Here is a 72089-nt window from a genome sequence, read left to right as displayed (position 1 = left end):
AGGCGCTAGAGAAGCGCGAGAGACACAGTATCCACGCACGAGAGAATCCGGCTCGAAGGACCAAAATGTTCACATAAATCACTGGGGTGGTGGTTACACATACGAGAAAAAAGATACGTGAAATTAATAGAAAACTATCAATTTATTCGATCACTTTCAAAGAACTTTTATACACGAGACAATCGAAAAAACGAACAGATGGAGCGGACACTTGTATAAGTAAAGCGCGATGTGTATTGTACGAAGGTCGAGAATCGATAAACCGTGGGTTTGACCGCTTAACAGAATACGAATATAACATGTAATCGAGTCAGCTGTTTTGAACTGAGAAGTGAGCGCGAGGGGCGCGCGCGGTGAGACGCACAGCGCACGAAAAACCGCGTAAACACGACGGGCGCGGGATATATAGGTATATACATAGAGTTAATACAAGACGTGAGCGGTTGGTGTTAATTTCGTGAGATGTAAATGAGAATTATGTGAAAACATGAATGCAGACATAATGCGAGAAGAAAAAGAATACAATAAAAATTCTTAACACGAAGCGATAAGTGCGATCAGAAATTATTGTAACAATGTTTACTGTATTAACACAAAATTTAACATTTACAACAAAACAGTGTTTATCACTACTAACAATAGTGCCGTAATAGAGTTCTAATCCGTGCGTGTTTATGGGGCGGCCGATACTCTCTTGAGCGTTTACAGCGGTGGTGACAGCGTTGTAGATGAGACTCAGTTCTTCGGCGCTTTCCCCCTTCATCCTCGACGTGGCGGCGAAGTTCAAGCGGATCAGTTCCTTTTTGTTGTCGAAGTGTTTGCACAAGATCGCCCACGCGCGCTCATAGTTCTCACCCGTAACCGGTAATGATCTGATTAACATTTCAGCTTGGCCTTGCACACTCGAGCGGAGATAATGGAACCGCTCGATCTTGGAGACTGAGGAGTTGCCACCGACGACGGACTGGAAGAGGTCCCGAAATGAAGGCCAGTCGGCGTACGAGCCTGAGAATTGCGGGAGTTTGATGCGAGGCAGCGCGGTCTTCGGGGCGCTGTCAGTGTTGGGCGGCGTGACTACGATCTGAGCCTTGATGTGTTCGGCGTAGCCATTCAGCATGCTCCTTTGCATCACGTAAGTATTCTCCGTTATCCCGAAAAGACCGGAGGTTACGTACGTGCTCTCCTTGAATTTATCTTTCAGGGCGGCCCGAATGAGATCATGCTGCTCCTCGAATTTCACCCACAGTTGGTCGAGGATCCTGATGTGTGTTGCGACGGCACTGGCGGTGATGTTGGCGGAACCCAACTTCTTGAGGTACTCCACTGAACGCGATATGCGACTTTGAAGTTCGCTTTGACTATCGTGAAGCGTAGCTGCATCCATGCTTGACACTCACAAATGTTCCTGTTATAGTTGAGTAATCACTTCACTCCCGTCACGAGAGAGAACACTCGCGAACGTGCGGATGCCGGCGTAATGACGAATATCAGACAAAGACTCGCCGAGAATATTCGAAGAAGAATCCGGCTCGAAGGACCAACAATATGTTCACGAGCGCGTGCAGGAAAGCGGATATAGTGAGGAAGCGAAGCGATAAGTGCAATCAGAAATTATTGTAACAATGTTTACTGTATTAACACAAAATTTAACATTTACAACAAAACAGTGTTTGTTACTACTAACAATAGTGCCGTAATAGAGTTCTAGTCCGTGATTCGAGATCGTTTATTAGTTGATAGCGGGTGTCGACAGCGGTTTTAACTAGGTGTAAGCGGTTTAACAAGCGTGCGATATGCGGTTTCACGACGGATAACTGCGATGAGGCCTGGATGATCATGGGTGAGCTCCTTTTATTGATTCGGTAAAGGAGTCACCCTTTTCGCCGAGCGCCAATAATTATCCTTATTTTTAAACAAGTTTGAGGTGACTTGAAGGCGCCGTACGCTATAGGCTGCCTCGTGATCCGCGCAGAGTAGGCACGTGCCTGTCATGCGCGAGGCTTTAGATCGCGCGATCGATTGGCCTTACAGAGCCCACGTGACGCGGCCGCGTATGCTTTTCGCGACGTCGGCGGTTGTGTTCCGGCGCGGTGGCTGGTACGTGTTTATATTGTTTATAATGTTTAAGTTGTTTTTTATTGGCGTATCTGTCATCGTAGATTTATTGCCTATTTGGTTTTTCCTCAAAGTCGCAAATTAACAGATCTTTTTTAAATTACAGGAATAAATGATTAAATGTATAATTATTTATTGCAGCTTTTAACAGTGTACAAGTGTGCAGGTTCTGGACATCCATGAATCATTTCTTTGGCTGCTATCTCACATCTCACTTCCTTTGGTTTTTTTGTTTCCAAATTGTTCATTAGTTTTTCCAATTCAATACCAGCTAATTTTTTTTTTCGTATATGGGATTTCATGAGAATTTTTTGTTTTTACTTTAAAACGTACTTTTGTGTCAGTAGGACTATTCTCTGACTCAGCTACTAATATAGCATCACATTCATTGCAGTATCCATTTATTGTTATATATGGATGACTATCTATTCTCACAATTGCATGTTTGAAATTAAAACAGCAAGGCAACTTCTGATATTTCCAAATAATTTTGCCCATTATATATGTCTATCCAGGTTGAAGCATATTACCTTTTTGCTCTATGCAAAAGGGTTTCTTCTTTCAGGGTTTCATGGAATCCCACTCCTCACCTTCTATCTCAATATCAAAAATTAATTCCTTTGATTTATTTTTTTTTACTGGAGATTCATTTATGCTTTTATCTTTTTCAAAAGTAATTGAGTATACAGTCTGTATTTTTTGAATACTATCTACCTCTAAACCTAATACTTCTTTATATTTTAAATATACATTATGCCGATTTTGTAACATATAAAAATATTAATTTACTGGTTTCATAAGATTATGCAAGGCTTGAGATATTTTTTCCCAAATTTTGTCCTTCTTGGTTTTAATGTTTTTATTATTATCAAAAATGTCAAAATCATTTCCAATTAAAATTGCTAATATATCTTTTGGCGACACTGCATTTTTTCTTCCTCATTTTGTCATTATTAAAACGATTTTCAACAATATATAACTGTATAAAACAATATAGAACTTTTTTTTATTGAGAAAAAACAATAGAATTAATTCATAAGAAGAGCGTCTGCTATCTCGTCAGAAAGTATGGTTGTGTTTAAATGGAATCTTATATCAGTATTTTATAGGTATAGTCTCAAATTAGTAATGTAATTGTATATATATGTATATTTACTAGTAAATGTAATGTTACTAGTAAATATTTTAAATCTTGTGTCTTTATATTGAAAATTCTATATGTTACATGACATACACATACACATATATATTGTAAAATAACCTTTAGGCCATTTTGACCAAACTTCGATTAATTTAATCGACGTCCAATATTTAATAAGAGATAATTATTTTATATAAAACAAATTTTTTCCTATTGGATGTCGGACGTCTAATCATATTTTGGTCGAAGTGGCCCTAAATGTTTTATTTTATATTAATAATAAAATATTACATATTTATTTAAAATAACTGCATGAAATAAAAATAAAATTGATTCCCTTAAAAATAAATTTATAATTTTAATTTTATGGTGTGCCTTAAAGCATACATTTTCGTCTTTTATTTTCTTTTAGTGGAATTTAGATGTGGAAAAGAATGATAATATTTATTTAATTTTAATAATATTTTTTTCAGAGTTAATATTTCTTAAATGAATTAAAGCAAAATAAATAATTTTAAAAATGGTACACGATTTCTGCCACGCATGCGCTACGTACTCTTGCGCATGCGCACAATTTCTCGACATCCCGTAAAGTGCACAAAGTAATTATTAACGTTTTTGTTAATATATATATATATATATATATATATATATAAATACTATAGATAATTAATTTTTAAAGGTAGAGCAAATTCAAACAAGAAAGGAGTAAATTTTCTGTGCCTCGAGAACTTAAAAATTCTAATGATTTTCGTTTGTATTGACGTTAACATTGTTCTTAACTTCATCATTTATTTATACAAAAAGTAAAATGAAGCAAATTCTGAAATATGGATATTATGAAAAAGCAAATTAAGCTGAATTTTTTCGTGCCTCGAAAATTTAATTACTGTGTACGTTACTGGCTGGGAGCATAAATAATTTTAAAAATATCGCGCAATTTATGCCACGCATGCGCACAATTTCTCGACATCCCGTAAAGCGCACAAAGCAATTATTAACGTTTTTGTTAATATATATATATATATATATATATAAATACTATAGATAATTAATTTTTAAAGGTGGAGCAAATTCAAACAAGAATGGAGCAAATTTTCTGTGCCTCGAGAACTTAAAAATTCTACTGATTTTCGTTTGTATTGACGTTAACACTGTTTTTAACTTTATCATTTATTTATAAAAAAAGTAAAATGGAGCAAATTCTGAAATATGGATATTATGAAAAAGCAAATTAAGCTGAATTTTTTCGTGCCTCGGAAATTTAATTACTGTGTACGTTACTGGCTGGAAGCTTGAGGGTCTCGCGCAACTCGCTCACGCACGCGAATCGCGTGTTCGCCGATATTGGCTGATCGATGCTGCACGCGCGATAAGGACTCGCGAAATTCTAACATCCTACACTGGGCCATTCTGAAATCAAGGTCGTCACGACCGCTCGTCGTCTTCGTCGTCCTCCGATACAGTGTAGTCGTTATCCTGTATCCAGGGCTTCATATAATCAGCGGCCGATGATGTCTGGATGGGATCTTCACTTTCGCCGACCTTGCGCAACAGATAGCGGTGGTTCCGCAAAACTCTTATTATTTTATACGGTCCAAGATATTTGTGCGCCAATTTGAGGTGAGGACCCTGCTGCGTACGCCTAATTGCAACGAGGTCTCCTTCGCGATAGCTCAAAAGTTTTTTCCTTTTCCTCTGTCGTAAGTTCTTATTCTCTTGCTGAATCTTCTCGATATTCTTTTTGGCCTCTGCTCGCAACTCCATTCGATCGTCATTGAAAGACACAACGATTTCGTCCTCAAGTAGCTCTCTGACATCAGGGTTGTCCCTGATGCGTGGGTGAACGCCCAGCAATACCCGGAAAGGCGTCATTTCGATGCTCCTCTGTACTGTCGCATTCAGGCACATCTGCACAGCGCTTAAGTATTTGTACCACTCGTTTGGTTTTGGAGACGACAGCTTTGCTAATAAAGGTATAAGTGTGCGATTTACACGCTCAACCTGACCATTCGCTCGCGGCACTCCTGTGGTCGTCAGCTGATGTTCTACGTTTTCTGACTGGCAGTATTCTTCAAACTCTCTCAATGTAAAGGCGGCACCTCTATCCGATACGATTCTTCTCGGATTACCAAATGTAGATGACTGTCTCCGTAGTCGCTCGATAGCATCTGCTGCGCTCGTTGATCTAGTCGCATACAGCCACACAAATTTCAAAAACGCATCCATGACAAAAATGTGCGCATAACTCTTCTTGGTTGATTGCAAAGGACCCAAGTAATCGATATGGAAGGTATCTAACGGCGCATCTCTCTTGTTAATCGGACTCAAAAAACATTCTGCTTTTCCGTGCTTTCGCTCCGCTAGAATACACGGAACGCAATTTCGTAGAACATTTTCGACCTTAGAACGTAAATTCGGTATCCAATAGTCCTCCCTCACAAGTGCCTCAGTTTTTGCGATTCCAAAGTGTCCCTGCTCGTGCATTCTCCTCACGAGTACATGTCACCGCTATATCGCGACAGATGCAGGGTAATGTACACAGACACAGACAGCCTAATATACCACATCGAATGTGAAGATGTGTATAAGAATATAAAGCGCGACGTAAGCAAATTTGATACGAGCGATTACGCTGCGGACAATGTGTATGGTATACCGCTCGTGAATAAAAAAGTGCCAGGTCTAATGAAAGATGAAAATAACGGTATGATAATGACCGAATTTGTAGGGCTTAGAGCAAAAATGTATGCATTACGAGTGGATGGTAAGAAAGATACCAAAAAAGTAAAAGGTGTCAAGAGTAACGTTGTCGCGAGAACGATAACGTTTGATGATTACACGTGGTGTTTGAATGAAGAGATTGAAATGGCACGTAGTCAGTCATGTATAAGATCGAAATTGCATGAAGTATACACCATTCGCGAGACGAAAATTGCTCTAAGTCCTCACGATGACAAGCGGTATATCATACCTGAAACCACTGATACATTACCATGGGGACATTATAAAATACCTTTGTAAATAATATTTGTTGTAAAATATGTATATTTTGTATATTTTGTATATGTATATTTTGTATAAATATGTATATTATATGTATATTTGTATTTATAAAATTATTAGATAAATATATTGTAAAATAAATAGTGTACAAATATTTTAAATAAATGTTTATAATAAATTATTTTTATTATAATGAATATTTTTATGAATCCATGAGTTGTGAGATTTACCCAGTCCCAACCATTTCACATAAACATCATCGCCTTTTTTCCGCAAAACCTTTTCCACGAGATATACATCGGGATTTGCAACATGATGTAGCTCATACTCGTAGAATCCTCCGGCGACGGAATTTCCGCGCAAATCTTCAAGTATATATGTCGCAGGATTAGTTTTCTGCACTTTGATAATTTTAAATATTTTAGTAGTCCAATTTGGTGTAAAACCTTTTTCGAAGACGGTCTTGAATTTACTCACGCGTACCTGACAGCCTACTTTGAATCTTGCTGGAGCAGCAATTTTTATGTTACTGTATACCGTATTTAAAAGTTTTTTGGCAATCTCCGGAGTAACATCGATAGGTTTCATACTGATAGTGCGATGTTTTCGCGCATTGTACTCTGCAACGAGTCGGGACAGCGCGTCGATCCACTTGTAATTACCATTAAGTGTAAACATTTTCCACATATTGTTCTTTAAAGTACGATTAAATCGTTCCACTACTGAGGCTTTCATAACAGAATACGTCGAGTAATGATTGATGTTGTGTTTTTTTACGAGTTTCTGCACATTTGCATTGTAAAATTCTTTTCCTCTATCGGTTTGCATGTTTCTCGGACATCTCTTGCTATCTCGAATTATCTCAGCGATAGCGTCAGCTGTTTCGCGTCCGCTCTTATTCTTGAGCGGCAGGGCCCATGCATACTTGCTCAACACATCGATGATGGTGAGTATGTAATTGTATCCTTTGTTGACTCTTGCATAAGGACGCATCTCGACCACGTCAGCTTGCCACAGGTCGTCGTATCCATGTACTATGACACGTCTACGCGGAAAATTTCTTCTCGCTGGAGCGTGCAATTCCTCCACGAGTAGCTGCTTTTCAGAGGTGTTTGATCGAAGCATATTTGTAATAATGTGATATAATTTTCACGTACAGTTCTTTATGTATCTTTTGATGTAGTCTGCGTTACAGCCATTTTATCCAGCGTTAATAATAGCGCCTGCATATTCCTTTCAAGCCTGATTATTTTTTTCTCAATTTCTTTTTGCTGATCTCTCAAAAGCTTGACACTCGCTTCGACATATCGTTTGTTGGCTGCATCATTATCATCTTCTGGTTGCGCTACACGTCGTATCTTGCGCGACCTTGCGTCATAGCCGGAGGCTGTTAGACACAGAGTATTATCGCGCACGTAATTTCTTAGTAATCCATCCCATTGATAATATGAATTATTATTCGACGTTCCAAGTGATAATCCAAATTTATTAATCGACATTTCGATACCACTAATATTGACAGACTGACTCGTATCGTGGATGTATAACTTATTTTATAATAATACGAGCTTCGTAAAGTTCCTCGATAATCGATAATATTTCATTGCTGTGGGCGTTGTTGCCGGCTTGACGTGAAGCTTCGAGCAATCGCAGACGATCTACCAACTCGTTGGGATCATTCCAATGCACGTAATCAATCTTATTATTGCTTAAGATCATAGCATGCGGTATACCTTTTCCAGATTTTTTATCAGAGAATAATGGTGCGATTATATATTTATATTTGTATCCCTTGTTACCTAATACAGGCTGATTCACATTACCATTTCGTCTGTGAGCATTTGTTCTTATTAATATACTTTTATAGTTTTGCAAGTCATTCGCAGTATATATTTCATCGTCGGGAATTCTCTTGAAAACCAACTCGTAAAGACCTACTGTTCCAACGTATTTTGACCCATCGATAATTATATTATCATTTTTATCCACATCGAAATTTTTATTACCGAGCGTCATTCCTTTGTCGATAAATTTAACACCGTATACGTAATCCATCTTGGAATTTTTATCTTGACTCAATATAGCTGCCACATATTTTTGAGCAAGTGGACCCAGGTGATTTCGCAATGAATTTTGACCATCGGATGTTTGTAATGAATGTTGAATTGATGTCACAAGCGATTGAGGTGAAGTCTCGAAAATTTCCTCGATAGATGTCTTATCATGCAATAATTGCCTTGGCTGTACATCTAGTATCGGAGTAGAAGTAGTTGCATCCAATAATTGTTGCATTCGCCTGCTTTTGATTCGCTTTGGAGTAGAAGTTATACCGCTCAATGATATATTTGATCGCTTTGTTTTAAACTCTTTTTTCTCTCCGAGCATACTCAATGGTTCAATCTTTTCTTCACCAGACTCAACACCAACTGTATTTTCAACAAGCTGTTTCAGAGGTTCAGAGATTGGTTTAAAATGCTTCTCCAATGCATCGTCCTCCTCCATTTTACCAGTTTTCATGAAACGATATTTTTTACGGATTGAATCGCTCGTTTTCGCAATCTCTAACACAATCTTTTCACGATCGTTATTCATAATGTTACAATTTAGACGTTGCTCAATCAATGCATCGAAAGCGACTAAGTGCTTTGTGGTATTGCAAATTCATTAAATCCTTTTCTGTATCGTCCATTAGTCAGCGGACTGTCCTTGTCAATCGCTGCAAATCCATATTTATGTTGCCAACATTTCTGACAAAATGTGCGAAAATTATTGTATGACATATCTGTATTTACGTGATCGTTGTACACATGTTTCAAGTTTGTCCCATCTTGTTTAAATAAAATTAATAAGTTTGCATTGTCACGTACAAGATGCTTGGGTATCTTGGCATACGTTTGACAAAGATAGAAACAGTCGACGCTCGAGTGTCGCCCCATTGCAAAGTACTCTCTTATCGTATCTTGCTTGTCACATGCCACGTCATCAAAGATAAAAATGGAATTCGGAAGCGCATCACTCGGTGGAATGACATCACTATTATTAGAGAATGTAAAATAACCAATTTCTTCTATCGGTGATAGCAAATTTTCCAAATATCGATATTTCGGTTGTTGAAGCGATTTCGAGTATACGTACACGTTCTCGAAGCAAACGCCGTGCGGGCTTTCAATCAAACTAATCAACGCGTTAGTTTTACCACAATTCGAAGGACCGCAAATGATTCCGCGTATAGTATTCGGCAGTATGTTTCCATGTCTGCGTATTTCTTTATCCGACATCAACCGTGTTTTATCGTCGAAATTTGTAACTTTGATTATCGTCGATTGCTGAACGAACCGCATGTTTTCTCTCGAATGAATGAATGAGTCATGGAGAGCCTATTTATAGCTGCACGGAACCATGAATCACTCAGTATTGAAAAAATGTTTGTTCTGCTAACAAGTGCTTCCGATATTCACGGTTTAAGCGCCGAACAGCTGCAATTTGTACCAAAAGCATTTTTATTGCGCTATGAAAATCACATCCACTACGTGTGGGACAAGCTTCCGGAACACATAAAGGCGGATCCAGAGATTCAGACCTGTCGTCGATGTTTCAAACATTACAATCGACCGTGGCAGCAAACGCACATCGACGGTCCAGCGCCGATGATAAAGGATTGCAGCGAATGTCAACGAAAATAGGTAGTGGTCTCTTTAATCGCGCGATAAACGCACTTCCGATCGAATTACATATCCCCGGCTATCAGTTTTGCGGTCCGGGGACTCATTTGGAAAAGCGATTGGCTAGAGGTGATCGAGGCATTAATCCATTGGATGCTGCGTGTCGCGAGCACGACATTGCATATTCTCAAAACAACGCCCTCAGAGAACGACACGTTGCTGATAATATACTCGCTGCGAAAGCGCGAAAACGTATTACTGCGAGAGATTCGACTCTTGGTGAAAGAGCAGCCGCTACGACTGTTTGGGCAGCTATGAAAGCAAAGACAAAATTCGGTATGGGGATGAAGACGAAAAAATCTTTGAAAAAGAAGAAGAAACGAATACTGTCTGTGGCGAAGCGTGGTGGTATCTTACCAATTTTACCATTGTTGGGAGTTCTCGGTTCGTTGGCCGGTGGAGCAGCGGGAGTCGCAAAGGCTGTGAATGATAGCAAGGCTGCGCAACGTCAGCTTGAAGAAATGCAACGTCATAATCGCGCTATGGAAGGTCGTGGAGTTTATCTCGCTCCATACAAGCGTGGACAGGGATTCTCAACTAAGAAAAAAAATACGTCAAAAAAAAAACGCTAAAAATGCCTGTGGGTGTAACAACTAATGTACAATTAGAACAACTGGCAAGACGTATGCATATACCATTCTTTAGAGGTGTTTTCATGCGCAATAATTTCCCGATAAACGGTGTGCAACAAAATGAGAGCGGTATCGTCAATTTGGACGACGTTGATGGTCCCGGTACTCATTGGGTAGCACATATAAAGAGGGGAAATCGATCAATATATTTCGATAGTTTTGGTAATCTACGACCAACCAAAGAATTGGTGCAATATTTAAATGTTACGAAAATAGAATACAATCACACATCCTATCAAAATTATAATCAGAATAATTGTGGACAATTGTGTTTACGATTTCTTCAAACGGTTGATATAAAACCTGTCAATCCATCATCACGATTCAGTTTGACATGTCGCTAACACTAACGTTGACTGGCAAAAGTAGCGTTCTCGCTGTAAGCTACTTTCCAGCTATAGATTTATCGAATGGTGATTATGAGCTCGGTTTAACAGATTTTGAAACTTATCATACGATTCCGAATGTAAATTCTAAGAATAATAAATTTTACTTTGATAACGATGACAAGGAAATTACAATACCCGAAGGATCATACGAAATACAAGCTATAGATGAGTATCTGAGACGTGCAATTTCACAATATCCTTCCAATAAAGAGCAGAATGAAGATGCAATAGCGCTTCGCGCCAATCATAATACTCTAAAGAGCGAAATCAAATGCATCTATAGAATAAACTTTAATAAACCACACAATATAGGATCGTTGTTGGGATTCTCGTCGAATCGTATATTGCAACCTCACAAATGGCATGATTCGGATTTACCTATAAATATTATTAGCGTGAATATTATCCGTATAGAATGTAGCGTCACCACTGGTGCGTACAGTAATGACAAACGCGTACACACGATACATGAATTTTCACCGAGCGTGCCGCCAGGATATAAGATATCGGAAACGCCTGCACAGATCATTTATCTCCCGATCGTCGTACGGAGCATTACTGATCTAACGATACGCATTGTTGATCAAGAAGGACGATTGTTGGATTTTCGAGGAGAGGAAGTTACTGTAAGATTGCACGTCGACAAAATTAGCGTGTGATGCTCGTGCTAAATGATACGGAGCACGTGAGAGATAATAATTTTACGAGGGACATTACGAGGGACAATACTTTTGCGAGAGCAGCTGCGGCAGTGAGCGACAATAATCAGAGATCTCGTTACACTAAAAAGAAACTCAGCGCATTGAATCGCGAATTTTTAAAATCATTGGGATTCATCGTACGAAAAGATGATTGATATTTTGAATATTGGTGGTGAACCAGTCTTTGATGATCGTATCGTCAAGGTTGAGACACATACATACAATCCATATGCTAACACATCGCTTGGACATAGCGACGAGATACGGATACCTATACACCACCAGGATTTGTACACGTTGCCGTGCGAAAGCTTTTTGTATGTCGAGGGAAAGTTGATAACATCTAAAATAGATGCAAATGAAACGATGATATTAACAAATAATTGTGTTGCGTTCATGTTTGATGAAATTCGATATGAACTCAATGGTGTGGAGATTGATCGCAACAGAAACGTTGGAATAACGATGAAAAATTATGTTTCTTTAACAACCGAGAGAAGTAAAATCTTGAAGAATGCTGGATGGGATATGACACATAATGGGTCATGTAATGAAATTTGTATGTTCAACTTTTGCGTGCCGCTCAACATGCTATTGGGATTTTGCGAAGATTACAAACGTGTTGTGATTAATGCTCGCCATGAATTAATTTTGATACGTTCGCGCAACGACAACAATTGTCTGTATGGACCTGCTGAAGCTGCTATTGAATTACTCAAGATACAATGGCGTATGCCTCATGTACTATTGAATGAGGTTAATAAACTGTTCTTGCTACGAGCATTGGAAAGCGGGCAATTCTTAAACATGAGTTTTCGCGCTTGGGATCTATACGAATTTCCTCTGCTACATAGTACAACCAAGCATTCATGGACTGTGAAAACTGCTTCTCAGCTGGAAAAGCCGCGATATGTGATCTTTGCACTGCAGACTGGTAGAAAAAATATTATGACAAAAGATGTTACTGTATTCGATCATTGTAAATTAGCCAACGTAAAGCTGTATCTAAACTCTGAATCTTATCCCTATGTGCAGTTTAAGTGCGCGAATTGCGGTGTAGTGCGCGGACGCGAGTGCGAGAGAGACAGTACGAGAGAGACAGAACGAGAGAGACAGATTCGAACGACACAAAAGAATATTTGAAACGGCACTATATTTACAGTTAATGTACAGAGATTAATACACGGCGATTGCGAGAAGTGCAATCGCTGCGCGAAGCTTATTTATCAGCCGGAAGTGCGATATAACAAAAGAAACTTGTTTGCGAACTGCGATCTATCGGTACGAACGACGTCAAGACGAGTGAGAGCGATCGGCGCTAAACGGGCAGCTTTATCCTTTTCGACCTTCGAGAAAGTACCAAAATGAGATCATCAATTTTTGGTCTCGTGACGGAGCGATAAAGGACTCTCTCGCAAGCCGGAGGACAAAGCTGTTTGTTTTCCGCGCGTTTGTTTTCTCGCGATGATTCGAGCGGCCGGTGTTTCGAGCGAGCGATGTTTGACGACGCGCTAGAGCGAGAGCGAGCGATGTTTGACGACGCGCTAGAGCGAGCGCGCGCGGGCTTGCGCCGACGCACCGGTCGGCAGCTCGGATTTATTAGTCGTCGCGTTATAGATGATCGCCGGAATTGCATATCTCTTGAGATAGCACATTATGCTCGCCTACCCACCCACCCACACACACACACACACACACACACACACACACATATTTGCGACACCCTATGATGATTTAAATTTAGATTTTGAAAAAAATAGATTCGCCCTCTTGTTTGATATGTACTCTCGTTTTCGCAAATCTTATTACGGGTGTGATATTGAGAATGTACTAACTATCGCGAAATTTCTACATTGCGGTCCTCTCGCAGTTATTGATTGTTCGCGACAAAATGATTCTGTCAAAAATTCTACCGTGGACGTGAGAATAGAGTTTGAATGTAAGGAAGATGTACCGGCAAATACTACAGCATATTGTCTCATCTTGCATGATCGTGTTGTTGAATATTGTCCTTTGTCCAACGTAGTTCGTAAAATTACATAATCAGCAATTATCCCCTCCTCCGATGTAATATAAATGATTGAGATTTTTAACAATCTGCATCAGTCGTCCAACATTCTTGCAACAAAATGGTTGTACCGACGTTTGTGGATCTGCAAGGATTTATTCTCAATAAACGATTTATCGTGAAGGAAGCGGCGATTCTGAGAAGAGGATTCGTTGTTTCACATTATTTTTTCGCATGCCCCGTACCATGGGGTGTGCTCATAAAATCGGAGAGACGTCAAGCTTCATGGTTGACTCGAAATCATCATGGATTGCAATGGGAAGATGGAAGCGGTCCATACTGCATGGCTCAGCGTTTGATTACAACAGCTATCGCTGGTATGATACAAGAAGAAGAAGAGACATCCTCTCTTGTGTACGTAAAAGGCCATGAAAAGCGAGAATGGTTGACCAATATAATGGACGATGCGAGAAACGGTTTCATTATTGAGACCTTGGATGCAAACTATGAAGATATTCCTGCATTAAACAACTTAGATACTACTTATAGCCTACGTTGCGATAAACATGTAAAAAATTGTGCTTTAGAAAATGTATTTAAAATATTTAATTGGTGGTCAAATCATCACAATGATTCGCCACACCCTTTTTTTTGAATAAACTAATATTGAAATAATATTATCTTTGTTCGCTCATTTTCCTCATACGCATACAAGTATTATATGTCTACACGTGCTCGTATTAATTTCAGCATGTGACAGAATTCTTATGTTATAATTTTTTAAATGTAATCGATTGAGGTTTGAATGTGGTTGATTGATGTTCGATCGAGGTACGAACATGGTTCGAAAGTGGTTCGAAGGTGGTTGATCGATGTATGTACGTGGTTCGATTGATGTTCGATCGAGGTTGATTGATGTTTGATCGAGGTTCGAAGGTGGTTCGATCGAGGTTGATTGATGTTTGATCGAGGTTCGAAGGTGGTTCGAAAGTGGTTGATTGAGGTATGAAAGTGGTTGATTGATGTTCGATCGATGTTCGAACGTGGTTGATTGAGGTACGAAAGTGGTTCGAAAGTGGTTGATTGACGTTCGATCGATGTTCGAACGTGGTTCGAAAGTGGTTCGAAGGTGGTTGATTGACGTTCAATCGATGTTCGAACGTGGTTGATCGAGGTACGAATGTGGTTCGAAAGTGGTTCGAAGGTGTTTGATTGATGTTTGAACGTGGTTCGATCGAGGTTCGATTGTGGTTCGAACGTGGTTCTATTGACGTTCGAAGGTGGTTTCAATTTTAAATATTATTCATATGCTTATTCTCATCATGGAATCTTTGTCTCGGACCATCTGTTTTCTTATCTCATGTGCCGAGTAAGCGTTCAAGCTATTATGTTATACATCCCCTACTCTTTTTAACGTGAGCGGGTCTGTCTCCGCGATGTTCATCATAAAGTTTTTAGCGTTTGACACGTTAGTATCTTAAAAAAGAGTGAATAAAAACAAAAAAAAATGACTGGAGGTTTTCTGCGCCGTACGCTCCCCGAAATAGTAAGTTGTACAATTTATTTAAAACTATTGTACAGAATGTTGCAATATGTTTAGATATATATTAAATATTTATATTTTTCAGATGATCTATAACATTGTGCAAAATTTACGGCCGCAACACGTGGTGGAGCAAGGTTTAACTGAACGAGAGTGGGTGAGAATGCTGAGGTGGGAACATCGACAAATGTTTGCAGAAATGTGGTGCGAAACTGCAGAGGCGCGGGAAATGGATGCCAATAACAGTTGGCTATGGGAGAACATGTATGCTCTTCGGGAACTGTTTGGCCTAGAGTCATATCCACCAGAACCTGTGGTGGAAAATTGGAACTAGTAAGTATTTCTTTTTAATTATAAATTATTAAATTAATTAATAACAAATTTCTGTTATGCAGGAGTCCCCGCCCAGCCGTCGCCTCCGCTGCGCGCAGCATCAAACATTTGGCCGCCTCAACATATCCAGACACTCTCGTTCAGACAGGCATTGCTCAACCATGTGTTGCTGTCGTAAATATTATATTTTATATTATTATATTATATTTTAGATTTTATGATTATATTATATTTTATATTATATTTTATATTTTATATTATATTTTATATTATATTTTATATTTTATATTTTATATATTATTATATTTTAAATTTTAAATTTTAAATTCACACACACACACACACACACATACACACACAAACATTTTGTAAAATATACACACACACATAGTTATATAATAAAAATTATTTTAAATATTAAAAAAAATGTATTTATTTTAGAATAAGTCCTCTCTCCTTCCTCTTATTAAAATCTTATTAATTAAAATTACTATAAATATTATTTAAAAAAGTCTCTCTCGCGTCCGCCTCTCGCGCTCTCGTTCGCTGCATCAGCTCTCGCGCTCTCCATCGCCGCATCGTCTCGCAACATCTCTCTCTCGCTCTTGTGATATCTCTCTCGCGTGCACCTCGCGCTCTCCTTCGCTGCATCAGCTCTCGCGCTCTCCTTCGCGTCATCTCGCTACCTCTCGTCATCTCGCGCTATCTCTCTCGCTCTTGCATATACGCCTCGCTGCAACACCTCGCGCTCTCAATCGCCGCATCATCTCGCTACCTAACCATCTCGCACTATCTCTCTCGCTCTTGCATATACGCCTCGCTTGCGTCATCTCTCTCGCGTGCGCCTCGCGCTCTCCTTCGCGTTCCTCTCTCCCCGCAGACCCCTCACCAACAAAGCTTCATGCGGTCTTTCGCGGACGCCTCCCCCTCCCCGTGGACCCCTCGCGGACCCGTCACCTAAATCGCGGACGCCTCCCCCTCCCCGCGGACCCCTCGCGGACCCGTCACCTAAATCGCAGACGCTTCCCCCTCCCCGCGGCCCCCTCGCGGACCCTAACCTCGCGGACGCCTCCCCCTCCCCGCGGACCCCTCGCGGACCAAGCACCAAAATCGCGGACGCTTCCCCCTCCCCGCGGACGCCACCCCCCGCGTGACGGCATTCCCCCTCCCCGCGTGACGTCATTCCCCCTCCCCGCGTGACGTCATCCCCTCTCCCCGCGTGACGTCATCCCCCCGCGCCCTGGGTTCCCCTCGCCCCTCACCCCCCCTCATTGCCCCTGAGTTAGAACCCGCCTAGTATCACTACTGATAAAGAAGAAATTAATGACACAAAAACAGAGCGGAAATACACGGAAGAGGAGAAACGCCGCATACTATATGAGTATCACGACGCACCCCTAGGAGGACATCAAGGGACAGAACGCACCATTAACAGAATCCGGTTACTACACAACTGGAAAGGACTGACTAAGGACGTAGAAAACTATGTAGCAAAATGTGAACTCTGCCAAAAAAATAAACTTTCGCGAAAAAACAAAGCACCGCTGGTAATAACAGATACCGCAAGCAAACCATTCGAAAAATGCGCGTTAGACATCGTAGGACCCCTAACGATCTCTGGTAATGGGAATAAATATGTACTTACCTTCCAAGATAATCTAACTAAATTTAGTAAAGCGATTCCGATAACTAACCAAGAAGCCGCAACAATTGCAAGGGAATTCGTAACAAAAATTATCTTCGAACATGGTATCCCAGAAAAGGTCTTAACCGACCAGGGTACAAACTTCCTTAGCGAAATGTTCAAGGACGTCTGTAAATTATTAAAAATTGAGAAAATTCAGACAACTGCCTACCATCCAGAAAGCAACGGAGCCTTGGAACGATCACACCGTACCTTAGCAGAATACCTTCGCCACTACATTAATGCTGAACAAACAGACTGGACGAATGGACATCATACGCAATGTTTGCATATAACACCACACCGCATACAGCCACGGGGTTCACGCCGTTCGAACTACTTTACGGGCATCAAGCAATCCTACCTACGGCATTATCGCAATCCCCGAAGCCGACATGTGCATACGATGACTACGCGCAAGAATTGAAAGAAAAATTACGCGCCGCCCAGCAAATCGCAAAGGGACACTTAAAAAACGAAAAGGTGAAAGCAAAGGATAACTACGACAAAAAATCGAAGAATACCACGTTCAAGGTAGGAGAAAAAGTACTATTACACAACGAAACCGTCCGCAGGGGCCGATCCAAAAAACTCGATGCATTATGGACCGGACCGTACACAATCATCGACAAAATCTCCGATGTCAATTATAATATTAAAGTAGGACGAAAGATAATAAATACACATGCGAACCGTTTAAAAGCGTTCATAGAACATTAAGAAAGAAAAATTTCGGCACATCTATTTCCATTCCAGAGCGCTAATGACATGGAAGATGCAGCCTACTACCGCAAGAAAGGACCTAGAAGAGGAATACGAGGTAGAACAATTTAATCGAGAGCCAGGGATATACTTCGAAAAAATCGGTTATCTACATCAAGTAGAATCCACCTGGAAGTTAATAATTAATATAGACCTAGGAACCTTAAATAAAAGATTCCACGATTTACAAAATTATATTGATCACGGACACCTCCTACACAAGATACAAAATAAAGAAAGCTGCCAAATCCAAAAAACGATTATCGAAACGGAGAATGATAAATTAACACACCTCTTAAAACGAGTAAACACCATATACAGGACACCGACAAACAAACGAAGAGGACTACTCGACGGGATCGGGACACTAGCAAAAACACTCTTCGGAACCATGGATGCCAATGACGACAAGGTCATCAGGAACAACTACTCCTCTTACAAAATCAAGAGCAAACACTGCATCACACGATGCAAAATCAAGTAAAAATTTTAAACACAACAATTGCCCACATCGATAATCTGGAAAAAACAACACAATACAACGAACAACTATTACTCAATTTTACCACCAAAATCCAAAACAGATGGCAAATCAAGTACAACGAGAAGAAATACACGAATACTTCTCCATAGTTAATGCCATAATAACGGATTTGATGAGAGACGCGGAAGACGTCATCGAACACTTAATGGCAGTAAAAACAGGAAGGATACATCCGAGGTTAATTCCGTTAGATCAAATCATAGAAAGTCTCAAGGAAGCCACGTCACAAGTGCCCCAAGGACTATTCTTCCCCTTCGGAATCTCCGAAGACAATTGGCTCACGATTGAAAAATTCGTAACCGTTAGCGCATATTTTAATAACCCTTACGTACACACTATTTTGCGCTTCCCACTAATTTCGCATCCTAGATATAACATAGTGAAGGCTATCCCCCTACCGAGTTATAGCTACGGGAATTTATTTACCTTCGCAGAAATAAACCAACCGATAGTAGCCATTGATAACGAAAATCAAAACTATCTAACAATAACGCAAAGTAATTTAGAAAAATGTATTAACGTAGACAATCACTATATATGCGAACAAAATAGGCCCATCTATCACATAAACGACAATGCGATCTGCGAAATTCAAGCATACACACACACCCCCCCAGGGCAAAAGTTATGCGACACACGATATATACATTCCAATCATACCATATGGATTGAGCTGACTAACCAGCACTCATGGTTGTACTCCACACTTACCGAGCAGCCGATAACCATAAACTGCCAACACCATGAAGAATATAGGACAACCATCGCGGGGACAGGACGAATCACACTAGGCAACACTTGTAAATTAGTAACAGCCGACATGATTGTAAAAACTTCGGGAACCATAGACGGCACATATCTCCAAGCGTACTTACCAGAATATAATATCTCAAGGTTAAAAATCGAAATACCAGCGAACCTGAATACAATACAGTTAAAGAAAATAATTCAGAACCCTACCGAACTAAAGGATTTAAGCTCGAGACTACAAGATCTAACAGAAGATCTAGAAAACCGCAGCGTCAACCCGTTTTTAAAAAAACAAGTTATATATCCAATATCAGGTGGCACAGCCATTCTTATTATAAGCACAATAGCCATAATATTGTACCGAAGAAATAGAAGACAAAACCCACCACGTGAAGAATAGGGAAAAGGAAAACTCGATCCGTTTTCTTTTTTCAGCGGGGGAAGGGTGTTGTAACCGTAAACACTATGACCCAACCACGACCTAAAAACCCACAAAAGAGAACGCAGAATCAGCATTTCAAAAGATATAGCGCGCGCCTCGAAATCAAAAACGCAACCGATTGCATACACGCGTTAAGACATCGCGACACATTCGAGATCGTAAAACGCAGACGATGCAAAACCGATTGCATACATGCGACACATTAACCGAAAAACAAAACCTTTCGGGTAATATAAGCGCGCCTGATTAACTCCTCGGGGCCGTATTCCGAACCGAGGACAAGTAATTACATCTAATCTATTGTGAGGACGCGCTGCGATTCGACATACCAAAGAATTGTACACGTGAGTTGGAATAAACTCTTCTCTTGTGACCAAAGTGTTCTTTTCACCACCCTCGACACTCGGAGTCCTAACTCCTAAGACGAACGGACCCCTCAAAGTATCCTACAAATCCCGTTGTACCCTGAGAGGCACAACAAAGCGTTTGTTTAAGTTAGAATTTGTACTGAGGAAGACTAAGTAAGTCGAACCGTCTACAATTAAAGCATTTTGTATTATATTATATTATATTTTGTATTATATTTATTTATTTATTTTTCCTCTTTCCTTTAAAAATAAATATTATATTTAATATGTATATAAAACGGAATCAATCCTTAATTGTTCAAATATACTATTTTTTAATATTGTAATAAAAAAGAACAAATTTACAGTTACAGATATCCTATCGAATGTAATATAATTTAACATAATTAATCTCAAAAGGATACAATAAAAACGTATTTATTAATATATTAATTAACAAAAAATAGTAAAGTTGCACGTAATTATAAATAAAAATATGCTATTACGTCGATGTCATAGAAATCATAGATGAATCATAGATTGTCTAGTTTGTGCGTAAACATATCTATTTATTCTCTGATCTTTAACATCGAGTCAAAGAGATTTTCCTTGTTGATTTTCCTCGATCAATTCTATTTTTAAGTGCATAAAAACATGTTTTCTCATTCTTAGCTCACATATATGTAAACTATTTATTGCCAGATAATTGCTCTATAATATATTAATATTTGAAATATAAAAGTTTTAATATATAAATTTAAATTATTTTTTATAAAGTTTTATAAATATATAAATTATTATAAATTTAATTATTAAATATAAATATATAAATTGTAATATATAAATTATTTAACAATATGTAAGATGTGATTTGCCAGTCGAATTTTTAAAACAAGGTTAAGAATATTTATTGACCAACACTGGCTAAGACTAATTCTTATATTATAAGACTTTATTTGGGAATAATCTCAATTCGAGATTTAATTTCCCGAATCCCCTCTAACCCCCCCACAGAATTATAGGCGAAAAAAATATATATCCGAAAGTCGCTGAATCGGGAATCGAACCCGAGACCTTTCGCTTGCCGGGCGACTGCTCTCACCAACTGAGCTATTCAGACCCTTCGATTCTATACTTTTCTCTGCCTTGATAAACAATTCCAATCAACACCATTATTAGGTCCAGGTGTGTAAATAACAATATGTAAGATGTGATTTGCCAGTTGAATTTTTAAAACAAGGTTAAGAATATTTATTGACCAACACTGCCTAAGACTAATTCTTATATTATAAGACTTTATTTGGGAATAATCTCAATTCGAGATTTAATTTCCCGAATTGAGATTATTCCCAAATAAAGTTTTATAATATGAGAATTAGTCTTAGCCAGTGTTGGTCAATAAATATTTTTAACCTTTGTAACAGCCGCTTTTTGTGAGCGTCGGACGGCTCAGTCGGGATCAGGGCTCGAAAAGAGGTCGACACAGAACACGCGGTTAATTTTACGTTAATAAAAACTATTTAATAAAAAAAAAACAAACAAAAGAAAAATGATACACATGCAGGTACAGCGATTTAAACACCGCACGGAAAATAATATGCAGTATCGTAATAACTCGCGAGATACTCATAAGACACGCAGTAAACGTACCACGGGTAATAACATTTAATAACGTTCGCTAAATAACATATAAAGTAACACTCGGTATCTACACGTATCGCATTAGATCATGCAACAACATAGTATTCGGTATTTAAACGTATCGCGGTAAAGAATATAAGATTCAGTATTTAAACGCATCGCGGTAAAGAATATAAGATTCGGTATTTAAACGTAGCGCGGTGAAGAATATAAGATTCGGTATTTAAACGTATCGCGGTGAAGAACATATAACAGAATATCCGGTTTCTAAACGTATCGCAGTAATGATTTTACATATATTGTTCGCGCACGCCATTAGTGCGCCCGGGGCGTATCGGTAGGTCGGCGCGAGTCGGGGTTACGCTAATGATGGCCGCGGGGCCACTTTCGGGGGAAAAGCACGATTTCTTATAGTGAAGAAATTCGGGAAGGCGGACCGCGGGCGTGTAGCGAGACGCGCGTGGTCGGGGGCGCGGTGAGCGCTGTGTACGGCGCGAGAGAGAGGGCGGCGCGTTAGGAGAGCCGCGAAGGGTCCTCTCTCGCAAGAATGCGACCGGGGCTGCGTTTATTGCAGCGAGGTGAGAAAGCGGAAGCGAGCGGGTCGGAAGTCGGTTCTCGCGAATGACTCGAGAGAGGCAAGAGCACACTCTACCCCTTTGACCGACTGTTTCGGGTTTCCCGGTCGAATCGGAAGACTCCTTACGGACAGCTGCGAGACCTCTCAGCCGAGACGGAGTACACTCTATCTCAATCGTCCGAGTCGTTGTCTATTGATCTGACGGGAATCGGATCGGGAGAGGGAATGCCGATTCTAGGATCTAGGGCTCCTTTTATACCCGTTCGGAGCTAGATCATTCGGCAGCTGGATAACGGTACTTGCCGCGTCGGTGTGCTTCGACCGGATTCGGCAGCCGTCGGGCGTGTTCGGCGCGGCGGTATACGTGCCGTATATCGACGGCTATATACCACCCGTATATTAATATGCCGTTCGACGGCATTAGACTCGCGAAAGTTTAGGGGGCGCAATGCGCCTGCTGCATTGCCCGGTGTTCGCCGGGCGCAGCCTTCCGACGGAGAGTCGGGAACGATGGGGGGATGCATCGTTACACCTTGTTTCATAAATTATTTATTTTTGTTGTTTAATATGTAAATTTATGAAAGAAAAACTGGCATTACGAGTAGCGAGCGCCTGATAGCATAAGGCAGATACGAATAGAGCGCGTATAGTGGCGTTTCTAGATTATTTCTAAAAAATGCGTTATCAGAATACAACTTTATTATATATGGTTAAATTTGGTATTAAATATGCTATCAGACTGGTTATAACATAAATTTCAAAATTTTCAAAAATTAGGAAGGGGAGGGAAATTTCGAAAAATTTGACATTTTTGAAAAATATTAAAAACCATATAACTATTATTTAAAACATTTTTTTATATCTTTTACCGTTTTGACGTTATTAGCTTAGAAATAAAAAAATCGATTTTCTTCAAGGGAGTGTTTCACCCCCTGAACATCGAGATACACAGCTAAAAAAAATATGGGTCAGTAGTAAGTGGGGATGTATGGCCCGTCATAACAAACCCCCACCACTCGGCCACTGGCGCCGTCCCCCCACCACTCGGTCCCTGACGCTATCAGATATGGCCCGTCAAACTAACCCTCCCCCACCACTCGGACCCCACCGCCGCGGACTCTAGAGAGGGGAATGGTGGGGGGAATGCCGATTGGTCACGCCGGTGAGATAAAAAAGGGTAATAAAATGTATTTGCATAGGTCCCGGTGCGTCGAAGGAAATCTTCGATAATAATTACGGTAAGAAATAATTGAAAAGGAAGAGATTATGCAATATTATATTTAAGTAGACGACTAATGACATGACAGAGGGGTGACAGAATTATCCGACAAAATAACGATAAAATGCTGAAGTCGCCGTGGTATACCGAAATCATTGTAGGGAGTATGACATCCCCGTCTACCTCTTGCAGTAGAGCGAATGGGCATCGGCGTCCATGTATAGCGCTGAAAAAAATTAACAAAAACCACAAGCATTTATTTCGGCCGAGCGCTTACTCAGCGTTGCATTGCCAGATATCGTTGGTAACAAAGGAAACAAAAAGATATACAAAAAATACAATCGGCCAGCGTCCGTTATTATGCCTAACCGATTACTCAACGTCGACGGGTACTATCGGCACCTCAGGTAACAAAAAGAGTTCTAATAAAAAACACGTGCATTAACATTCTAGTAAACAATATAGTTAGGAAGTGCAGCATGGACATTTGTTGGATAATAAAACAGATATGATTAGGCATGGGAGTCTGAGACGCAATATTGAGACAGCTGCTGTTATTGAGGACGTAAATTACGCTTTAAAGTTTTTTAAAAGATTGAGTTTCTGTTTTGCTATGAGATTAGAGAATGTGAGAAAAATAACAAAAAATACAAGTAAAAAAGTTTCACACACATTTATTATTACTAATTTCTTCATATAAATTGATATTACAAATACATAATGTTTAAAACGATACATAAAAATATTTTATTGAAATTACTGAATTACATATGATATCAGCTAGCAACTACGTTAAAACGTTTCTTACTTCAACAAAGAAAAATTTTGCGAAATAAATGTACGACTAATTGGTCGTTGTGTTCGCAATTTTCGGTAAAAAGAGTAAGAAACTGATTAAGATCGTAACCGACAGACATATAATATAGAAATACACAACTATATTGTCCGCAAGTTTGTGAAAAAAATCCTTGTACGAGGGTGGTTTGAAAAGTCCGTGCAAAGTCAGAGAGATGGCACCACTGGTGCGTATCGGGGTTATTTTTAGTTAGTAGCATCTCTTGGAAGAACACACACCAAGTTTCAGCCAAATCGGTCTATTTCTCTGTGTTTGGCGTTCGTTTGAATCGAGAAAGTCGAGTGATTTCCAAAAAATGGATGAAAGAGAATTTCGTGTGTTGATAAAACATTACTTTATGAAAGGCAAATCGCCTTAGAAGACTAAGGAGAAGCTTGATAAACATTATGGTGAATCTGCACCTTCGATTAGAACAGTTTATAAGTGATTTCAAAATTTTCGGAGTGGCCATATGAGCACAAGTGACGCTGAACGTTCTGGACGCCCTATTGAGGTCACTACTCCAGAAATCATTGATAAAATCCATGATATGATGATGGATGATAGAAGAGTGAAGGTGCGCGAGATTGCTAGTGCTGTGGGCATCTCGAGTGAACGGGTACATAATATTTTGCATCAACATTTGGGCATGAAAAAGTCCTTTTCCATCACGACAACGCACCACCAGCTCACTCATCTGTAGTTGTAGCCGCAAAATTGATGGAATTAAGGTTCCAACTCGTTCCGCATCCCCCCTATTCTCCAGATTTGGCTCCCTCGGACTACTACTTGTTCCCCAATATGAAGAAATGGCTGGGGGGAAAGAGATTTTATTCAAACGAGGAGGTGATTGCGGAAATGAATGCCTATTTTGCAGAGTTGGACCAATCTTATTATTTGGAAGGGATCAACAAACTGGAGCAGCGTTGGACGAAGTGTATAAGCCTAAAAGGAGACTACGTTGAAAAATAAAAAAAGTTTATCCCGAAAAATTAAGTAGTTTTCATTTTTGCACGGACTTTTCAAACCACCCTCGTAGTTGTCGAGTGTTCCATCGGTGGATGATGGAGTTTCGCCGAAGACGAAGGAGAAATCCGGGCTCCAGGGGTGGTATTCCATAGCTGTCGAAGTAGGTGCCTGTTCCGTGTTTATCGAGGAAAAAGGCGACCCAATGTTCTCCAGGTCGATTATGTTCGTCTGTATTAGCGACGATAGCCGTCGACCTCGTCCACACCCTCGGAACTGTGTCTGCGGGATAGACACCCACATGCCTGACATCGATATGGCGCAATGCTCGTAGAATTTCGCAAGAGTTCATTTTTTTGGTACAAAGACGAACGCGTGGATCCTGGTATTATTTGAATAACTTCGGTTTTTATTTCTCCCGCTGTAACGTTTTCGCTCGTCGATTTGAGCTTCGCAAGTCTTTCTTCTTTATCTTCTTCTTTTTCAATCGCCTGCTCGGTTCTCGACAATTTTTTTATATCTAATACATTATCCGTTTGAGCTTTAATATTATGAATTATAACGGGATTGCCATTTACGTTGCTAGCAGAATAATCCTTGTCGCAGCTGATTTTCATGCTTTCGTAGCTGACGTCGTCGTCGCTGTCACTCAATTGATAATTTTCGGGGGAACTACAAGTATCGGGTTGACTTACGCTGAGAGTATCGCTGCTGCCGCTATTATTTTGATCGAGTAGCCAACGTTTCAATTTGTAAGCGTTATGTAACGCACAATGAAAGATTTTTCGAATTACGTGATGAGCACAATATTGTCCGCACTCTTCCTCTAACATTAGATTTTTGAATGCTGGAGAGATACCTTCCAAATTATATATCTCTCTGGAAAGTAGATTTCGTAAGTAGTGAGCTTTTTCACTGCCTCTAACGTAAATGTGACGCGTGTGTCTTATAATTTCACGTAAATGCAATGTAAAATATTTTGGATTAGTCTCGCCGTCGAACCATTCGATCCCATGATAATTTCGTGTGAGCCAGCAGTTTTGTCGTCTTACTTTTTCGGGTAATTCAGTGAACGGATGCGGAGGCATCATAATCCAGTGGTCGACGATCGACGCGTTAATCGCAACAACCGCGACTTCCTTGGGAAGAAACTTCTCGCTCGCATCGCGGAAGCCTTGTATGTCGATGACTATATCCATATTGCGAAGAAAAAATTTATAGGTTTTTGTTGGCGAGGTTTAAGCTTTTCACGAACCGTCGACGAGAGCGTCTCGAAAACTGATATTTCTTTTCGTTACAAGTTTTTTTCTCGTGAAACGCATCGGTGAATGAAAGTGGAGGAGGGTGGGGATAAGAAAAATACGTAAAAATTTTTAATCGAATATGTTGCAACGAGAGGCATACCGTGATAAAAAATTTAACCGGAAAAATCGACAATGACTTGACGAGACGAGTCGATTTCTATTACATTATCAAATTCTGCGTAAACAATACAGTTAATTGACTTGGTGAGCGCCTTTTCGAAACGTACCTATAATCGTAAACTACCGTGTCTCACGAGATTCCAATGAGCGGCGTAATTAGCGGACAAATCTGGTGTGAGATCAAAAGCAAAAAGAGTGTATCCCTTGGAATAATCATCTCTACTTATAGAATTTCCCTCGTTTAAAAAATGGATGCCCGTTCCCGAAAAGAGGGTTTGATAAGCATCGACGTAAAGCGGTTCTTCCGGCGAGAAAATCGGCTGTAACGGTCTACTAGGAATTTGTGTACCGTCTACGTACAGAGAGAAGAAATTTATGCTGTAATTTTTAAAATTAAACGGATTTAATTTTCTATCTCCATTAAATGCTTTGTTATTAACGAAACCGACTATTATTCGTTTCGGCAGTTGTCCGAGTATTACGTTATCTAATGATTCCCCTACAACACCACTGTGAATCGTAAATGTTTTAATCTCGACTCTCGTAAGCGGATATTTAGCCGTAACTTTACTCAGCATTCTAGCATGTGCGAGTAACACTCCGGCACTTAGTTTCGCTCTTCTCACTAGCAAACTGGCATCGAGAATATGTATTTTCGACATGTTGTTGCTTTCCATGAGACAAAATGAATCTTTCGAGCGGACGAGTCTTAATCTTACTTCCACGCCGTTAATTAAGAATTTGTCTTGATTGAAAACGTCGCAATGCAGATCTATCGCTATCCTATAAGATCTATCGCTTGCCCGTTGCGAATGTAATGGGCGCGTCTCACGAGAGCGGTATTGCCTTTCGATTCCAGCGATTCGTCCATGCGACCCGGTATGTCCGCGTCCCATAGACACGATGTTAGATGGGAAGTTTTTGCGGAAGAGGAATAATTTAACAATGCCTCGATGTACGCGCGGTACGCGTAAGCGTTGTTTAGAGGCGACACGAGCTTTTGATTGACATACACGTCGATCTGATTGAAGATGGAATGAAGTAAATGATTTACGGGTCCTACGACGGTCTCTGCGGCTGCGCCGGTTGTTCCTGGAGCTCGAGCCATTGAATCGTCGCCCGATTTCACGCGCACGCGAAGACTCAGCAGGGTATGCGTGAGATCTAGATATTCTTCTCCGTGACCAGGGACGACGAATTCTATCGGTGAATCGTCCGAGAGAGAGGTCACGGGTTTGTAATGAATCCATTGCGAGCTCTCGATACTAGTCTGTGTAGGCGGTAAAGAAAAGAGATCAAGTTCGCTCTTTAAACACTCGTTCGAATGCGTGTGAAGAAAAGACATACTTCACTGACAATTGTTTCGTCGTTGTTGTCTTCGTCGTGGTTAAATGTGCGTGAATTAAAATAACGTTTAAGAAAATATATCTGATACGGTACGTTTTTTGCCAATTTTACGTCGTTTCGCAGTTGTGTTGAGTCTTTTTACCCTCGTACGGGTTTCCTTCCTCTTATTCTTCGAAGATTTCGTCTTCTTTTTTGCCTTGATTTTCGATAAACTTTTCTTATTCGAGCGACGACGTTTAACGATGCGCGTGTCAAGCCCGGCAAAGGGGAAATGAGCTACGTGTATTTTCGCATCCGATTTATATCCCGAACCTTTCATGAGGCTAGTTATTTTTTCTTTAGCCTGTCTTTTGAAATTGATACGCGATTCTTTAAAACGATGTTTGGCCGCTACCTTGAACAGTGTATTGTTTTCTACATCATCAATTACATTAACGCCCGCGCGTAAAGCTTCTTTACCCACAGCCCTCGCAGCAACACCTAGATAAGGCAGCACGCGTCTGAATAAGCTTCCGAGAAAACTCCCGATACCGTGCCCTCGTTGATAGGGCGATCCGGCGAAAACTCGTGGAATTCCACCACCGCGAGCTCCTCCGTTCTGTAATTCGTCGTAATACGTCGAATAATAATCCATCAACAGAGAAAGAACGAACAAATTTTCTTTTCTTTTCTTTACCCTTTGCCGTTTTATCCGTCATATACGCCGAGTATTCTTATGATATCTAATCGATACGTCTAAAGTGCAATGTCACCGTCAGAGTCCCGAATTCGAATGGTATACTTTGACCCAGCTGATCTCTTATATCTATTTCGATCGTACGGAAACACGTTTGACGCAGCGTGATGTATTGAGCGGGTGAGAAATGTCTTATTTGAGTTGATGCGAACGCGTAATCATTTCGCGAGTCGAGCGTGACTATTCGAAGAAGGGGAGATTGTACATCGCCGGTAATATAAGGTTCGCAAATGTCGCAATAGACAAAGAGCTTGTCGGGAATACCTCGCGACAAACTACCTGGTTCGTCACCTATTAACATACGCGAGTGCGTGAGCTCGTAAAATAGCAGAGAATGCAACTCTTCATCATAAACCCATGATGGTAAAACGTCGGGTATAACGGAACTACTTTCGATTTTAACGAGCTTTTCGCTGTTATTGTGCATTTTGATACCGATTTCATTATAAAACCACGTGGGCAGCAGAGATGGTACAGCGGGCTCACTATCGAATTGAACAAGATCTCTACGCTTGATGAGTATATCAAAGCCGAGTATGCGGCGAAGTTTGTCGGAAAAATTTACATAATGCGTCATACTAAAATTTTTTTCTTCGCAGTCAAGTTTCATAAAAACTTTACCTCCCATGAAGATGACGAAATGCCAAACGATATGCGAATCGACAGATTTAACAGCGTGATTCACACACGCTATAATATCGCGCATACTTGAGTAAATACCCGCGGGTACCTGAGATTTCATAGCCTTACCCGTCTTATCGCGTTCGTTAATATCGATGAATCTGATTAATCCTTCATTATCCTGTATATGTAGGAAACTACACGGAAACTGAATCTCCGTGAGCGCCACTTCCCAACGTCCGTGTAATTCTATACGCTGAGGTAATTCGGTGGTAAAACACGAGGTTGTATTTTCCGGAAAGTAACGCATGCTACTATTGCTCGGAAGAATCATGTAAAATTCTTCTCCCCTCATTTTGACTCAAAGATCTTAAACTCGATGCGGGAATCCAAGAGTCGAATTTAGAGGGATAACCTTGCCAACTAACTAATATTTGTTTATTGTTACCGCGTCCTCTGCTCTTTATTATCCGATCGACGATAAATTCTTCCTCTTGTAAATCTTTATTGACCGGAGTTAATTCTTGTTCGTAAAAAATTCCGTCTATATCCTCGCCTGTTAAATCGCTTAGTTCGTATACGAGGGGTTTCCTCCATTCGAGAACGCGGTGAATTCGAAATATTTCTTCGCTCCACTTTGCCTCGTATCCTTTCTCAAACACTACTTTTGCCCTACTGACACGCACGAGTTCGCCCACGTTATATTTAGCCTTCTGCTTAGCGTCGCAATTCTTTTTCTTCTTCTCTTTGTTGTTCTTCCATCGACGATTTATATTTTCACACGCGATACGAGCATTTTCCCGCGTAACGGCTGCGGGTTACATTTTAATAGATGTATGACGAGTATGGTTGTAAGCGCGAACGATATCCTGTAAAACATCGATGTAGCGTCGCGTATTTTTATGTGTAAAATATCGCCACATCCGTTCCTTGACCGTTCTATTAAATCGCTCCACTATAGCTGCTTTAACATCGGGATTACGGGCTACGCGAAAATGAATGTCTTTTTCTTTTAAAAATTTCTGTACAGGCTGGGCTATAAATTCTTTACCTTTATCCGTCTGCAGGTAAACAGGTTGACGTTTTTTGTTTCTCAAAAGTACACGTTGAAAGGCTTTTGTCACACAGGTAGCTGTTTTGTCGCGTAATGGTTCTACCCAAACGAATTTATTAAGGACATCGATAATTATCAATAAATAAGAATATCCGTCATTATAGCTCTTGAGATTACGAAGATCGATCAAATCTGACTCCCATAAATCGTCGATATTTGTTACATTATAATGTAAACGTGGAAATTTTCGACGTACTGGTCGATGCAACGTATACGCATCTTGCGATTTAAGCCATTCAATGACATCGGTACGCGTAAAATTTGGTTTAGCAGCTCGAGATAAATTCTCCGTCGCGGAATAGCCGGCATAGTGCGAGGGAACGTAATACAATTTTTCGAGTTCCATTATTTGAGTGAGCTCCAATGGAATATACCTTTCTTTTTCTTAGGCGAAGTATCCGGCACTAATGTTTTATTATCGTCGCTGTCGTCAGTGGCGGATAAAAACACCGTGTCTCCTTCGGTTTCGTTTAACTCCCGACCGTATGACTTTGAACGCGACAGTGAAGTTTTCGGGGTGGAGCTTCCACGTGGCAGGGTTTTTTTAATACGCAGAGATCTACGAGTGATCGTAGTCAATAAATCGCGATTCCCTATAAGACTGGAGGGTGTACCTATGTCTTGCAGTAATTGAGCAAACTGAATTCTTCCGATAGCTTTCACCGTTTTTCTCTCACGTACCGCGTCGTTTATAAGATCGCTAATATTCGACCCCGCTACAACATCACCGTCTATAGTCACGAGTCCGCGTCTATCCCAGCTAATCTTCGATGACTGAATATTTAACAAAAATTTCAATAACGCGTTTGCTTTAAAACGATAAGTTTGCGGCACACTGCTGAGTATTTCTTTGATCTTTTCCGCAGATTGAGCGCGTTTCTTCCCGAAACTACTCTCGCTAACGGTACCATCACTGCTGATTGAAGTATTTCTATGAGATTGTATTTCCATAAGGTCATCATCAACGGGCAAATCGATATCTTTATTCTGATCGCCTTCGCCTCCGTCGCTGTCAACATTACTTGTGTCGTCGACGTTACCACGTGTATCCTTGCGCGAGTCATTGCGTAAACGTTTTTTCGCTTCTCGAACAAAGTGAAGATAACGCTGAAGTACTTCTTTATACAATTTCCATCTTTCGCCTTCATCTAGAGGAGTCGCGAGGTTAAGAATATGCCACATTTCCGCGTCGAGTCGCGATAAGGGGGTGCCTGGAGTCCAGTGTTATTATTATTATTATCGTTTTCCCCGTCAGATATCGTATTTTTTTTCTTCGGCGAGTTATCCAGGGTTATTGTAGTTTTTGTTATTTCCGGTTGTAGCTGTTGATGCTGCATTTGTCGCATTCTTTCGAGATTTTCCGTAGAAATCAGCACCATTTTTTTTGCTCTTTCCATTATTCCGTACAGCGAATAAACGCGTCTGTTTTATTCTTTTCGAACCCCGGATGTAATATTTGCAAGCTTTTTTTCACTCACCGATAAACCGGGATAATAAAGCGCCGAGCAAAGGAGCGATAGGATAGTCTACATGTTAAGAATTTACATGTTATTAATTTTAAGAGCATGATTAAATGAATTTATTATATTATATTATATCTATTTATTTGCTCGTTAGTTGGCCTTTCACTATATTCCATTATTATTATTTATTGCGTAAATATTATTATTACAAAATGCTTTATTTAATGTAAAATGTAAAATAAATAAATATACAGGGTGTCCCCGAACTCGCGGATCAACTCTCGTGGGTAGATTCCTGGGATCATTTGGAGACGATTTTTCCTCAGCAAAAATGTCGAGGGAGGTCATCATTTTTTGCATGTTCCCAATTTTTGTCATCATGTATCTTTGTAACTAAGCCTTATATTAAAATTTTATTAAAGTAAACTCTATCTGAAATTAACTGAATAATGTGATTTTGTTAATATTTTATTTCCACAAGGCTTAGTTTGTGAAAAACCCTTTATTTTCAATCGCTTATAACTCGAAAATTATTGGTGCCTCGACATTTTCGCTGAGGAAAAATCGTCTCCAAATGATCCCAGGAATCTACCCACGAGAGTTGATCCGCGAGTTCGGGGACACCCTGTATAATATAACTTTAATACAATTGTTAATAAACCGATATAAGATTTAATAATGTAAAGTTTAGAATTAAACATATATTTACATAATAGAAATATTTAAAGAAAACATCTATCTTTATAAATATTAATAATCAGCAGAAGAAATAAGGTCTTTGATAATTTAATAAAAAGTTATCGGATGGCTATAACATCAGAAGAGCAGTAATTGTACAAAATACAAGTACAAAATAATTGTTTACTATATCTATAAATTTAAAACATTAGCGGACGTTTGCATTCTTTCTTCGGATCATCTTCAGCGCAAAATATAAATAATTACAAAAATGTCATCAAATAATAAGAAAAAGGAAAAAAGAATAATATATCAATAACAATTACAAAATTATCATCAGATATTAAAAAAAATTAGATATTAAAAAGAAAAAATGAGATAAAAGTATATAAATAACATAATAAAATACAGACGTAAACGATCGTTGTCAAGAGTTAAGAAAAGAAACGATATCGCAAAATATATGTTTCACGTCGTCCACGAAGCTCAATACCAGGCTCTGACCTTAAATTAATGCACAAGCATTCCGTCCAAACACAGTATTCTGTTTAGAAAATCGGAAGGTATCCAAATTAGATCTAACAATACTTCAGAGCGATAGATTAGGTAGGTTGAGGATGCCTGTAATCGTCGATTTTACATTTAAACTTGTATGAGCAAATATTTTCTTTAAATATTAATAATTTTTAATATTTAGTATGCATTCTATTTGGATCGTGTCATTTGCATTATGCCTTGTAGTTTTTTAAATGTTGATTTTTTAATTTTTTTATTGTTTTTGTGCGAAACTCTTTTTCTTTTTTAGATAACATTCCTTTTAAGTTATTCTTACTTAGCAATACGATTTCTTAATTATACGTATGTCGAATAACATGATTTTGGATTATAATAGAGTTGATATCCTGTGACTATATGGTAAAGTTTTAAGGACTCCTTTTTTTTAAGAACATTATATATAATAATCAGTAACAGTCATACATTTTTTTTAGCAATATATTTAGCAATATACTTTAGCAATATACTCAGATTTTTATTCTGCAGGGAGTAATAAGATTTCTTCTATTTTCTAACAAAAGATTAGTATTTTTGTTTTGCATGGAAAGAGATTTGTGTAATAAATACCAAATACTAAACTTTATCAAGAGAATTTGTAAACTACTAAAATTAAGCATTATTAAATGATGATCAAGCAATAAATTGGAGACACATATGCATGAAGTATAATAAAATGAGCAAAATTGCATTCGTTGATAATATGACTATGAATATTAATACCCTTTTCAGTAATAATTTTCCTAATAATGTGTGCAAAAGTTACGGATAAGCAGGTCTTATTATTTCCAGAAGAGCAAACTGACTTTATCGCAAACACCGGATATCTATCGAGAATCTATGTCATGTATTTAATGTATAATTAAGAAAAAATTATAGACGGTCGGGTATCAGGTATTTAACACTATTTGATTTACATATGTTGAAAAACAAGACACTTTTGATTTCACGGAAGTCATTATACACACCCATCACACTTAACATTGACGCACGCATACATCATATACATACATGGGGCGACTATTTTAATTCATCGATTAATCAATCGCATGATGTGCAAATACAGCAAAGTGCTGTATGGGTCCTCGCCGCGGTTATGTTGGATTGTGACGTCAGAGGCGAGAAAGCACACGCTGAAAATTCTTAGATTTATTTTTAAATGAAAAGATATTTCGATGAAACACTATTTCAGATGGCTTTAACACACTTTTAAAATACCTCGAAAACTATTCTTTTCTTTTGACAGTCAATCAACAACCGTAAAATGATGTGATATCAGTCTTTGTCATGCGGAATCACTGCGCATGTGCAAAGACCAGATAGATTGGGCCTTATATTACAGTCATTTTACAGCTATTAATTGATTATAAAAGAAAAAAGGGATATATTTTTAAGTGCTATTTCATCGAAATATTTTCTTATTTCGAAATGGCATCTAAGAATTTTTAGCATATGTTTTCTCGCCTCTGACGTCACAATTTCAACATGATCGGCGAGAAGCAAGGAGCCTTAACGAATATATGTATATAATAATCTAAATCTAAATAATGTGAGACATGGAAAAATAACATTTGGAATTTAATAAATAATTAAAATATTGATGATTGATTAATGACTAAAAAATATTGCTTAATTTTTGCTTAAGTAATAATTAATAAAACTTATTTTATATTTTTAAGTGCTGGACTCTAGCGGTGGATATAAACCAGGCTTTCTTTATGGAAATAATTATTGGCTGGGTAGTCGTAGCCAATGTCTCGATTTAATGAATACAGCTCCTCTACAGATGGCAGAGCGTCATATATTAAATAATACGAAATATCGTGATCCACAAAAGGAATTTCCACCTTTCAAAGTAAATTACTTTGTTGCTCGTTTTAAACACAACAGTACTCTTCAATATCATATAAATATGTTCAATGAAGTAAGTTATTACATTTTTATGAAATATATAAGTTTCATAAAATTAATATAGAAAAAGTATATGAAGTTATAAATTAAATTAAAGTGAATTTATATAGATTTTAAAAGTTTTATTTTATCGAATTGTAACAATGATATGTAATAATCCAATTCTAGATTATACAATATATTCATTTTTATATCTTAAAATTAAACTTGAATTCTCTTTTTTAAACATATAGATATACATATTCATATAGAATATTATATCGTACATATTTATATAGGATATGATCACTTTTACATTTTCTCCGAAATGTTTTTATTTAAAAAAAATTTGTTTTTTTATGTCTTTTTTTTAAACCATTCATTTTTAAACAATCTTATTAGGAAAATGTAATTTTAGTTCCCCGACGGGCACGCCAAGTTTTTGTTCGTTATTTTAATCCTTTCAATGCCGGGTCTAAATCGTTTTGATTATGCAGATGATAATATCATTCTTAAAAATACAAAGGTGATTCTGTGATAAATTTTATATTTCAGATCAGATAATAATCTGCAAAATTAATACACATTTATATTTAACTGAGTATTTTATTTTAAATATTTAAAATAATAACACAAATTTTTTTTTTATAAAACAAATTTTTATTTATTTGGCTCAATTTTTTGATATCATTATTTATTTTAGAAATATTAAGTATTTTTACAATAATGTAAAAACATTGTTTTTATATAACACTTTATCACATGGCGCGTGAACTTGACGCCCTTTTTTTACCTTTTTAAAAAAAAATTATTTTTTTGGGTTATATAATTTTTTTTTTGTAGTATATATTTATTCATAATAATAATAATAAATAAATAATAAAATATAAATATAAATATAAATATAAAATATAAATATAAATATAAGTATAAAATATAAATAATAAAATATAATATATATATCAAATATGAATGATGAAAATTACATTGGCTATGCGAGCCAAACGTGGATGTCAGTACGTATGCTTCCAATGAAATTAATTTTTTCGTTGGAATTTAATTCATTGTGCACGAGGCACAAGGTCTCGGGTTCGATTCCCGATTCAGCGACTTTCGGATCTATATTTTTCTCTCCAATAATTTAGTAGGGGGGTTAGAGGGGATTCGGGAAATTAAATCTCGAATTGAGATTATTCCCAAATAAAGTCTTGGCATAAGTACCAAGCAAAATTCGTGTCTCGTGCACAATGAATTAAATTCCAACGAAAAAATTAATTTCATTGGAAGCATACGTACTGACATCCACGTTTGGCTCGCATAGCCAATGTAATTTTCATCATTCATATTTGATATACATATAACGAGCGTTTATAAATTCAAATGGTATAATATATATAATAATAAAAATAATAAAGTATAATAATAATATAATGTAATCGATAAAACTTAATAATAAAATAAATTAAAATAATACTAACCTGCAGCCTGCAGCGCAAGCTCTTTTTGTTTCCGCTCTAACTTATCTTAAGCAATTTGTTGTCTAACTTTTTCGCGAGCTGCGGCTTCTGCAACCTTTTCTCGCATCCTTTCTTCATCAGCTTATTTTATCTCCATCTCTTGCAACAATTGTCGCATTTTTTGCACATTGCGTCCCATTTTGCGCCGTTCAATTTCGCGCTCCCATACGAAACTCCACTGTACCAGCACCAACATATCCCACAACTTTAGCAGCGTGCACTGAGCTGAATTACAATTAAAAGTATATTGTGTTTTAAGAAAAAGTAACTTTCTGCAAAGATAGAGATGACTTTATGTTATCCTTAATTTGATCAATGTTGATGTATATAATAGCTTTTTTTCACTTCTTTATTTTATATCAATAATTACATACTTATAAAGAAATAGAATGATAGCGTAATAAGAAAGGTTGTTATGAAAGAAAATCACATATATGTGTTATTGCATATCATATGTATGTAGTATAGTATTGCAAAATGTAGAATGTAGATTTAAAAGAAATAACACGATTTTACAATACTATACTACATGCATGTGATATGCAATACTACATATTATATGTGATATATATTATATATATTAAGTACATATATAATTATTGATATAAAATAAGAAAATGAATGAAAGCTAATATAATATAATATCATAAATAATATAAAGAGAATAGCTCATAGCATTTATAATAGTGCTATGAATTATCAAATTCTTATGACTTTTTCTTTATTACTTTCATATATACATTAAAACTGAACCTATGTGTCAAATCAAAACTGATAACCTAATGACATCATTCATGGAACGACATCAACGCTGTCTTGCAATGAATGCTCGAACTGTATACATTCTCTGGTACATGCGTATTGAGAAGGTCGACGACGACCAAACTTGAATCAATTTTTTATAAAAACGAACTTTACATTATAATATCTCCGTTTATAAAGCACATAGAGAAAAAATAAAGGCACTTTTATTATATAATTTGAACTTAATCTATCGATTGAGTAGTAAGAACTCGATCGCTTCAGCCGTTATTGCGTATATAAAATATATGATACTCTCAACTGTCCGACTTGCGTATAGATACACGGCATGCCTCGCGGTCGCTACGCAAAGCTACACTTATTAAACTTGGCGCGAGACACTACCGTGTCTCTTGATACGCCATTACTATAGACAAAATTATATGAGAATGCATTGATATTATGTATGTACATACATATACAAATATATTAATATGAACTATATGTTTTGTTTTAGGATTTAATTACACTTGGCCTCTGTTTACCAGCATCGTGTTCTATAAATAATCTAAATTTAATTCTGGAAAAAATATTTCATGACAGAGTTTTCCTTATCAATGATCTTTATTCCGTGGACTTCAAATTGGTCGAGGTTAAAGATCTAAAAAACGATCTGCTATGGTTATTCAATAATGGTTATTTAATATTTTTCATCTGGTATGTTAGAAAATATAAAGTAAATATATAATTAATATTATGTGTGTGTGTGTGTGATAACTTTATTGACATACAATAATATGCAAATTTTCTTATATAGCTTTCAAAAATGTTTTGAAATAATAGACATATATTTTATATTTATTTTTTATTTATGTTTTGCATAATTGCAGTTTTTTAGCACTTACTATTTGTATGATGATAATTGGAACAATATACGATATATTTGTGCATCAAAAATATTTAATTGTAAAAAATCAAACTACCACTGGTAAGTATCGTATCTAAAACCACTTTTTCAATTTTAATAACTGATTATACTCATAATTTTGATCATCATGCATCGCATTTAAAGAAAATAAAAATTATATTCTTTCTGTATTTAATATTTAATTACTGTTTAAAGTCAATTGTCAGTTATTTTAATAAGGGTCAGCAAAAATTTACCATATATAGTCATATCCTGTATATATACTGTGACGTGGTCGTCACGACGCGCGTCCGCCCCAGCCTAATCGCGGGGCAAAAAGCCAAGCGGTCACGCCAATCGCGAGAGAGCGAGAGAGAGAGAGCGAAACCGAAAATCCCAGAGAGACTGAGCAACACAGTATCAATTGTTACTAATTCGCGTGTATTTTACTTTATTTTTGGGAGCCTGACCGAGAGAGAATATTGTCGCTGGAGAAAGAGAGAGAGAGGTGTTGTCGTCGCAGGAAAGAGACAGCCGCGGTTGGAGAGATTAGCGAGATAAACATACCGCCGAGAACCGTAAGAACTGCCCTTCCTAACAACAAAGAAGGAAGCAAATACAGAGCGTCACGTAGGAATTCGGCCTTGACAATCTACTGACAGGAGATCCAGTGAGGCGCCCGACAACAGGCGCCGGAAGGGCCCAGACCGGGAAGATAACTTTCCTCCCGCGGGTTACCGCTCCGTCGGATACTGGACACAAGGCCACCGCGGGGAGGCCCGCGGCGCGAGGTCGCGAGGGCCTCGAAACCCCACGCAAATACCGCGCGAATAAATATATTTTGTCACCATCACGAGGGATGCTGTGAACCCCCTTACGGTCTTGCTAATCTCGCGCGACGACGGTAGACGGCACGGCGCCGTAATTGGTTATCGCGTACGCACCCCGCGTGCGCAGCATTGATCCAGCTGTCGATTTTCGGGCCGATAGATCCGGCAGATTGGTGCGACCGCTCTACTTGGCGAGACGGGTGACGACCCGAGATAGTCTGGCGATAAAGACGAGCTCAAGAGGGACCAAGGCGAAGGAAGAAGTACCGGTGAGGCTACCCTTTCGTAAGCGTATTGAATAATTATCACGTCTGTCACGGTGTTAATCCGAGTCTCGTCCGTTCTGACGCGATTGACTTATTTAGTGAAGTTTTGTCGCGTGGGCTCTGCCTTATTCGGGAAACTATTTGGTGTAAGAGCGATCGACGTCAAGCGGCGAGTACTTTCGCACCTTCGGGCAAGTGAATAATATTAACGCGAAATCTTCGTCTCTCTGGGATTCGATCATATATGCCGCGTCTCATATTACCCGGTTGTCGCGTCTTTCTCTAATATTACTTCTGTTAGTGCGTATGTTTGTCGCATCTCGTTGTTGTATGCGTTATCCGGCTGTGTCCGGACGTCACCTTGTGTTAATCTCATCGCGGAGGAATTCGACATAAAGAGAGTGATAACGCAGTTCGCGACCACCGGCGAGCGCGTTAGAGAGAGATTACGAGCGAGAGAGCGAGCGCAGTCGAGCGCGCGAGTGAGAGAGAACGCGCGCGAGTGAGAGAGATTACGAGCGAGAGAGCGAGCGTAGTCGAGCGCGCGAGTGAGAGAGAACGCGCGCGAGTGAGAGAGATTACGAGCGAGAGAGCGAGCGTAGTCGAGCGCGTGAGTGAGAGAGACAGCGCGCGGAAAAGATTCCGGCGCCCTCGATTCACCGGTGCATTTCGCCCGTCGGATCGCGAAAAATAGATTAATTCAGATATTGTATCACTCTCCAGTCTCGTCGCCGATCTGAATTTCCGATTGTTCGCGATCTATAATCTCAGTTCGATAATGTCTATTTGTATGGTCGTGGTCATTCTTTCGTATTCTTCTATGCTATCGATGCGCGTATCTCGGACTTAAGCTTGTCGCGGATATAACTCTGTGTTCAATCGTAGAAATATTTTCTTTTGTATAGAATTTTGGATTTACTGTGTCTTGTATATTATCTTCCGTCTTTATAGTCATTTCTTTATTACTTTCATAGTTTTCCATTATACTTCATTATTAATATCGGTTCCAGTTATATTTTGTTATCTTCAACTTTTATTTATTATCTTTTGTTATATTAAATTTATTCTCTGATTATCATCCGCTATTATGTTTTTCTTTTATATTTATTTCTATTACATTGGTTTATAATAAACTTCATTATTTTGCTTTGCTTAACTAAATCGCGTACTGCTTTTCTTTAGTACTGTCAACTTAAATGTCTGTGTCGTCATTTTTGTGTTCATCACATCGCGAAAAGAGTGTAAGTTCCTTCCGTTAGAACAATTTCGGCAACCCCACCCTGCCCCTCTGCCGTTAGGCGAGCTAGTTAGCCCGTAGCGGGATTCCCGGCCAAAACTTTGCGTTGGGTTCGCGATTTGTGGTTTGACGCGTGAAAGACCGCGTCTGGCGCCCAAAACTAGTCTCTCGCGAATAGCACGGCTGGCGTTCTGCTGCGGCACGCGCGGGACGACCCCGAGCTTAGTTCCGCCGCGTGAAACATTAAAACCCCTGTGTTTTGACGACGGTCAAGCTCCGTTCTTCCGGCTTTTAATCGAGTCGGGAGAAAAAGACGTCGCAATACATATATATTCTTTATTGAATTTAAAATTTATATAATGCTTCCTCTTTTCAATTTTCTCTCAACTAATCAGAGTACATTTAATTTTTATATAAATATACTACTAAAAATTCTGTATTGTGATTCAGATGTGAAAAATATGCCCGAGGAAATGGAATTAATGGAAATGGAAAAAGCTTCAGTTTTACTTCGAGAAAATAGAATTGGAAAAATTCTAGTGTGTTTTTCCGTATACACAAATACAGGAATAATATTCAACACGAAATTGGATTCTGATGCTATACCTGTCATTCACGGTCTGAAATTTCTAAGCATGTGTTGGATAATTTATCTTCATACCGCATTCTTTACGATGGATTCCATCGGTGAGTAATTCGGATAAGACTGTAAAATTTATATATATGTGTATATGCCTTATTTTTTACGTATAACAAAAATTTTTTGTATTTATAGACAATAAAGGATTTGCGTGGAAAGTCCTTCCTAATTTCATAATTCGAGTAGTAGTAAATATAACCGTACCAGTAGATACCTTCTTTTTTTCAAGTGGATTTTTATTAGCCTATTTACATCTCAAACATAAAATGGACACAAAAAGAACTACATCGATTAATTATAAAGCAAAATTAAATTACTTTTTAATTCAAATAATAACAAGATTTATTCGGTACGTTTTTCATTATTTTATTTATACAGACAATAAACAAAGACAAAATGCACATAAAATAATTTAGAAATAAAATTTTTAACAGTGAACTACTATATAATAATGTTTTTCTTTTTAATATGTTTATAAAAATAATTAATTTTAAGGTTAATGCCTGCTTACATGATGATGTTAGGAATATGGCAATTAAACTCTGCTTGGTACAAGAAAACTTCACAATTTTATTCAAGTTTTAGACCGTACGAAGTTTGCACAAAATATTGGTGGAGAAATCTTTTATATATAAATAATCTGTTCGACTTTAATGCACTGGTATGAACGTATATGAAATTATAATTAGTTTAATATTGCTAAAAAAATATTAAAATTTACATTTTCAAGTTTCTATTTACAAGTTTTTATTTTCTTGTAGTGTATGGTTTGGAGTTGGTATTTGGCCAATGATATGCAATACTTTATAATTGGTACAGTGATAATGATCTTGTCAACTGTGTAAGTTGATGTATTAATAGTATATTATAATTTATAATCATTATGTGCTCAGTATTGAAATAAATATAAGTTGCTAATTTCAGATACTTTTATATGGCTGCTGTTATATTGGGTATACTTTTAATAGGTTCTATTGCGCTTACTGGTTATATTTCATACACTTATGAATATGTTCCGACGTAAGTTATAAAAATATTTTGTTAATTATGAGATTAATTATATAAGTCCTTTTCTTATTGTAGGCCTGATGAACAATTCAGACTTTCAGATGTCTTGTATTACGCCCCATGGATCAGAATAGGTCCATATATTATTGGCATAATTACAGCTTATATTGTAAGAAGACTAAATCAAAAATTGGCCTTGAAAAAAGTAAAGTATAATTTAACTTTTATATGAATTTAATGTAAAAATAAGCATAATTATTAAAATAGTTAGAGAATGTACATAAATATTAGATTACTGATTAATTATTTATCTATATTATTTTATATAGAATTTTTTTAATATATAGAATATACTTATAAAGCAAAAATAAATATTATATAGTAATCTTATCGATTTCAATGAACTTGTAAATTGAGATATATGTTTGAACTGTGATCAAGATCATGAATTTGAACAGCATTCGAAGATTTTAGTTGTTATTAATTGATTATTACAATGTTATAAGTAATTGACTACAATATTAATATTTTAATAACCAATCTTATAGCTCGGTACTTTGAACGTGAATCGATATTTAAAAATGTATAAATTAGTTGACACCTTATCTCTCGACCAAACTGGCAGTATATTTATTAAGAAAATTGCCAGTCGACAATAAACTGTCTGTCTAGCATGACGCGTATCAATATGACATAAGTGTATAACTTTAAGGAACTATATCACTTGATAAGGACCAAATATAGAGGTCGAAACGTTGTGATTTTCTTAATAAATATACTGCCAGTTTGGTCGAGAGATAAGGTGTCAACTAATTTGTTTTTATATTACTGGTGATTCTGATTTAACATACTACCACACCTAAAAATGTATAGTTCCGCGTATAAGTTTTTGACTTATCGCACAAAATAAAATTATCACATCGCCCGATGCCTCAAATGCGAAACAACATTTAAAAATATACAGTTTTGTATACTTTATTGACTTTTTACGTCACGATTTTTCAAAGCGACATTTATTTCATATATTACTTTTTTTATATATTAAAATTTTTATTGACAGTCAATTGAATAAGATTTCAGTATATATAATTCATTACTATTTTAAAATGATTTTATTATAATTTCCGTAAAATATTTCAGAATTACGTTCTGATAGATTATATATTCATTTTTAAATTTTATTTTGCGTGAGTAAAATCATGATGATGTCATTATGACGTCATTTTGAGTTTTATGTTCTACCTGGGTAGCGTATGTTTTTTCGTTTCTGACGTCATAATTTCAACATGATCGGCGAGGAGCCAGGTGCCTTAACACTAAATCTATTATTCTTATTACACTTCAATATTTTATCTAAAACAATTTTTTCAGAAAAGTGTAATTTTTGGTTGGTGGCTTGGTAGTGCATGCAGTACTTTCATATTATTAGGCATTTATGAACAAAATATATCTGTTCTGTATGCTGCTTTTTACATTGCATTGAGTAGAATACTTTGGGCCATAGGTATAGCATGGATTGTAATAGCGTGCGTTACTAAACATGGTGGTCAGTATATAAATATAAATATATATTATTTATATGTATATATATATATATATGTATTTGTGTGTGTGTGTGTGTGTGTATGTACATATATATTCATATATCGTACATACAGAAAATGTGATACAAATATGCCGAGAGTCCGAGACAATTAAATAATATCTCATGTAAACAATACATTTAAAAAAAATATATTTTTTACAAAAGTTATGAAGTTTCAAGAAATCCATTTCATGATATTATTGTAGCGCGTCCCTTACCCTCTTTAAATGGATTTAAGGAATTTGGTAAAAGATCTTAAATAAAAAGAAGATTAAAATGGCATTTTTTGGAAAGAACACTAAAAAATAAACTTTTGTCTAAAACATTTATCTTTTGATAAATATTTTTTGAAATACTTATTATCAATAATAATTTTGATTATTATTCAAGATAATTGTTTTAATCCAGAAATAATAAAAGTGACTTTGACATAACATATCCGCCCAAGATCAAATCAAATCAAAATCACCGATAAATTTAACGCTTTATACTTTACAACTTTAGGAAACTTTTTTTTAAATGCATTATATATGTATACAGGATATTGAATCGTCCAAAACATTTGTATTATATATATGTATATTTGTAGTGCAGATATATTCTGTAGATATACATATGTGTATGTGTATGTGCATATATTTTTTTAAATATAATGATATAATTTTGAAAAATCTTACTTTTATTGACATACATACAATAAGTGCTTGATTGTGTTACAGGCATCATTAATCAATTATTATCGTTCAAAGGCTGGATTCCTCTTAGTAAATTGACTTATTGTGCTTATCTTGTGAATGCCTTCATCATAGATGGGATTCGCCTAGCTAGTGAATCATCCGTTCACTTGGAATTTCTGCCTTTCGTAAGCGAAGATTATATCTAAAATATATTCCAATATCGACAAAGAACTTTTTATTATTTATTGTCAATTTTCAGATTGTTATGTATATAGGATACGTTGTGATTAGTTACGTTTGCGCGTATGTATTGACCATAATGGTAGAAATACCGTATATTTTATTCATGCGCATTTTTCTTCCATCTCGTGGAAAAGGCTAAGAAAAATATATATGGCGTGTAATTAGAATGTGCTTTTGAAGAACTTATTTCACATAAATCCTTTTGCGTAATTTATGCAATATTTACAGAGAGATTAATGATTTTTATATTAATTTCTGCAGAATAATTAAAATAATAAAACAATGAATGTACATAATGTATGAATGAACATAGCTAGATGTGTTAATAATTATTGTTATATATGTTAGTATTAAATAATTATATAATACTATGTATTAATGTTTTAATAAACTGAAATTGTTTTTACAAATTTCCAGACCATTTCCATCAACATATCTTGATATTTTTTTCACACGATATGCGCAATTACAAAAAGAAAAATGTTAATAAAATAATTTAATATATGTAAGATTAAGATTTTCTTAAAAACTTCTTGATTGTAAAAGATCGATCCGATTGTGTTACATAAAAACATATAGCTAGTGTAATGTTAAACAATATTTTATCGCGTATGCCAGCCTTTGAATAAACAGAAAGCTCTTAAATCAAGTTTTTGAAATTTATGCATCCTTGCTTGCTTCAATTTAAATTTCTGAAACGGTTTGCTAGTCTTCTTGTAGAAACGGAGGTAATTGGTTTGTGCTGAATAATTGTTCTAATAATGGAACTTTGTGGAAATGTATCTAAATCGAATATAAATCCTTTAATTTCTTGAAATTTATTTTTTGAGCACATTTAGTCAATGCAAAAAATGTGTTACATTATCTTTCTCAAATTTTTTGTTTTATAAATAGTATTTTAAATGTAAATTTCTACACACAAAATAATTTTTTAAACATTTATTTTATAAATAATTTAAATAAAAAATATATTTCTATTTTGAGTAAAAAAAAATTATTTCAGAAAATTAAAATTTAAAAACTTACATATTTAATAAATATGCGATATATATATATTCATGCTATTTATTAATATAGGTATACTTAATTTTGCAAAAAAATCAAATTTAAGCAGTAAAATATATATATATATACAAATATACCGGGTGTCTCATTTTAAAGGACCCACTCAAATATCTCAGAAACACTGCGTTAAATCAAAAAATATTTCCTACAAAAGTTGTAGGGTTTCGAGGGGGACATAACATAGTAATATTCATATGACCTTGTGCGGCGTCTCCAAAGTCAAGTGAAGGTGAGAATAAATTTTTTTAATGGGAACCCATATTTTTTATTATAACATTTTTTTCTACTAATTAATTTGAACAACTTTTATCTGAAGCATTTTTTCATTTTCTTCAAAATTCATTCTCACCTTCACTTAAGTTTAACCTTCACTAACCTTGGAGGCGCCGCCCAAGGTCAAATGAATATTACTGTTATGTCCCCATCGAAACCCTACAACTTTTGTAGGAAACATTTTTCGATTTAACGCAGTATTTCTGACAATGAGATATTTGAGTGGGTCCTTTAAAATGGGACACCTGGTATATGTATATACAGGGTGTCCAATTTTAATCTCCTCAGGCAAATATCTCGAAAAATATGGAAGATATGGAAAAATGTTTCAGACAAAAGTTGTAGGACTTGAAGAGGGACAGATGATGAAAATATGGACTTGACCTTGAGTGACCTATTGAAGGTCAGGTCAAGATCATCGATGTTTTCTTAAATGGAACCCCCTACTTTCTATTGCATATTCTTGTAGGCCTTGTCGAGACGTTTTCAAAACACTACCTATTGATGTCTTTTACGCAAGCCGTTCCCAAGATACGAAGCTTCAAATTTGACATATTATCGGCATTCGCATTATCCAATGTACACCGCGGGGAGGTTGTTCAGTCAAATTTGTACATCAAGAGAGAGTGGCCCTAAAAAGGGCAGACTTTGTGTGTGTATGTGTGTATGTGTGTGTGGGTGTGTGTGCTTCTTTAGTAAAACTTTTCTCTAATTATTTTTCTTCTGGTTATTTTAATGTAAGGGAAAGGATAAGAAAATGGTAGAGAAAGAGAGATAAAAGTTTTACTAAAAAAGCACACACACAGACGCACGCACGCACACACACACACACACACACACACATACAAACAAAGTCTGCCCTTTTTATAGCCACTTGATATACAAATTAGATATACATAAAGCCCAGTCTTACATGGTTACTAAGTAAAGAAACAGTCTAATGTTACGCGGTTGCTAAGCGCGGGGTGGAGCGATTTACAAAAGACAATAGCCTAGTTTACACCGAGTACTTGATGCGCGTATCAAGTACTATATGCGTATCAAATCGTTTGATACGCTCGGTATAAACGCTCGCGGATTATTTTAGTCTGGTCTGGTTCGAAACTCCTGACTCGCGAGTATCAGACCAAGTTGGTACGCGTATCAAAGGATGCCAGCACGCTGTAAACGCATCAGATTTGATTCCGATCGCATTTTCCCTGCCACTACTGTTAAATTGAGGTTAGGTTAAAAATCGAATTAAGATTCTCAGACTTTTAGAATTTTATATAACTTGAAAAACAGTGAAATTTGTTCTTTTTCGGACTGAAAACTTAACCTAATCTGTTTTGAAATCAATCGGTGTAAACAGGGACTAATCAAATGTTTAATCCGCACCAACTTGATGCGTGTACCAATCGATTTAACGGTGTAAACTAGACCAATAGCATGTATGAGCAGCGGATAACGCTGGACCCCCGAGTGAGCTGTCTCTTCTCGCCGCGTGCTTGTAGGCGCGCAAATTGGCCGATCTATTTTAATTTATTTCTTATTAATTATTGCGAATTTCGCAAAATGGTACAGGACTTTTCTATTCGGTTTAACTCACTCTACCTGCTCACGAGAGGTGAAACGCGACCACCAAACACCCTGTATATATACATATATAACAGCTCTGACCTTTCGAAAGTAGAGATTTCAAGCTTTGAAACCCTTTTTTAAAGTTTAAATTCTCATTTTTTTAAACAAAGTTACAGCTATTTAAAATTTGGCCATTTTTTAGATAATTTTTTTCCCTTAATTATTGTGTATGTTGCATTTTTTTCATATTTTTCTTTTTTTGCAATTTACCATGTTTACACTTTTTCATTTTCTTTGCATCATCCTTATCTTTTTTTTTTTATTCTCATTTTTGTTACTGCCTGACTCATCATCATCGCTCTCTATCCTATTTTGATATTTTCAATTCCTTTTCTTTCTTACTTGGCCAAAAGTTAGAAGAATATAAATGATTCGTAAACATTTATTTTCTATGTTATTGATTGCTTTAATCGCAAGACATCAAATGTGTATGTATATATGTTTAATTAAATAAAATATTGATTTTATGTGTCACAGAATTTGTGTATGATAAGTTTTTCTGTTTTCACTGTTGATGCCTTATTTGTTATCGATAAAATATCTTCAGTTAGAAGTTATATGCCTATTACAGAAATTGTTATATAACTTAAGAAATATTTTTTTAATCGGCTCTCAATATTAATAAATAAATAAATATGATGTTTTAGAAGTCGGCCAATAGAGCCAAGCGCGAAAATTAATTTTTTTAATTTTTCGGAACAGTATCTCTTGGTTTGAGATTACTGAGTTCCATTGATTAATTATCAATTAACCTCGAACTTACAACGGAAAAATAGGCGAGAAAAATATAGGTCCGAAAAGTCGCTGAATCTCAAACTCATAGATACTATTGCGAAAAATTAAAAAAAATTAATTTTCGCGCTTGGCTCTATTGGCCGACTTCTAAAACATCATATTTATTTATTTAGAAATTGTTATATTCATTATTAATTTTTAAAGTTATCTTCAATGTTTACTTTGTGCAAGAAAAGCTGATTCTTGAAAAATAAAAAATGTATATTATCTTGATATCTTAAATACAATCAATATTTCTTTATAAATGATATTTAATAATGTAAATGTAAAAAAACATAATTTTATTTTAGTTATTTTTTATAATATTTGGCATATTACTTCATTAAAGATTAAAGTATATAAATACTATCAATTACTTAATAGAACAAATACTTAATAGACAAATACTTAATAGAAATTTTATATTATCAAAATATTAAAACTGAGTATTGACCATCTTTCCTGATTTTTAGGGGAAAAATGGCCATAGTATTATAAAACAGTTGACCGCATACATATATATTTTATGTTAAAGTAATAAAAAAAACTTATAATTTTACATTTTTATTTTTATACATTGAACATATAAACTTTAATATATTTTTTAATATAAAATAAAACTTTTATAAAAAAAATTAAATTTTAATAAAAATATAATCTTTTAGATAGTTTTTTTAACAAAAAATAATCTTTAAAGCAATCTTTAAAACAGAACAGAAGTAAAATTTTATACGTAAATAAACAAAATACATAATAATTTGATAATGTATATTTTAATAATGAAAATGAACCATCTTGTCCAAATTAAAATAAAGATGACCAAAGTATTTATAAAAAAATAGTGAAAACGAAAATAAAAATTATGAATTACATTATAATTTATATATTATTGAATGATTTTATATATTTTATTGACGAATAGCAAGTGAGAAAACGATGCATGTCTTTTTTTATATTACTCGTAGAATCGTTATCGTGATATTCAGCAACAAAATATATATCATATACACTTTATTATGATAGTACTAATATGCAAAGTCAAATCAAGCGTTAATGATTTTTTAATTCTTATTGATATTGAATTCGAATATCATAATGACAATCGTAATAGCAATATAAAAGAAATCATTCTTTACTCAGCATGCTATCTGAATTAACGCATATTTATAATTATGCCTTCCAATTGTAGGATAGAAACATATTTATAGATAACGATTTAATTATATTGTTAACAGCTGAGAAAATGACTGATTTATTTCTTGTTTTTATATTGTTAGTACGTTATTATGATATATTGTTAGTACGTTATTATGAATTTGATTTAGGTATTTAGTATATTAATTAATATTCATAATAAAGTATATGTATGTATCATTTATTGTTTATCCCCTCGGGGTTTACAAGGCGCTTTTACAAGGAGCGTTCCCGAACCTTTTACAACACACCACCTCTCATTAACCTGGCCATAGTGACCTTACAATATACTACCAACACCTCTCTCCCTTATCCTTTCCATCAGTCCCGACTACCAACACCTCTCTCCCTTATCCTTCCTTCTTCCTCCTTCCATTCTCCTCCTCTCCTTCTCTCCCATCTCCTTTCTCCCTTACTCCTTCTCCTTAACTCATCCTGCTCCCCTTCTTTCCACCGACTCCGTTTTTCCTTTCCATCAGTCCCGAGCAGGCATATGGGGTGATTGGTTCGAACAGGATTCGAACCTGGGACCCACCGCATGTCAGCCAGATACTGAACATGCGGGGCCACATTTCACCTCCATAATAAAGTATATATTATATGCAATAAGATTACTATTAAGGCTCTTATATTATATGTATTCTGTTGTTTTATAGCCTTAACGTCTTTGTTAATTGAAAAGAAGCAAAAAGAAGAAAAAACAGATTTATTTTGTGTATGCTCTGTAAAAGAAAATCTGAAAAAATTATCAGAGATGAGAAATCAAGTTGCAGTAATATTATAATACACACTTATATTATTTAAAGGATTTTAGATTTTTAACTAAAGACGAGAAAATGCTTAAATTTTTGAAAATACTTTAATCTTAATCGTTTATCATGTAAAATTGTATTACAAAATCTTAGAAAGCATAGTTTAAAATAATTTATATATATCATAATTTTATTTTATTCTACAAATTTTTTCATATTACATTAAGTAATTAATTGAGAATGTTATACAATATATATTAATATTGATTGATAACAATGTGGAATATTTTATATAAGAATATAATACACATTTTGTTTAATATATCCCCGTACATTGTATATCTTTATAATAAAAAACTCCGCTTCTCAATTTTGACTTTTAGGGGCCTAGTAGGAGTGAGTAGAACTTCACTCTTTAATTTAATCTTATCGATAGTAATACTTTTATCCACTTTAAATACAAATGTTCGTATCAAAGTAGCTAGTATAACATTCATAGAAATCATCGCATACTTCATACCTGAAAGAATTTGTGATAGATGTAAAATAAATTTTATAATTCACATATAATAATTTATTGATTATACTTACCTATGCAATTTCTTGACCCGGTACTAAAAGGTAGATAATAATCCGAACCAGAATTTCTCAATGTTTCTGGAAGAAATCTATCCGGATCAAACATTAATGGATTTGGCCAATATTTTTCATTTCGGTGCATCGTTGACAGTGATAGGACAACATCAGCACCTTTCGGCAAAATAATTTCTCCTATAAAACACAAATATCTTTATGCAATTAGGCGTTATTAATGTAATAATATAGAATAGCACAATAGAGTCCAGATTAATCTACAAAACAAACGTATATGGTCTACAAAATGATATTTCTTGTCAGAAACTGTAATGACATTTTTATTAAATCCTCTTAATTCATTTCTTTTGCTATATCTTTAAATTATTTTTTATTTTGGTATTAGTAGATATACTAGGCCAATTCTAACCCATGGGGTTCCGAGGGGGGTGCGGGGCGCGGGAGTATCTCGTGGCGTAAGGGCTGACGTCATGCGGGCCGTGGGGGGTTCACCATGGCGAGAGGTATGACGTCACGCGGGGCGGGGGTATCTCGATGGTGCGGGGGCTGACGTCACGCGGGTGGAGGGGATGTTTCGACAAAGGAGGGGGAGTTTTCTGAGTGCAATATTTGTAGATGGTATCTTTACGACTTTATTATGAGGGATTTTAGACATTTTCCCAAAAGGTATAAAACAAACGCCGATGATCGACAATTTTGTACCCTCGTTAGTATAATTTTATTACGGAAGCGCCGATGTCCGGCTGCTCGAATTTGTCAACGGAGCGTTCTAGAATCCATTAAATCTATGTTTTTTTTTCATTTTATGAACAAAATGTCCATTAAATGTCCATAAATCATTAGGATATTATGGAAAGAAATGAAGATTTTAGAGCCGACGCTGCGACGAACAAGTTGAACCGTGATTTAATAGGCCTCTACCTATTTGCGTTGACGTTCGGCAGCTTTGTACCCTCGCGGAAAATCTCCCATAAACGAGAGCGAAACATCTTCCTTAATATTTTTTAAGGAAGAATTGCGATAATTTTGAGAGGAATGGGCGTTGAAACTTATGGAGAGTGGGTCTGTCTCCGTGTCAAAAAGTCTTTAACATTCGTATAGTACAGAAGAAAGTTAAAGTGTGTATAAGACATGGATAGAGACATTATTATCGATAGTGATAGTGACGAGGAAGTAATGATAGTCGAAGAAATTAATAATAGAATTATAAATGTGATAAATGAATCGCGTTCCCCTTCCCAATCTCTCGCTCTCTCATAAAACGCCTCGCGCTCTCTTCTAAGCGCTCTCGCGATCCTTAAAATTTTATATACTCATATATTCATTTATATATTCATTTATATTCACATTTATATACATTTATTTATATATTCATATATCCATTTTATATTATAATTTTATATCCATTTTATATTCACATTTATATACATTTATATACATTTATATTCTTTTTAAATTCACACACACACACACACACACACACACGTAAATATACACATTTATAGTAATGAAAAATTAATGTCAATATTAAAGAAAATGTTTTTAAAATTCCTCTTCTTTTCCTTTGCAAACCTCTCTCGTAGTCTCTAGCCTCGCGCTATCTCTCTCTTTCATGTTTCTCGCCGTGACACCTCTCTTGCGGTCCCTAGTCTCTCTTCTCGCGATCCTTAGCCTCTCGGTCCCTAGCCTCTCAGTCCCTAGCCTCTCGGTCTCTTGCCTCGCGGTCCCCTTCCCCACATGACATCATCCCCCGCAAGGACCGAACAACTATTGGGAGCTATACGTATAAGAGCTAGGGAACTGTTTACGGGTGGGAGAGAGTGCGGATTGGAAATGCGTACAAAGAAATTACATCATAATTTAAACTTAAAAATTCTTTATTATTCTCTTTTACATATTTTACATATTATTAACTAAAAACTAAATCTATTTGCGCGGGCCTAATATGCGTTATAATAATTTTGGGTTCAAATATCACAGATTTAATTTCGATTTTATTTATAGAACATTTGGTGAGCGAACAGCTTATTGGGTAAAAAAAATGGATTGATGTTAACTACAAATTAGTAAAAACTACATCAAAACTAACTTTTTTAAGGTCATGCAAAAATTGGGATTTATTTCCCAAACATCTAATGAATTTATGTAACTTTGAATTTAATTTATATCATCATAGATCATTAAAAAGAAGAGACAGAATGCTGCATAAATTCAAGGTTGATTCATTAAAAATTGAGATTATTTATCTTCACAGATAAATTGAATTGTTACATAATGAAAAATACACCATAAACCAAATTCTTTCCAATAGTTTTCCTACATACATATGGTCTGACATAACAAAACATTACATGAGAGCTTTTGATAATTACCATAAAAAATTCATTATCTACATATGAAAAAATTTCAAGGTTTACTAAAGGAAGAAACAAAGCATATATTAAAAACATCAAATCAATAACCTTCAGTTATAACTTAAATAATAGTTTGAAACATAAACCAATTACTACTATTAATAACAATCTTATATTATTATATAAGATTCGCGAACAAATCATTAAATTAAAGAAATTGAAGAAATGTAAAATTAGAGAATTCGCGCAATTGATAGGAACATTAGTATCATGCTGCCCAGTTATTCAATACGGTTGGGCACACGTTAAGAGATTCGAAAGAGAAAAATACCTAGCTCTTCAAAAAATAAATGGCGATTACGAAACGGTTATGCAATTAAGTCAAGATTTACAAGAAGACTTTTCTTGGTGGGAATTAAATATCCCTCATAGAGTGGCAAGTATCGCTAATAGAGAATTTAAATTAGTTATTTTCTCAGATGCTTCCCTCACCGGTTGGGGAATCGCTTGTGGCAATAATAAATCACATGGATTTTGGAACGAGGCCGAAAGACTACATCACATCAATTATTTAGAGCTTTTATCAGCCTTTTTTGGTCAATGTTTTGCAAAAGATCTTAAAAATTGTGATATTTTGTTAAGAATAGATAACATCACTGCGATTTCTTATATCAATCGCATGGGAGGTGTAAGATTTAAGAAACTTAGTGAGCTTGCCAGAAGCATTTGGAAATGGTGTGGAGAACGCGAAGTATCTATTTTCGCGTTTTATATCGCATCTAAAGATAACGTAGAAGCGGATATAGAATCTAGAAGAGCAGACAAAGAAACTGAATTTGAATTATTGGACGTAGCCTTTCGACAAATCGTTAAAAAATTCGGTTATCCGGATATAGATTTGTTTGCATCAAGGATTAACACAAAATGCAAAAATTATGTTTCTTGGTCAAGAGATCCAGGTTCAATAGCAGTCGATGCTTTTACCATAAATTGGAATAATTTTTTCTTTTATGCTTTTCCACCGTTTATAATAATGACTAGGGTATTACAAAAAATAAAAGCAGAAAGAGCAGAAGGCATAGTGGTAGTACCACAGTGGCCAGCACAACCGTGGTTCCCTTTATTCCTTTCATTACTGGAATCGGAGGTTTTAATTATTAAACCTAAAAGTAATACCTTGCTTTCTCCTGATAGGGAACCACATCCTCTTTGGAGGTCTCTTACCCTGGTGGTCGGAAAGTTATCAGGAAAGCCTTCCTGTTAAAAGGCATTCCGGAAGAATCTGTAACAATCTCTATTTCTTCCTTAAGCGAGTCTTCCTTAAAGCAATATGACTGCTCATTAAAAAAATGGTGGATGTTTTGTAAAAACAAAAACTTATCCTGTTATGAAGTTGGAATAACACATGTTATTAAGTTCCTAACCGAAGAATTCGAAAAAGGAGCCTCTTACGGATCGCTTAATGGGATGAGATCGGCGATTTCACTTATTTTAGGCCCAGTAATAGGGCAAGACGAGAATATTAGGAGATATTTTAAAGGTTTATCTAAACTGAGACCACCTAAACCTAAATACGACTTGACGTGGAATCCAAAGATAGTTTTAGATCAGTTAGGAAGCTGCGGTAATGTCGACCTATCTTTAGAAGTTTTAAGTAAAAAATTGATTATTTTATTAGCTTTAGTTACGGGCCAAAGAATGCAAACCCTATCTTTAATTGATATAAAAAATATAGTTGTTAAAGAGGAATTAATAGAGATTAAAATCCCTGAGAGAATTAAGACTTCTAAACCCGGGAAGAAGCAACCGGTTTTAATCTTACCCTTTTATAAGGAAAACTTGAATATTTGTCCAGCAAATACACTTCAATATTATCTAGAAAGGACTAAAGACCTCAGGAAGAATACGTCCTTTTTGTTTATTTCTTACAGGAAACCTTATAAAAGAGCTTCGACTCAAACTCTTAGTCGTTGAGTAAAAGATATTTTACAGGAAAGTGGTATAGACACAAATATATTCTCAGCTCACAGTACTAGACATGCGTCTACGTCTGCCGCGAAACGTAAAGGTATTAATATTGATGCAATAAGAAAATCGGCAGGCTGGACTGAGAAATCAGCCACTTTTACAAAATTTTATGATAAACCCCTCGTTCAGGATCCAAGAGTATTTGGTCAAGCAATATTAAATAATTTGCTCTAGATAAGATAAAGCATTATATTTATGATAGTCTTACTCTCTTTTGCGTTTATGTGCAATAAACAATTTATGTTTCTTAGAAAATTGTCTTTCATGGTTGTATAATTCCATAGCACCGTAGCCAACTTTCAACATCTACGTTTTATCTTGAGGAAGAGGCGCGAAATACAATTTAATGATTAAACGAACTTACCTGTAAGTGAAGTTCTATCATAATTGTATGAAGCGCCTCTTCCGAAAGATAGGTCCCACCCTATACCCTTGCTCGACAAACTCGAACCCCTCAAGTTGTATATGGCTACGGCGACACCTTTAAAGAATGAGGCTATGAAACCGAGCGGATAGAAGGGAACCACTCGTTTTGACTTTGAAGATTGTGGCACCCCGGCATAGAATTGAAGAGTACTACGTTTTATCTTTCGGAAGAGGCGCTTCATACAATTATGATAGAACTTCACTTACAGGTAAGTTCGTTTAATCATTAAATTCTTAACGGTAACCTTTTTTTGATATTTAAAAGAAGTCAGATTGTGGAATTCTTTTAGATGTCATTTATGTGATGTCTTTCTTTCCTCTAAAATCGACGCATTGGAGGACTTATTGATATCATAATATTATCATTTTGATGGAGTTATCGGAAGTCCGACTCTTAAACTTGAGTACTTTATGCATTTCTTTTGATAACATATTGCTCACTGGGTAACCATTAAAATAAGTTTCTCTTTTGGAATTTTTGTGTGTAGTTTAATATAATTCCATCTGTTAATAATACTTCCAATTGCAAGATCTAGAGGTACATTTGTAAAAAGTGAAACCACATCAAGTGAAATTAAAACATCCTGTTCTCTTAATGTTTTTCTTGACAGAATGCTGTACAATTCTAAACTATTATTTATGTAGGTAGCCGATTTCGGGATGCTTTTTGTTAAGATATTGTGAATAAATGAAGTTATATTAAGACGTGCTGATAGAAGATAATGTGCTCATTTTTTAACCAATTCTTTAATATGTCATTAAGTTCCCTTTCAATTTTTGATGCGGGGTTCTTGTTGATCAAAGTATAGGTTTTTTTTATCATTTAGTAGGTGTTCCACTTTTTCGATGTAATTGTCTTTGTTTAGTGCAACCGTTACATTGCCTTTATCAGCACGCGTGAAAAGGATGTTAGGATTATGAGAGCAAAATTGTTTAGTTATTATAAATGAAGCATCGATAATAATCTTGATTGAATAGGGTTCGTGTGATGATTATTCCGAATAAAATGATGGAACTGTGGTATGGAAATATTGCAGATAGTTGTAATGTTATTGATATTGTTGGTGTTAAATTCAATATCATTAATAAACTCATGTATGGCTGTTCTTTTATTTTTTGTGATCGGGAGGCTGAAATCACTGCCTAATTGTAACAAATTAGAAATCTCTCCCGTTATCGCTGTCGTCGTCGTACGTGCAATCTAATGGTGATCTCTTCTCCTCGAAAAAACGGCTGCGAACGGGTCAGGAAAGACTACGAACGGGTTAGAAACGACTGTGAACAAGGTAGCGAACGAATCAAGAACGATTTTTGAATGGGTCAAGAACGGAAGTAAACAACGCAAGAACGGCTCAAGAACGGCTCAGGGGCGGGTCAGGAACAGGTCAAGAACGGCTACGAGCGGCTCAGGAACGGGTCAGGAACGGCTACGAACGGCTAAAGAACGGGTCAGGAACGGCTGTGAACGGGTCAGGAACGGCTACGAACGGGTCAGGAACGAAAATGAGTGATAAAACAAACAGCAGCAAACGACGATCGGGAAAAACCGACGAAGCGATGAAACAACATAGTTTGGAGAGACGGCAGTTGGTGAACGAACTGCACGCGCCGGCTAGAAAAAATTTTCCCCGAAGACATGTCATAGGGCGGGGATACGATGATCTGTGGCAAGCCGACATCGTCGAGATGCGTCCGTATTCTCGTTTCAATATAGGTTATCACTACATACTCACCATCATCGATGTGTTGAGCAAGTACGCGTGGGCCATACCACTCAAAAGTAAAGGTGGAATCGAGACGGCTGACGCTATCGCCGAGATAATTCGAGATAGCAAGAGATGCCCGAGAAACATGCAAACCGATATGGGGAAAGAATTTTATAACGCCGACGTGCAACGGCTTATGCGGAAAAATAACATCAATAACTATTCTACATATTCGGTATTGAAGGCATCGGTCGTCGAGCGATTCAATCGCACGTTGAAGAACGACATGTGGAAGATGTTTACGCTGAACGGAAATTACAAGTGGGTCGACGCGTTATCACGACTCGTATAGGATTACAACGCGCGCAAGCATCGAATGATCGGCATGCGACCCGTTGATGTCACCCCCGCGATCGCTGAAAGACTCTTGGCTACCGTGTATAACCGCGTAAATATCGCGTCCACTGTAACGGATAATAAAGAAGTATCAAATATAATACGCGCTAGCAACACCTTCAACAAGCATCAACTCATCGATTGCGAGCGGGCAACTTTAATTTTTTATAAAAGGAGACATTAAAAGGCCAAAAAAGAGCTAAATATGATTTGTTGTTATTTTGTGTTAATAATTGATATTTAATAAAATTTAAAAAAAATAAAAATAGACGTTTCGACTGCCACAGCAGGCTTTATCAATACATTAGTTTAAAAACAATTTAATAATTACGAGTTGACATGTGAAGTGTTATAATATAATGAAATAAGAGTTCACATTAAATAGTTAACGCAATCCATACTTATTGTAGCGAAATTAACATATTAATATAAAAATTAAATCCTTAATGATATGAGCTTGATGAACAAAAAACATGTAATATATATTGATTTGCCAAAGATGAGTTGTAATGGTCCAAGAAGTAACTTGATATATTTGAGATGGAAAACATATTCATCGTTGGAGAATGAGAAGATGCTTATCAAATATTACATAAATTGCTTTGATGGGTGTTGTTATTTTTGGAAATCTTCTGTGGATTAATGTTAATTTGATTACTTAAAAATGATTGTAAGTAGTAATGATTGGCAAATTAATTCGATAACTTACATCACTCGCCATGGTCAAATAATTTTTTTTTTTTATTGTCTAGAGGTATAGAAAATACTGTGTCGCTGACCTCGCACTAACAACTAATGCTAACTTTTTCTCAAACTCATGCGTGGTACATCAACTCGTTTTAAATATGTAAATAAGCTAATCATAAACATATAACAGATTGAAACAAATATAACTGTAAACAATTATTTATCTGTTAAGATGTCGAGAACGTCAAAATATGACCCACCCAATAATTTCGTGTCTTTGTTTAGATTAAGACCGTTTTTTGTTCTTTTATATGTAACATCTCGGAAATTAGTCTTTTGTGATAATTGCTTTCGCGGTCTAAAATTTTAACATTATTCCAATCAAAAGCATGGTTTTGATTTGTAATATGTTCTGAAATCACTGACTGCTTTGTTGGATCTAATTTTATATTTCCTATGTGTTCTTTGATTCTAGATCTTAACTATCTTTTTGTCTGTTCCACATAGGAAGTGTTACATTCTGAGCAATTTATTTTATAAACTACATTATAAGATGGATTCCCGTTATTTTTATATACTTTAATAAATTTATTAAGTTTATTAAGTATTCTGTATCCCACTTTATGTTTCGATTTTCTCATTGAATGGGTAATCGATTCGGAAATCGAGTTGATGTATGGTATAACTAAGAACTTATTTTCAGCATTTTTTTTTAGTCAACCGTGATGAAGTTATTTCATTGTTGTTGTTGAATTTGTTCTTAATGAGATATTTTATCCTGCGATTGATTTCATCAAAAAATGATATGGAGAGGAAAACCGTTGCAGAGCAATATATTTATAATTTTCTCTAAATTCTTTTTATGGAAAGTATGATGTGATAATAGCAATGCTCTGTCAACTAAATTATAAATCGTACCTATTTTATGACAAATAGGGTGATTGGAATAAAAAGATAGTGATCTTCCTGAAAAGGTTTTTTTCTGGAACCAATCTATATATATTTTGTTGTTATTAACTATGATATTTAAATCCAAGAAACTCATGCAACGATCGGCCTCCCATTCAACAGTGAATTTTACAATTGTTATATCTTTCAACGATGTCTGTTATTGTATTCGCTGGTGCTGCTAATATGATATCATCTACATAGCGATAGTAGAATGATATTGCTGTATCTAATGTGTTTATAATGGAATTTTCTAGATCTTGCATAACTAGGTCTGAAATTATTGGCGATAACGGAGAACCCATGGGAGTACCATAAGTTTGTTTGTAAATTTTTTCATTGAATATGAAATAAGTAGATGATAAAACAAAGTTACCCAGTGAGCATTATTGAGAGGAAGAGCTCTTTAAGAGAACTTTTTGAAGACTTCATTAATTTTTCTCAAAAATGATATTAGTAAGTTATCTTTTTGTAAGATATCTCTCTCTCAGAAGAGCTCTTTAAGAGAACTTTTGAAGACCTTATTAATTTCTCTTAAAAATGATATCAGTAAGTTATCTTTTTGTAAGATATCTTTCAGAAGAGCTCTTTATGTTGTCTTATCTATTCATAGATGTCTGTAGAGTCTCTAGCAAGCGTGCTATTTTACGAACACCGCACATGGGCAAGCCTCATATATACGTGTGTGAACTGCGTGCTCTGAGTTGAATTTCAAGGAGATAGCATTTACGTTTTTCGATATTAACGTTTAATCTTTCTTTCTTAAATTATAAATATTATTAAATATGTATTTCAGCATAAAATAGAGATTATATATTTTCATATATATTTTTGTTATTTGTTCAATGTTGCCTCTATATCCAACCAAAGAAGTTGGGTTATGTCTGCAAAAAGCACGTTGCAATCACAAAGTTTTTTTTTATTCAAAGTCTATGGGCATTTTGAAACCTGTTTTAATTTTAATAAAATGTTATAAAAGAAATGTATACTAAGAGTTATATTTTTTTTTAATATAAAAAAAAAATGTAAAAATATAATACTACAAATAGCAATTCTTAACTGTAACCTTTTTTTGATATTTAAAAGAAGTCAGATTGTGGAATTCTTTTAGATGTCATTTATGTGATGTCTTTCTTTCCTCTAAAATCGACGCATTGGAGGACTTATTGATATCATAATATTATCATTTTGATGGAGTTATCGGAAGTCCGACTCTTAAACTTGAGTACTTTATGCATTTCTTTTGATAACATATTGCTCACTGGGTAACCATTAAAATAAGTTTCTCTTTTGGAATTTTTGTGTGTAGTTTAATATAATTCCATCTGTTAATAATACTTCCAATTGCAAGATCTAGAGGTACATTTGTAAAAAGTGAAACCACATCAAGTGAAATTAAAACATCCTGTTCTCTTAATGTTTTTCCTGACAGAATGCTTTACAATTCAAAACTGTTATTTATGTAGGTAGCCGATTTCGGGATGCTTTTTGTTAAGATATTGTGAATAAATGAGGCTATATTATATAAAGACGTGCTGATAGAAGATACAATAATTCTGAACGGTACATTGTCTTTATGGATCTTAGGTAGACCGTAAGCTTTGGGTAGTATCGAGTTACTCGAATGCAAAAAATAATATTCTTTTTTTGGTAATGTTCTCATTTTTTAACCAATTCTTTAATATGTCATTAAGTTCCCTTTCAATTTTTGATGCGGGGTTCTTGTTGATCAAAGTATAGGTTTTTTTTATCATTTAGTAGGTGTTCCACTTTTTCGATGTAATTGTCTTTGTTTAGTGCAACCGTTACATTGCCTTTATCAGCACGCGTGAAAAGGATGTTAGGATTATGAGAGCAAAATTGTTTAGTTATTATAAATGAAGCATCGATAATAATCTTGATTTGATAGGGTTCGTGTGATGACTATTCCGAATAAAATGATGGAACTGTGGTATGGAAATATTGCAGATAGTTGTGTTACGTCCAGACTCAAGGAAGGAAAAGCCGAAAGGAAGGATGTAACTAAATTTATCTTCGAACGACGGCAGACTATCCGTCTGTTCGACCCGAACGAACGTCTGGGCCCAAATAGGTCAACGACCGCAAGGGTCGCTCTTACTCTATTTAAAGGACCGTTCGCTCGGTGGTCCCTTTTCGGCAAGAGAATTTAATCTCTTTTACGCAGGATGGGACCTTGTGCGATCTCGGTTTACGGGAATGAGTGGGAACGGGTTATATTAAAACAGAAACCATTTACGTTACAATTATAAATTTATTTCTAATAATGCAGTAAACGAATTTCTATACATAATGATAATATTTATTATTAAATAATAATTAGAGATGTTCGCTAATGAAAGTGTGAGTGTATGTGTATGAGTCGCGGGTGATACATAGGTACGAAGGTCTTCAATCGGGGCAGAAAGGGGAAAGAGTTATTGTTTAAATTTTAGGGTCCCGATTGGTGGTTACAATAATTTAAACGATAATAGATATATAAAAATAGTGTCCATGTGTGTGCGTGTGAGTAAGAATGCTAGTTTATGAGAGTTCGGTAATTTTGCCGGAGGAGGGGGGATAAGTTCGTAGGAGAAGGTGTGCAGGGACGGCTAAAGGATATCTGCGCCCGGGAACATACCAGGGGATGATGTTATTCCTATCAGTGGTCTCTAAAAATTCTCGTAAGGCTTCATGGTCTACGGGGCCTGGACCAATTGTGAAAGCTCCCTCAGGGACTTCTCGTATCCCTGGGAGCTGATTTATCAACCAAGCTCTAAATTGCTCGTATGAGAGCTTGGCACCGATTCTGATTCTTCGGAATCGTCGTCGCCGATATCTATTACTTCGAACTCCTCCGGATGTTCCCTATTTACAGAGGACGTTGGGGATGAGGGAGGAGAATCCTCGAGGATGATTGTTGAGGGAGCCGGAGACGGAGATCTAGGTGGATCAGGGCGTTCGGGAGAAGCAGGGGGAAGAAAGGGAGAAGGGCTCCGCGGAGAATCGGCGTCCTCAGAGGAAACAGAGGAGTGAGGGGAAGGAGCCCGCTGAGCAGTGATGCAAGATTTCACGCGCGACAGCCACTTCGCGACAGCCATCTTGCAGTGGAGGGGGTAGGTCGGCAGCGCAGAGCGCACCGAAAAGATGAGAACCCTTGTCCTTCGAACATATGTAGAAGAGGACAGGTATATATCTTTTGTCCTTTATTTTCTTTTGATAGAATAGAGCTACGAATTTCGAGCGAATCCGGAATACTGGCGATAGCGAGTAGGCGATGCGACCCAATATGCAAAAAGAAAATATAAAATATAAAAAATATATTTAATATTATAAAATAATATTAATAAAATTAATATATTTTAAACATAAATTAAGTAACTTATATTTAAAATTTTAATTAAAAATAATTATTAATTAATAATAATTATAATTAATAATTATAAGTATATTTTATATATAAAAATCCACTCTTGGCCAATATATACGCCTTTCTATTAAAAAAGATTTTTTATCTTTAAAGAAATAATTGTAATAAAATAATATTTTAATTTATAAATATTGTTTAAGATTTTATTCTTTTTATTCCCTATTTATTTTGTACTAATGTACGACGTACATATTGTTGCTCAACGGAAACCGCGAGAAGGTGGTGGTTTCTTCCGTCAAAAAATTTAAAATATTGTATATTGGGAAATGTCATTATTAAAAAAATATTAAAATTATAAAATAATAAAAATAAAAAAAATAAGTAATTAAAATAAAAAAAAATTAATAAAAAAATAAATAAAATAAATAAAAAAGAAATAAAAAGTCAATTATATATAATTAATTAATAAAAAGTGAATTGCATCCCAATATACTTCGTCATATAAATATATTATGTGTATGTGTGTGTCTATATATATACGAGATACATATATGTTTACATTGTATGCATATATATATATGTTATATATTATATACATATATGCATATAATTGTATACGTATATATATATTTATTTATATATATATTTATTATATATTTATATACACAATTTTCTTACATGCTTATAAGCATGACGTCTTTTAAATAAAATGTATTATTAATAAGACGAGGGACCAGGTATGTCGGCAACATCAGCGTCTGCAGCATGTAGCTTTAAAATATTTTTATTTTTTTTACAGCAGTGCATATAATTTGTCCGCCGACATAAGAAACAAATGTTTTTCATTAACTTGCATGTTTATAGCTGTTTCTCCCCTCGTCTTTAATGCAGATTTAAATACACAAATAGCATTAACAGAAGCCGACGAAAATTTATTACGTTTTTTTGTTTTTACATTATTTAAAAGAGAAAACATTCTCTCCGGATCGGCATTAGAATTTGGAAGCGATCTAATAGTATTTATAACATTTTTTAAATTAGGATATTTAGCATTATTATTGGTGTCTCGACGTTGTAAAATTTCTTTCCAAGCATTATCAAAATTTAATTTAGTGAGGCTTTGTTTTTCTTCCATTGTAAAATCTGATGCTAATGCAATCCATTCTTTTTTTAAAGCATCTTCATCAAAACCGCTAATAGTTTTAATGACGAAAGAAACGTTATTGAATGATGTTTCTCTATTATAAAATAAGCTTACAAATGGTTGAAAAACTATTAATTGTGATAAAAATGTGTCATTTATTGGTAATCTTTTACGAATTTCTTCTGCAGCAGTCACATAAAATGTTAAACAATTTTCTCGAATAATTTTAACAATGTCTACGTGACCTTCCAGTAGTAATTCGTTAAGATATTCCTCACATTCTGAACCCAAAGTAACTTCATTAAGATCTTTTTGATTCTCCTTTAGAGAGAATGCAATATTTTCAGAAAATGGTTGTAAATGCTCTTCTTTTAAAAAATTTTTGCAGATTTGGAAAAGAAATTTTTTGGATTTTGGTTGTAATAAATGAATTCTGGTTTCTAATGCTTGAAAAAATGCATTAAATGCATTAAAGAAATTTAAAGTATATTTTAAAAAAAGAAAATAAGCTTTTAGTTCTACGTTGTTCATCATAGACAGTAGATATTCTCCAGAATTTTTTTTTCCCCTTACAACCATTTCGGTAAGAAAATATTTAATTGTATCCCAAGATTCAAGAAGTCGTTCGACACATAAATAATGAGACAGCCAGCGTGTATCACATAATTTTAATATTTTGCGATTTGTTTCTTGGAAACATTCACAAAATTCTCTGAAAATTGCTGTACGTTTTGGGCTGCTGTTCAAATAATTTGAAATTTTTTTTATAAATTCATTGCAATACGCAGGTATTTTATTACATGCAGTATGCGCTGTTAATGCAGCGGAGTGGCAAGAGCATGTTAAAGTTAGTAAACGTGGACATAGTTCTTCCAACTTTTTTTTGAACGATAAATATTTCCCTGTCATAAATGCGTTATCGCATGACAAGGCAACAATATTTGGAAATGGTATCTGCAGTTTCCACATTTCACATTTAAATGCCTGAAACAACTTTTCTGCGCTTGAATCTTTGGCATCAATATCGATTAATTTGACTAATTGCGAGCGAACATTTAATGTCTCCGAATCAACGTATCGGACAAAAAAAGTCATCCATTTATTATTAGATATGTCTGATGTTTCGTCAATAAAAACTGAAAACTTTGTATTTTGAATTTTATTGACGACACGATCCGTCTCAATCGGACACAAAACGTTTGTAATAATGCTTTTACATTTCGTTCGACTCATGCTCATGCTTTTCAATATGTCAGGATCTTCTCCTATTTGTTGAAAAAATGTAAGAATCTCTGTTGTATTTTGAGGAGAAATGTTTTTATCAGCAATTAATGCTGCATATCTGATTTCCGCGGATTTTTTACGCTCATTAAATGGCAAAAGAGATTTATTTTGCATATTTAAATCTTCTAAATTTGATTGATTTTTTTCTAGATATTTTTTATATATATTTATTTATTTATATGTGTTTTGGATTCTGCATGATGATGGATTTGCGATAAACTACTAGCGATAGATTTATCGCAAATCAAACAAAAAAATAAACTTTCGTCATGTGGCACTTCACGCAACCAAAGTTTAAATTCTTCAATATCTAACCATTCTTTTTTAAATATTGATTTACGCGATTTTTTTATTGGTATCTCAACATCATCATTACTATTATTATCAGATGATAATGTATTCTTTTTAATATTATTTTGATGATACGCGGAGTCAGCATGTCTTAATATGTATGTTGAATTGCACGAAAAAGTTTTATTGCATATACTGCAATAAAAAAAATAAAGACTACTATCAGATGATACTTTACGTACCCAAGATTTGTATCGGTCGTCTGTAAGCCAAGCTTCTGCAAAACTTCGCTTACGAGCTTTTCGGGGCTTCGTCAATTCAACACACATTTTTCGTTACTTTATACTATTTGTTAAAGCGAAATATATTGTTACGTCCCTGGTCTTTCCCCTGAATATCATTCCTTGAGTGTCATCGTGGAGCTTCATCGTAAAGGGGGTTGTTTATTGACAACCGCACTGTCATTGTTTTTCGGCTCCATGACAGATTTGGTCTGGCTAACGCATCGAGCGGACGCATGTGGATCAAACAAGCTTTCTTATATTGTACATGCAAATAATATTGTATCTCGTCGCTTTCGCGTATTGGGTCGTTATATTAAAGGTCATTGCTTCCTTACGAGAGTGGATTCATTTCGCGCGCGAGTGAGTGCGTGAGTGAGTGTGACATTTTTGCGAGAACCGCAAAAGCCGTCCCGAGGACGTAACATTTTGGGGGCTCGTTCGGGATAGAAGGAACATCTCACCGCAGCGGAACAGAACATCGAAAATGTTACATTCCCCGAGGATTACCCGTTCACAAGCTCTGTCTCGAGCGACTGACAGCGAGGAATCGAGAGAGCAAACGGGCTCGTTACCGGAAGACGCAGGAGAACCAGCAGCGACAGAATCTACAGCTCTTCGGGCTCTCCTTCTTGAAATGCGAGAGATGCGACAGGAGCAAACACGTCGAGAGGACGAAATTGCGGCGATGCTGCGTCGTCACGACGAGGAACTTCAAGCCTTAAAAGAGATTCATTCCCGACCACAAAATCTACAGCTAAGTCCTTCTATTAATAGAACGTGTGGAAATTCGGGTGCGCACTTTTCAAATGAGAGAGAGAATGATTTTCGCGCGATATTAGGATTCAAATTAAAACCTGATACTTATGACGGGACAGTATCACTTCGTGAATTTTTCTCGCAGTTTAATTTAATTGCACGAGCAAATAGTTGGGATGATGCGACAAAGACTGTTGCACTTGCTTCGAGTTTGAGAGGAAAAGCGCGTTCGGTATTAGAGACGGTAGAAGACGTGTCCAATTTAGAATTTAATGAATTAAAATCAAAGCTTGAATTACGTTTTGGAGAAGGACACTTATCACAAAATTATTACGTACAATTTACAAATCGGAAACAAAAGTTTGGGGAAGATTTGGCAACATTAGGTTCAGAACTCGATAGATTGGTTCGCCTTGCGTATCCCGAGTGCCCACACGAAATCCGAGATAAGATCGCCTGCGCGCAATTCATTTCGGCGATATATGATAGTTTTGTCAAACGAACTTTACAATTGGAAAATATAACCTCTTTGGCAATTGAAAGGGCAAAAGTAATAAAAATAATTCAAGGGGAGGGTTATGAGAAAAAGATAGGAAATTTAAATTTTAATAAAAATTTTTCGGGTGTTGAAAAAAAGAGCGCGCAGGGTAATAAATTAGAAGGCGAACGGGATGAAAAAGATAAGAAGGAAAACAATGGAAAAGGAAATTGGCCAGGCAGCAAATTTAGCGCCGGCCGAAGGGAATGTTGGACGTGTGAGAAAATCGGACATTTCCGATACGAATGTCCTATTGAGAAGGGAAACTCGATTTAGCCGAGCTTTCCGAGGAGAGTTTGGCTTCCGTGAAAAATTCCTCGGAAATTGTATTAAATGTTAATAGGATTAAGAATAATAATTATTTCATTTACAGGGGAAAAGTAGATAATAAAGTATGTTCTTTCAAGGTCGACACGGGCTCCGATGTTTCCATAATAAATAGCAAATTTGTTGATAAAGAAAAAAGAAAGATTTATAAGAAGTTTGTTAATTTGAGATATCCCACCGGAGAAAAAATTCGTGTAAAGTTTTGGGCAGAAATTAAAGTTGAATTAGGAAAATATTCTCTAGAAATTCCAATGTTTATTGCAGACATAAATGATGAATGTCTTTTGGGAATAGATTTTCTAAAAATGGTTAATTTGGATAAAGTCTTTGAATCGGCTTTTGGAATTCCGATATTTGAAAAAGAAATAGCTAGAATTGAAGATTCTTTTAAAAAAGTTCCGATCCCCTTGAAAGAACTCTATGAAACGAATTCTCAACATTTAACTGAAGTAGAAAAAGAAAGTTTTGTCGATTTTCTTGATGAATTTGATGATTTATTTTCTGAAAACATTATTGCAGGGAATTGTAATGTTGTAGAACATATTGTAAATGTGCGAGATTCTCCTCCCATAAAACAGGTTCCTCGTAGGATCCCGATTCAAATGAGGGAAGAAGTCGATAAGATTTTGGAAGATATGAGTTCACGAGGAGTAATTGAGGAATCACAGAGTCCATGGGTTTCCCCTGCTGTCATGGTTAAAAAGAAGGACGGTTCTATAAGATTCTGTGTTGATTATCGAAAATTAAACGAGGTGACTATTAAGGATTCTTATCCCCTTCCCCGAATTGATAACATTCTTGACCAGCTAGCAGGTAATTCTTGGTTTTCCATATTTGATCTTAAAAGTGGGTATTGGCAAATTAAGATCCGTCCCGAGGACAAAGAGAAAACGGCTTTTTCAATCGGTAAGGGATTTTGGCAATTTACAATTATGCCCTTTGGTTTATATAACGCCCCTGCAACATTTGAACGCCTTATGGAAAAGGTTTTACAAAATTTATTATCAAAAATTTGCCTTGTATATTTGGATGATGTGATAATTTTTGGGAAAAGTTTTACTGAAATGATAAACAATCTTAAAACAGTGTTTTTACGATTAAGAGAAGCGAATTTAAAAATAAACCCGAAGAAATGTGTGTTATTTAGTAAAAGCGTAAAATATTTGGGTCATGTGGTTTCCGCGGAGGGCATTGTTACAGATCCCGATAAAATTTCCGTTGTCAAAGATTGGCCAATCCCTCACACAAAAAAACAATTACGAAGTTTTCTCGGATTTTGTTCTTATTATCGTAAATTTGTTAAAGGATTCTCTTCCTTAGCTAAGCCCCTTTACATGTTGACAGAAGGTCAAACTAAATACGTATGGGGAGATGAATGTCAGAAAGCTTTTGAAAAATTAAAGTTTTTATTGTGCTCTTCTCCAATTCTTTCCTTTCCGAGAGAAAAGGGAGAATTTTTATTAGATACTGACGCATCGAATATAGGGATCGGTGCAGTGTTGTCTCAGCAAGATGGAGAAGAGAAAGTAATTGCTTATTTTAGTCGTGTGCTAAATAAAGCCGAACGAAACTATTGCGTTACTCGACGGGAACTTTTAGCGATAGTAGATACTATAAAATTTTTTCGTCATTATCTTTTGGGACAAAAATTTTTAATCCGAACGGATCATGTTTCGTTACGGTGGCTTTTATCTTTCAGAGATTTGGAAGGTCAATTAGCTCGATGGATGGAAAGATTGCAGCAATACGAGTTTGAAATTATCTATCGTAAAGGGACTTCTCACAATAATGCTGACGGATTATCCAGAAGACTTTGTGAATCAAACAATTGTCAATATTGTGCAAAAGTGGAAAGGAAAAGCTTAGAAGAGAAGGAACAAACAGTTTCTCGCATCGTGTTCGAAGGCGAAAATTTGGAAAATTGGCGTGAAACTCAACGACAGGATCCTGACATTTCATTTATTCTTCGTGCCAAGGAAACAGCAATTCGTCCCCCACGCTCAGAAATAATCGGAGAGGATATTTCAACTCTAATATATTGGTCGTATTGGGATTCTTTGATTATGAAAAATGGGATCCTCTATAAAAAATGGGAAGCTCCAAATTTAAAATCAAGTTTTCTCCAACTCGTGGTTCCTCGAGTACGAATAAAAGAGATATTAGAGGAGACGCATGATTCTCCAGCAGGAGGACATTTCGGAGTCAATAAGACTCTAGAAAAAATTCGAAAACGATTCTTCTGGGCAACCTGCAAACAGGATGTTGAGGAATGGTGTAAAACCTGTAAAATCTGTGTTTCGAAGAAAGGTCCTTCAGGAAAAGGGAAATCTCCTCTACAAATTTATAATGTTAGAGCTCCATTAGAGAGAATACAGATGGACGTACTTGGTCCTCTTCCTTTGACAAGATCTGGAAACAAATATTTGCTTGTTATCGTAGATTGCTTCACTAAATGGGTAGAGGCTTTTCCTATTAAAAATATCAGAGCTAGAACGGTCGCTGAAGTCTTTATTAATCAATTTATCTCAAGGCATGGAATTCCAAATGAAGTTCACACCGATCAAGGGAAGAACTTCGAATCACAACTTTTCTCAGAATTAATGAAATTACTCGAAATAAAGAAGACTAGAACTACTGCCCTTCATCCTCAATCTGACGGACAAGTAGAACGCCAACATCAGACTATTTCAAATTTCTTGGCGAAATACGTGTCAGAGGATCAAAAGGACTGGAATCGATGGATTCCCATGTTTCTTTTAGCTTACAGATCTTCGAAGCATGAAACCACTGGCGTGACTCTGGCAGAGCTATATTTTGGTAGGTAACTTAGGTTACCTGTAGATCTTTTACGAGGAAGTCCTGAATCTTCTGAAGGAAGACTTTCGGGAAGAAATTTTACTAGAAATCTAAAAGAGAAATTAGAGGAAATCCATTCTTCAGTTAGAGAGCGAATGAATCTGAAATCTTCTCAGATGAAGATTCGTTATGATCGTGGTGCCAGAAGAATTCTTTTTGAAGTAGGACAGAAAGTTTGGTTTTATAATCCTCGTAGAATTAAAGGGAAAGCTCCGAAGTTACAAGGAAGTTGGGAAGGTCCATTCTGAATAGTGAAAAAACTTAGTGACGTGGTGTTTTGTATAGAAAGGTCGTCTAGACATAAGAGAAAAATTGTACATTCAGATAGATTAGCTCCTTTTCTCGAGAGAAGTTTAGAAAACTAATAAAGTAGATTGGAGCCCGGAAATGTCGATTTTTCTTTAAAAATTCGGGGGAATATTTTTAATTAAAGGGAAAGTAGAATAAGTTATTGCGCATTTTATTTTCCGTTTTAGAGTCTTCAATTTGGAAAGAGTTTCCTGAATGGCGGAAAAGTTGATCTTCCAGCTTAGTCTTCCAGGAAGAAAATCTTCATTTGTCTTTGTTCTACTCTAAGAAGACTGTCTCGCCCGCGGTTTTTGATCCGTGGTTTTCCCGCGGGACTTTGGGCAAATGCCGAGACAGGGACTTGGGGAGTCCATGAGGGACGATGGGTCCACGGAAGATACCCCCCCTCCCCTTGTCTGAACCGGAGGACGTAGGGAGACCGGGACTTGTCTTCAAGGAACTCTGAAAGTCGATTGGGACCAAATTGACGGAGTCGCTCGGTAACCTGCGGCAGCAGCCCAGGGTAGGGCAAGAAGACTCGTCAGTGCCCTGGAATCAACAATTGGTGCAGATGTACTGTGGATTTAGATTGGTGGATAGTTCAACGACCTGCGGCGGGAGCCTACGGTAGAACGAGAATTCGTCGAAATCCTAAGTTGGACGTCGGAGCACGGAGATAACTTGTGCGGATGTGCGACAGGATCCAGAATCGCGGATTGTTCGGTAACCTGTGGCAGGAGCCCAGGGTAAACAGGGATATTCGCTGGAGTCATGAAGTCGACATCGAAGCACAGAATTTTGGATTAACAATGGATGCCCCTTGTTATCGATTGTCGGGGCGACAATCTTGACGGAGGGGGGCAGTGTTACGTCCCTGGTCTTTCTTCCCCTGAATATCATTCCTTGAGTGTCATCGTGGAGCTTCATCGTAAAGGGGGTTGTTTATTGACAACCGCCCTGTCATTGTTTTTCGGCTCCATGACAGATTTGGTCTGGCTAACGCATCGAGCGGACGCATGTGGATCAAACAAGCTTTCTTACATTGTACATGCAAATAATATTGTATCTCGTCGCTTTCGCGTATTGGGTCGTTATATTAAAGGTCATTGCTTCCTTACGAGAGTGGATTCATTTCGCGCGCGAGTGAGTGCGTGAGTGAGTGTGACATTTTTGCGAGAACCGCAAAAGCCGTCCCGAGGACGTAACAATATATACTGATCAAGAGCTAATTGCTCGAAAACGAGAGATGTTTATAGTAAAACGGTCTGTAGCTGACTCGACGAATTTCGAAGACATAAATGTCA

At 36.2% G+C, this 72089-nt stretch overlaps 4 protein-coding genes across 4 annotated transcripts; 1 reads left to right on the top strand and 3 right to left on the bottom strand.

Moving 5' to 3' along the window:
* Nucleotides 1-26888: 26888 nt before the first annotated feature.
* Nucleotides 26889-27443, bottom strand: LOC145940237 (uncharacterized protein F54H12.2-like). Its single transcript, XM_083045151.1, has one exon. It carries the CDS (start codon nt 27441-27443, stop codon nt 26889-26891), a length of 555 nt encoding a protein of 184 aa, XP_082901277.1.
* Nucleotides 27444-27559: 116 nt separating this feature from the next.
* LOC145940236 (uncharacterized) lies at nt 27560-28126 on the bottom strand. The gene has a single exon (XM_083045150.1). The coding sequence runs from the start codon at nt 28124-28126 to the stop codon at nt 27560-27562; it is 567 nt and encodes a 188-aa protein (XP_082901276.1).
* A 724-nt stretch (nt 28127-28850) lies between these two features.
* LOC145940235 (uncharacterized) lies at nt 28851-30273 on the bottom strand. Its single transcript, XM_083045148.1, has one exon. The coding sequence runs from the start codon at nt 29838-29840 to the stop codon at nt 28851-28853; it is 990 nt and encodes a 329-aa protein (XP_082901274.1). The 5' UTR covers nt 29841-30273.
* A 4504-nt stretch (nt 30274-34777) lies between these two features.
* On the top strand, nt 34778-44941 carry LOC145940234 (nose resistant to fluoxetine protein 6-like). Its single transcript, XM_083045147.1, has 12 exons — nt 34778-34814; nt 34972-35216; nt 37958-38157; nt 38331-38437; nt 41131-41367; nt 41456-41669; nt 41816-41981; nt 42082-42161; nt 42245-42340; nt 42404-42533; nt 44633-44775; nt 44850-44941. The coding sequence occupies exons 1-11, from the start codon at nt 34778-34780 to the stop codon at nt 44684-44686; spliced, it is 1566 nt and encodes a 521-aa protein (XP_082901273.1). The 3' UTR covers nt 44687-44775; nt 44850-44941.
* The last annotated feature ends 27148 nt before the right edge of the window (nt 44942-72089 follow it).

This window comes from Prenolepis imparis, unplaced genomic scaffold (genome assembly GCF_030444845.1).
Source record: "Prenolepis imparis isolate NDT839.2.m4 unplaced genomic scaffold, iyPreImpa1.0 SCAF_9, whole genome shotgun sequence".
In the NCBI taxonomy this organism is placed as follows: Eukaryota; Metazoa; Arthropoda; class Insecta; order Hymenoptera; family Formicidae; genus Prenolepis; species Prenolepis imparis.
Note: the sequence above shows the minus strand (reverse complement) of the source record. Positions and strands in the feature narration are given on the sequence as shown.

Excerpts from the sequence above, each read along its gene's own strand:
- LOC145940237 (XM_083045151.1), bottom strand. The coding sequence starts at position 27,443 with ATGTCGAAAATACATATTCTCGATGCCAGTTTGCTAGTGAGAAGAGCG.
- LOC145940235 (XM_083045148.1), bottom strand. The coding sequence starts at position 29,840 with ATGAGGGGAGAAGAATTTTACATGATTCTTCCGAGCAATAGTAGCATG.
- LOC145940236 (XM_083045150.1), bottom strand. The coding sequence starts at position 28,126 with ATGTCTTTTCTTCACACGCATTCGAACGAGTGTTTAAAGAGCGAACTT.
- LOC145940234 (XM_083045147.1), top strand. The coding sequence starts at position 34,778 with ATGATCGGCGAGAAGCAAGGAGCCTTAACGAATATAT. Across the intron at positions 41,670-41,815 it reads ATAATAACAAGATTTATTCG|GTTAATGCCTGCTTACATGA; the intron begins GTACGTTTTTCA and ends ATTAATTTTAAG. Across the intron at positions 41,982-42,081 it reads TGTTCGACTTTAATGCACTG|TGTATGGTTTGGAGTTGGTA; the intron begins GTATGAACGTAT and ends ATTTTCTTGTAG.